Raw genomic sequence first — 72,089 nt, forward strand, 5'->3', positions numbered from 1 at the left:
TCAAGAAGGTTAGGACAACACAGGATTCTAAATTTTCCTGGGTGAATAAATATCACTCACGGTCTGAAATGGTGAGTAAAATTACCAAAAAACATTGGCATCTCATCAAATCAGATGAAAATTTGAGATTGGGTGAAGTTGATTTGATGCCTTGCTTTTCTAGATCTAGTAATTTGCGGGATATCTTAGTCAAAACTGACATCTCAGGCAAAGGGAAACCACTGTCAAAAATTTTTTGGTCTTTAGGTAAATTGGGTTGCTACAAGTGCCCTTGTACCACTTGCAAGTACCTAATAAGTGCGGACACTTTTTGTCATTCTCATCTAGGCACGAAAATTAAAATCCACCATCGTTTAACATGCGAGAGTACCTATGTTGTGTATCAGATTATATGCCCATGCGGGCTTTCCTACATAGGGAAAACTATTAGAAAATTTAAGGAAAGAATGACGGCACACAGGTCAGCCATTAGACAGGCGTTGACCGCTGGCACGAGTGATCAGCCAGTGGCCAGACATTTCGCCGAATTTAAACATAGTGTAGCCAGCATCAAGTACCGCATGATAGACCACATCCCCTTATCTTTAAGAGGAGGTGACAGAGGGGCTGCCCTACTTAGGTGTGAGGCTAGGTGGATTTCAAAATTGGATGTTTTAGCCCCACGTGGTCTTAATGAAATTCTTCCTCTGTCATGTTTTTAGGAGGTTACCTCTTTAATCCGTTCTTAATAGTGTTTCTCTTTATTAACATTGGTTAGAGTCATTCTAAGTCTCTGCAAGGCCATTCATTTTTGCATATTGGTACTGCTAGATTTATTATACTTACTTATTATAGGTATTAATAAGGTATTATGACTATTATTGATGGCTCTCATTTGTGACACCTTTTGTAATGTCCCTGTGATACGAGGACCCTGTAAATGTACATTTGTATATTGAGTCCAGTGGCGTAACTACTGCCCCCGCAGTCCTCGCGGTGGCTTGGGGGCGAGGGGCTGCGGGGGCGCCACTGATTACAGCAGACTGACATGCGGACGAGCGCCCGCATGTCAGTCTGCTTTCTCCTTCCCGCCGCCGCTTGTTGGAGGGACACGGACGGCACAGCGTGTGCCTCTCCTGTGTCCCTCCTGCATCATCTCCGGCGGCCGCGGGTCTAATAGGGGGAAGTGCCGTCCGTGAGCTCTAATTGGCTCACGGACGGCACTTCCCCCTATTAGACCCGCGGCCGCCGGAGATGATGCAGCAGGAGGGACACAGGAGAGGCTGTACCCTCCGTGTCCCTCCAAAAAGCGGCGGCGGCGACGGCGGCACTGGGGGGAATATCTGGCACTGGGGGGGGGATGTCTGGCACTGGGGCATATATGGCACTGGGGGGGAGATGTCTGGCAATAGGGGGGATATCTGGCACTGGGGCATACATGGCATTGGGGGGGGGATATCTGGCACTGGGGGGGGGATGTCTGGCACTGGGGGGGATATCTGGCACTGGGGGGGGGGGTGTCTGGCACTGGGGCATATATGGCACTGGGGGGGAGATGTCTGGCACTAGGGGGGATATCTGGCACTGGGGCATATATGGCACTGGGGGGGGGGATATCTGGCACTGGGGGGGGGATGTCTGGTACTGGGGGGGATATCTTGCACTGGAGGGGGGGATGTCTGGCACTGGGGCATATATGGCACTGGGGGGGAGATGTCTGGCACTAGGGGGGATATCTGGCACTGGGGCATATATGGCACTGGGGGGGGATATCTGGCACTGGGGGGGATGTCTGGCACTGGGGGGGATATCTGGCACTGGGGGGGGGATGTCTGGCACTGGGGGGGATATCTGGCACTGGGGGGGGGATGTCTGGCACTGGGGCATATATGGCACTGGGGGGGAGATGTCTGGCACTAGGGGGGATATCTGGCACTGGGGCATATATGGCACTGGGGGGGGATATCTGGCACTGGGGGGGGATGTCTGGCACTGGGGGGGATATCTGGCACTGGGGGGGGGATGTCTGGCACTGGGGCATATATGGCACTGGGGGGGATGTCTGGCACTGGGGCATATATGGCACTGGGGGGGGATGTCTGGCACTGGGGGGGATATCTGGCACTGGGGGGGGGATGTCTGGCACTGGGGCATATATGGCACTGGGGGGGAGATGTCTGGCACTAGGGGGGATATCTGGCACTGGGGCATATATGGCACTGGGGGGGGATATCTGGCACTGGGGGGGGATGTCTGGCACTGGGGGGGATATCTGGCACTGGGGGGGGATGTCTGGCACTGGGGCATATATGGCACTGGGGGGGGGATGTCTGGCACTGGGGCATATATGGCACTGGGGGGGGGGATGTCTGGCACTGGGGGGGATATCTGGCACTGGGGGGGGATGTCTGGCACTGGGGCATATATGGCACTGGGGGGGGGATGTCTGGCACTGGGGGGGGGATGTCTGGCACTAGGGGGGATATCTGGTACTGGGGGAATATCTGGCACTGGGGGCATATGTGGCACTGGGGGGGAATATATGGCACTGGCGGCATATCTGGCACGGGGGGAATATCTGGCACTGGGGGCATATGTGGCACTGGGGGGGAATATCTGGCACTGGGGGCATATGTGGCACTGGGGGGGGGTATATGTGTACCTGGCACATGGGGGGGGGCTATATTTGGCACCGGGGGCATGTGAGTACCTGGCACCGTGGGGGAATATCTGGCACTGGGGTCATATGTGGCACTGGGAGCACAGCCCTAGCAACAAGGACTACCTCCTAGCAACGAGCATGACACCCAGTGCATGAAACACCTGACAACGAGCATGACACCCAGTGCATGAAACACCTGGCAACGAGCATGACACCCAGTGCATGAAACCCCTGACAACGAGAAGGTAATTGAAAAGTAATTAGAAGCCTTACTGTAGGACTTAATGTGTAATGGGCATTACGGTGTGTGGCATAATGTATCACGGACATTGCGGTGTGTGTCATAATGTGTCACAGGCATTACGGTGTATGGTATACTATATCGCGGGCATTGTGATATGTGGTATAATGTCTCAGGGTCATTGCAGTGTGTGGCATAATGTATCACGGACATTGCGGTGTGTGTCATAATGTGTCAGGCATTACGGTGTGTGGTATACTATATCACGGGCATTGTGGTATGTGGTATAATGTCTCAGGGTCATTGCAGTGTGGCATAATACATAACGGGCATTGCGGTGTGTGGCATAGGGTATAACGGGCAGGGCATTGCGGTTTGTGTCACAGGCATTACGGTGTATGGTATACTATATCACGGGCATTGTGGTATAATGTCTCAAGGTCATTGCGGTGTGTGTCATAATGTGTCACAGGCATTGTATGTGCTATAATGTATCAGGGGCATTGCAGTGTGTAGCATAATGTATAACGGGCATTGCGATTCCTGTCATAATGTGTCGGGGGCATTACGGTGTGTGGCGTAATGTGTCACAGGCATTACGGTGTGTGGCATAATGTGTCACAGGCATTACGGTGTGTGGCATAATGTGTCGGGGGCATTATGGTGTGTGGCATAATGTGTCATGTGCATTATTGTGTGTGGAATAATGTCTAAGGGCCATTGCAGTATGTGGCATAATGTATACTGGGCATTACTATAAGGAGGAAAAATGACAAATAATGTAAGGGGCATGAATCAGGATTATTTTTCTTTCCTGTGGTGGCTAACGTCTGGGCGTGCAGGTTGCAAAACTGGGGTATAAGGTAGTCTTTTCCTGCAATACCACGCCCCTTTATGAGAAACCACGCCCATTCCAACAAAACCACGCCCCTTTTTTGCGGCGCGCGCCTTCGGCGCGCGCATATTTATCCCTTTCTTGCTCCCAATTATGCGGCGGGTGGTGTGGGTGGGGGGGGGGGGCGCCAAAGAATTTTTTGGCTTGGGGGAGAAAAATTTCTAGTTACGCCACTGATTGAGTCTATTTAGTCCTTTAAACCCTTAAATGTGGAGGCTCTTAGATCTATGCTTTGTAATCTGTTGCAGCGTTCTGTGATGTTTATGTGGTCACTATGGTGATGGGTTTGGAGAGGACATGATGGCTTCCAGCAGCTACGTCATTAAACAGCGTCCCGCTCCGGCGTCCTGCGCTGGCGCTCCATCGGGCGGGAGAAATGTCCACAGCGGTGGGGATATAAGGTGAGATTGTTTGTGTTTTTTGTATCCTGATGACAATTTATAATGAAATTGAAACGTTGATTTATCATCACGGAGTATGGCCGTTTATTCACCAGTTTCTACAATGCTGTGAGTGCCGCCTGTTATCATCTTCTATATATATATATATATATATATATATATATTATATATATATATATATATATACACAGGTTGAGTATCCCATATCCAAAATGCTTGGGACCGGAAGTATTTTGGATATTGTATTTTTCCATATTTTGGAATAACGGCATACCTTAATGAGTCTAAGTACAGAATGCATTTATGTTTCATATACACCTTATACACACAGCCTGAAGGTCATTTTAGCCAATATTTTTAATAACTTTGTGCATTAAACAAAGTTTGTGTACATTCCCACAGTTCATTTATGTTTCATATACACCTTATACACACAGCCTGTAGGTCATTTTAATAAAATATGTTTAATAACTTTGTGTATTAAACAAAGTTTGTCTACATTGGCCCTCATTCCAATTTGATCGCTCGCTAGCTGCTTTTAGCAGCAGTGCAAACGCTAAGCCGCCGCCCTCTGGGAGTGTATCATAGCTTAGCAGAAGTGCGAACGAAAGGATTGAGGAACGGCGGCAAAATATTTTCAAGCAGTTTCAGAGTAGCTGCAGACTTACTCCTACCTTGCGATCACTTCAGACTATTTAGTTCCTGTTTTGACGTCACAAACACGCCCTGCGTTTGGCCAGCCACTCCCCCGTTTCCCCATCCACTCATGCGTGTTTATCTGGCACGCCTGCGTTTTTACACACACTCCCCGAAAACGGGCAGTTACCACCCAGAAACACTCACTTCCTGTCAATCACTCAACGATCAGCAGTGCGACTGAAAAGCGTTGCTAGACCTTGTGTGAAACTCTATAGTTTTTTAAGAAAGTATGTTGCGAATGCGCACTGCGGCCCATACGCAAGTGCAGAAATGCAGATTTTTAGCCTGATCGCTGCACTGCGAACAACGGCAACTAGCGAGCAACTCGGAATGACCCCCATTAAGCCATCAGAAAACAAAGGTTTGAAAGAATAAGTACTGGCGCCGGCTGAAAGTCAGAAATATAACAAACAACTAAATCAGTAGTAAATGTAAAAAGTGATTATTTTTAATAAACTTTCTTAAAGGAGATAGTCTGCTCCTTAATTGTTTAAAACAATTGCATAAGCACAATAGGTATTTTAAAATGCCACAAGTACCCCTCCAAATGAATGTCCACTATCCCTGGCTAGGACTGAAAATCCACAGTGTTGCACAAGTTCATTAGATGGAAAGTAATTTTTACCAGACGTCTTTCCGGATAATATCCCCTAGGTCTCCTGTGCAAATGGAGACCAGATGGCAAATGGGGGCAAGTCCGAGTCTGTGAAGAACTTGTGTGGAAGTTTGATCCAGTGGAAACTGTTAGGTCCAAATATCGCCAGGGTGTGGACGAGGATTCTGGTACTTGTAGTTCTGCAGGAAGGCCTTCCTTTTACATGTCGACATTTTGTCCCTATTGACCTTTTGGCCCTGTTGACCTAATGTATAGTGTAGATCTATAGTCCGGATACACCAGGAGCCGAAACGTTAAGCAATGGGTGGAACTGGAAGGAGCTTACATGCAGCAATATCCTGAAATCTATCCATGGCTTACCGCTTTACCCAGACTTTGTAAGACACACCCAACTATCTCCCCTATGCTCTCTTGTGTACAATGCCGAGCGTACACAGGCGCTCCCATTATAAGTGAATGCGGTGCATGCGAGTCTTCGATGCACGCACAACCCATTCTTTCCCGGCGGTCTGCCTCGCAGGGCATGCCCAGGCACAGATGGAGCCACGATTAGCATGGATCCATCTGTAAGCAGTTACCAGCAAGTCACAGGTTACATAAAAGTTCACAGCAGTTCTTTGCATACAAGGTGTAAATTCTCCAGAGCCCAGTGATCCAAGACCCCTAACAGTAGTCAACCCACTGGCCTATCACCTGGGTGACTAGTTCATTGCCCTGTTTTTTGTGTCTGAAACCATTTTAACAACAGGCTGATGTGTCTGCAATCATGCTTGCTGTTGCTCAGACTTGATCAAACTGATTACCTGGACTGGATTACATATTGGGATGATGATGCTGGCCACTAGACAGCAATGATTCTGACATAGTGCCAGAGTCTTTGATTTCAATGTGCGAGAGCGTTTTCCCGAAGATATCACCGGGAAGATGGTACCGGCCACAGGTAAACTCGGGAGGGGGGGGGGGGGGGAGGGGGGGCTGCATAGAACCTGGGCCCCCATCAGGTCCATACAGCAGGTAATTAGTACCCACCTCCCCCTCTCTCAGGGTCACTGCATGCATCTGGCTAAGACATCTCTTCTACCTCCTGCCGGAGCCACTCCTCCTTATCCTATACACCCTCATCTAGCTTTAGCATAGGGTTGCTTGAGGATCGGGAGTTATAATTTTTGTAGAAAGGGCATCTGTATTGAGGTGGAGCTTCCCAGAGCGATGTTGCACCTTAAAATTTGAATGGCCAAAAATCAGTGGGTCACCCGAGTATTCACCTCTCTGTTCATGTGTGTGAGGATACAGGGTTCTTCTAATCACTCAGACACAGAGCCGATGAAACCAAAGTGATGGTTTATTTCACACAGCACACAGTAGTAGATAATTCACAGGAAACAGAAGTAAATATAGCCCAGAAACAGTATACAGGTAGCAGTCCAGACAGTAAGTCCCATAGAGGATTTAGGTCCACAGCAATTCCACACAGAAGGTAGGTAAACAGGTCCACACAGCAGAACTATCACTGAGTCCACACAGCAGTGATAGCAGATTATTCCACAGGAGAATATGTGTATAAGTCCACGCAGTAGTAAATTCGTACAAGTCCACACAGCACTGGTGATGCGTTCCACAAGGTACCCTGGCAGAGTATCACCCCTTAGCCAAAGTCCTGCAACTAACATCTGGAGCTGACCTGCGCAACCTCTTTTAAAACCTTCCAAATGCCCATCATGCTGCACTCACCTGGGGAGAAGACGCAGGTTCCTGATTGGTGGGACCCCACCTCAGGTATTTCCCTACTCCCTCCCACAGCTGGCCTTCTCTTGCTGACCACATGCTGGGTCAGGATCCGCGTTGTCTGTGAGAGACCAGAGTTTAATAAAGGACAGTAAACAGAAGGAACAATGACTGGGAAATTGGTTTAAGTCCTGATTGTCCCCTGTGGAGGAGAAGCTTCAAAGAGACATTACCTGGTCCTCAAATGTATTTCCTGTGTGACCATATAAGGATAATAGATGGACTCAATAGGCATAGCAATGATAACCTGTAATAACCTCATACCAGACTGGCATTCTCCTACAATAACATAACATGACAGCACTATGTGCCAGGTCACAGCCCACCTGTATTTACCTGGGTAAGATTATAGTTCAAAATATATTGGCTAATGGATGAACACACACATGGGGTAATAGTGACACAAGCCAGAGAGACATGGGAACAGAAGGAATAAAAAGTACATTAAACGCTATAAAGATTGAAACACCACAAATACAGTATTAGCCCCTGCTTATATGTTTACATTGTGCACCACTGTAGGGGTGCATGAACTGAAACTAGCCAGAACTCTCACCCTAAAAAGTAATACCAATCTACCGCCCATTTAAGTACCAAGCACTCTTGTTCTACTGTGAAGTAAGATTGGCTTCTCTTCACAATCTACCACTTGGGATAAGACTGTACCCAACCCTATTCCAGAAACATCAGTCTGCAACACAAACTGTTTCCAAAAGTCTGGTGCCTTCAAAACAGGTTCTGTACACAAGCCTGCCTTAAATCTTGCCAGGACGCTTCAGACAGTCGAGACCAGAAAATCTTATTAGGTGAGTTTTCTTTAAAAACTCAGTTAGTGTGGCTGTTGCAAAATCATGAATAAACCTGCGATAATAACCCACGAGACTGAGAAATGTCCTAAGTTGAGACTTTCATTCCGGTATAGGCCATGTTTACACTGCTTTTACCTTATTGTGTTGGTGTTTAATTTGCCACCTTCCTACAACATACTCCAAGTACTTAACCTCTGCAATTCCTATAGCACACTTTTCGAGATTAGCCATAAATCTTTGTACCCATAGAGATTGTAAAACTGCCTCTACAAGCCATGCCATACCTGGCAGGATATAGGAAAGGTATATGTGGACACTTTTGGGAAGGTGAGTATTCCAATCTGAACTAAAGATGACAATGTCATTAAAGTAAGCTGCTGGATACTCCTGATGAGGCCAAAGCAATTAGATCATACAGCTCTCTAGAACAGGCTTTTTCAACCAGTGTGCCGTGGCACACCAGTGTGCCGCGACCAGTTGCAAGGTGTGCCGTGGAGCCAGAGCAGCTTTCTGCACCTCCAGAGTGAACTGTTGACCCGGGCTCTTCTTAGAGGATCAGTCGTGCTCTGGCCGTGACCTATGCCTTGAAGACACGGCGGTGTGATATCATAGGTCACGGCCGCCGTGTCTCACCACCTAGCCAGCCCACCCGCCTGCATACACATCTTCCAATTCCTGCATGCATACACAGCTTTCCTTGCCCACCCACATCCACACGTGCCCGACCGCCCGCTGCTCAGTATTCGCAGCACTCCACAATGAACAACCCCCGCCACTGAGGGACAGGGAGGACAGCTGACCGGTAGGGGTTAATATTTGTTGTTTTATTTCTCCTGCGGGGAACAATAGGATTTATGTGGGGAGAATAAGGATTTATGGATTTATGGGGGGAACAATGTGAATAATTAATGTGGGGAGCAACATGATTTATGTGGGGAGAAATGTGATTGATTTATGTGGGGAGTAATAGGATTTATGTATTGAGCAACATGATTTATGTGGGGAGCAATGTGATTGTTTTTTCTGTGTAGGCCAATGTATGTGTGGATTTTTTTTTTACTGTGACTGCCAATGTGTTTTTTTTGTTTTTTTCTGTGGGGAACTGATGGTGTGCCTTGGCAATTTTAAAATATTGTTCGGTGTGCCGCGAGTAAAAAAAGGTTGAAAATCACTGCTCTAGAAGGTTGCAAGGGCTCCATGTAAACAAAAGAGCAAGACTAGATATTGGAGCAGTCCTTTTGGGGTACAGCAGGCTGTTTTTGCTTTGGCAGTATCAATTAAGAATATCTGCCAGTACCCTTTTGTCATGTCAAGAGTGGATAAGTATTGGCTTAAGTTTGTCAACCCGAGGCATAAGGCATAAGTGTTGATTGTTGTATACATCTGAAAGCATTATACAAGTCGTTAATCCAACCAATATCTGGTAATTCTCCATCTGCACCAATTATTGTATAATTGCCGTTTTTATGGTTTTATTGGCTATTTAAAATTGTTTGATTGCATTAAAAATGTATTTTATTGGGAACGTATTACACTATCTTTGGAAATATCTTTCTTTTCATATATATGGATTCCAATTGCCTGAAGTACTTCTAAAGTCTCACGACAGAAGATCTGTGAGGGAAGTATTTTCTTTTATTCATCACTAGATCAGCACACTACATCTGGTCTAACTCCTATTACTCACGTTATACAATTTGGTATTGGGGATACCTTCTGACCAGGCTGTTTGCTACTTGTCTATTTTGGCGCCCGGGTACTTTTCTGTCATCACTGTTATTGTCCTAGACAGCAGTTTTGCCTCTGGATACCTGGTAGCATAGTCAACCACCACTAAAATATACTGATGCCCATGAGTAGATTTTTTCACCGGACCCACCACGTCCATACCAATTTGCTTGAAAGGCACAGAAATAACAGGTAAGGTTACCAGAGATGCTCTAAACTCTGGCCGAGGTGCTGTCATCTGGCATACTGGGCATTCCTGGCAATACTTTTTCACTGTTGCATAAATGCATAAATGCCTGACCTGAACCTTAACTGAATTCGTTGGAGAGTTTTCTCCTCTCCCAAATGTCCTACTGCTCATGTTTTCTGGAAAGTAGCAACTGTTCAATCTTTTTTCCCTGTAAATAAGCAACCCGGTATAGTAAATCATTTACCAGCATAAAATATGTGACACGGCAGTTTTTATTTTACCATTTATCATCACCACATTCTCAAATGCACTTATAAGGTTCCCTCATTCTGTTGGTCATGAGCAAAGGTCTGTAAGAAAACAATTTTACATATAAATAAGCAGTCTCTTAACCACTCTCTTCTTGATGTTCACTGGCCAAGAAGGGTTTTACGGTTACAGCACTCTGGCTCATCATGGTTCCCATTTCCTTGGACAACTAATTTACTGGGTCTCTTTCGCTTTTGTGCCAAGTGATCACTTCTTGTAATTGCGGAAAATCACAGCCCAAAATCAGAGGAAAGGGAGACCTAGGAGCATCCGCATTTGTACACCGGGCATTCCACCAAATTGCCATGGATACACAGCACCTTGACCGAGGGTAAAACTAGGTCAGCACTCTTTGGAACCAGGAAAGCAACAATAATAGATAGTTCACTACCTGTATCCACAAAAGCACAGACCTCCCGGCCTTCTGTCTGGGTTGTTACCCAAGACAGTGTTGTTTCAGCTGGGGAAATATTAACTGCAAGCATGTTAACAACATGACAAGCTGTTTAACCCCCACTGCAGTCCATTGGCTCTTCCTGGTATGGGAAGTCCTGGTATACCGCAGTTAAAACATACAGTCGTGGACAAATTATCCTTCTTAAGAAGCGGAACCTGAATCCTGGGTTTTGGTACTAGTCTTAACCCTTGCTTATTTTTATTTATTTTCACAAGGGTCAGATACCATTCAACCACAACCGCTAACTACTCAAATGTTTGGGGGTCAGCCTGAAGAGCACATTGTTTTACATCGGAATCTAACACCTGCATAGCATGGTCTAATGCAACAACCACCACTATGCATGGTTGGGAATGTTTTGTCCAGCTGTAACCAAGCTTGCCTAATTTGGCTAGTTCCTCCAGTTGTATCCTCGAGGGCTCAGAGGGGTTCAGTCACCAGTCATTAAATCTTTGAGGTTTGCCTGAACCCGTCAGCTCAACCATGGAGAGGATAGTTTTTTCAGGTGTGGATAGGAGTCTGCTTCTGATACTGGTAAATATACATAAGCTTTCTGAGCTTCCCCTGTGAGATAGAGAGCTAACCTTTTAGCCCACTGCTCCACTGGCCATTTTAGCCTGGTAGCAGTGCGTTCAAAGGTGCACACAAATGCTTCTATATCATCTGACGGTGTCAGTTTCTACATTACCTGTTTCTCCCATCCACCTTTCCTTATCTCCACCAACTCCTCATGCAACAACTGGATCTGTGTTTACTGGCCCTAAACATACGTAGTAACATGGTTGGTTAGGTTGATAAAAGACCAGTAGTCCATCGAGTTCAACCTAAATATATATTATATTCCCTATTCTATTCTGGTTAAAGGCTATATCCTCAGATATCTTTTTTCTGTTAGAAATGTATCTAAAAATTACACAATATTTTCCTCACAATGGCGCAAACCACACAATGACAAAAATAAGTTATTACTCAAAGAGAGTACAGGCCATAAAAAGTCCCTAATCTTGTTTAATTGAAGCAGTTCTTATCCACACACCATGAGTATTTTCATAGGAACGTTCCAGTAAATATACAATCTCAAAAATAAAAGAAATGGGATCTAGTGCAACACTGTCTAGTTAAATTGACAAAGATTTTATTACATTAAACTCACAATAAAAACATCAAATAAAGCATATCACCACACAATGACTGTGGGTAAGGGATTGCCCATGTGCAGCCTCCACAATATTACCCTCCAAGATGGAATGGAAGTAAGAGTCCAAAAACTTAAAAAACTTAAAAGTGACCATACTTTGAGAATATAGATCTTCAAGAACTTGTGGATGAAGCTTTAAAGGATGGAGCACTCACTAAATCTGAGGTTGATTTTATTAATATAAAATCTCCATCCACACCTACAATTTGTATCTTGCCCAAAATCCACAAAGACCCTCTCTGCCCTCCGGAAAGGCCAATTATAGCAGGTATTAATAGCTTAACTTCTAATTTATCTGCTGTAGTTGATTTTTATCTCCAACCTCTTGTTAAACAAACAAAAGCATTTTTTAAAAACACTAGGGATGTCCTCAATATTGTGAAAAAGTAGATTGGAAGGAAAGTTACTTTTTAGTGAGTGGAGATGTATCTACGTTATACACAATTATTGACATTGAGGTAGGGCTAAGAGCAGCTGCATATTTTCTGGAAAAATCAGATCTTTCTAAAGAGACTAAAGATTTTATATTGCAAGGTATAAGGTTTATTATTTCTATTTCAATGGAATCTATTATGTTCAGAATGTCGGTACAGCCATGGGCACCAGGTTCGGCCCCAGCCATGCTAACTTATTCATGGCCTAGTGGGAGGATTTGAAGATTTGTCAGGAAGAGCAGCTGGGGGCGGGCCTGGTGACAAGGAATAGATATATAGACGATCATGGAAGAAGAGTTAAAGAGTTTTTGTGACTCGTTGAATATTAATGATGTAAACATAAAATTAACTTTCTCAATCAACCCTATTGAGATTATTTTTTTGATCTTTGCATTTATAGACAAGATGGTAGATTACAGACACAAACTTATAGGAAAAGCATAGACTCAAATGCATATATTGATAGAACCAGCTTGCACCACAATAATTGGCTGGATGGAGTGCCATATGGGCAGTTTCTACGTGTAAAGAGGAACTGTATGGATAATGAAGTATGTGTTCAACAATTTAGTGAAATGGAATATAATTTTATAGATAAAGGTTATGATAGGGAAAAAGTCAAATTAGCACAAGAGAAGGCTAATGAGGTTGAAAGAATGCCCTTATTAGTTGAGAAAAAGGTGGAGGATAAGAAAATAATCATCAGTGGTCATTCATAAGTAACTTTAACATTCAGCATAAAGAAATTGAATCTGTGTTTAGAAAACATTGGAGTATTTTAAAGGAAGATCCCATAATACTGAATACCTGAGAAATCCTCTTTTATTTATAGACAAGCAAAAAATTTAAAGGATAAGCTTGTACTTAGTGCAATAGAAGAGAACAAAAGAACAAGTGTTAGGACTCAAGGTTTTCACAGATGCGTGATATGTACGATGTGTCGTAATGTAAAAGGTACTAGTAAAATTAAAGATTTTTAAGTGAATGGGAAAAAGTATTTGATATGTGATTTTATTACTTGTAATTCTAAAAATGTTGTATATGCCCTGGAATGCGGATGTGGTAGGTTTTATATAGGAAAAACCACTAGAAACTTAAAAACCCATCTAGCAGAGCATATTTAAGAAAGGTCTTGAGACCCACACTCTTTCCATGCACTTTAAATTAAAACGTAAATGTATTCCTGAAGCAATTAAATAATTTTTTGGCATTCAAACAGATGCTACAAATTGGAGGAATACAGTTTTAGAGACAAGGCTGGCAAAGGCAGAAATGAGATGGATTTTTAAATTAAAAACTTTAGTCCCAAGTGGTCTTAATGGGGAATTTGAAATGGAGTGTTTTTTTTAGCCTCCTTGTGTTTATATTTTTAATATATATTTTTATAAATTTTAATGTGAGTTTTATACTGTCTTTTTTCCTCTTTTTTATGTCTATGGATAAACAATCGACTTGATCATGGATGATTTTATTGGACATTTTGATACTGATGGACTTTTATGATGAAAAATCTTTGCAGACGTCAATTTCCTATATGTGGAATGCATTACTATTTCCGACAGCGGGAGAATCGCCACTTACGGTTATTTGGATGTGAGGTGGAACGCATTTTGGGTTTCCGTTATTGGCATCACTTCCATCAGATGTTGTTTGCCATCACTTCTGGTAGTGGCCCGTACTTGAGTGCGGGGGGAGCTCTTTTAAGAGATCCCATTTTCCTTCACTTCCGCAGGTAGCTATTGGCTGAGAACCGGTTGTGATGTCATCTCCTGCTGGCGTTAATGGCGGGAAACGTGGAATAGAATGCCCCGTACCTGTTTTTGTTTGTCCAATTTAGAAAGGGTATAAATAGATAAAGTTTGCTCATAATCACTATGCTTCTGATGAAGGACCGAAGTGTCCGAAAAGCTTCAAGCTGGTGAATAAAACAAATGGATAAAACATCGGATCCACGACCTACCTGAGGAGGAGAAAGAATCCCGGGCTTTCGGACTCTTAATTCCATTCCATCTGGGAGGGTAATATCGTGGAGGCTGCACATGGGCGATCCCTTACCCGCAGTCCTTGTGTGGTGATATGCTTTATTTAATGTTTTTATTGTGAGTTTAATGTAAAAAAATCTCTGTCATTTTAACTAGACAGTGTTGCACTAGATCCCACTTCTTTTATTTTGAGATTGGATATCTACTGGAACGTTCCTATGAAAATACTCATAGTGTGTGGATAAGAACTGCTTCAATTAAACAAGATTTGGACTTTTTATTGCCTCAACTCTCTTTGAGTAAGAACTTATTGTTGTCATTGTGTGGTTGCGCCATTGTGAGGAAAATATTGTGTTATTTCTTGATGGAAATTTGTGAAGTGCCGCCCTTTTTTTCACAGGCTGCATTCTGCTAGTTGCGCAGTCAAGATCTATTTTTCCTATTGTTTGTAGAAATTTATCTAACCCATTTTAAACGCATTGACTGAGTGCGCCATTACAACCTTCTTTGGCAGTGAATTCCATATTCGTATTGTCCTTACAGTAAAGAATCCCTTCCTGCGCTGAGTATGAAATTTCCTCTCCTCAAGCCTTAGTGGGGTGTCTGTGCATTTTGTGTAGAAGTCTCTTAATAAACAAATCACCTAATAGCTCTACTTATTGCCCCTTTATTTATCTGTAAATATTAATCATATCTCCTCTTAGTCATCTCATTTCTAGTGTAAATAGATCTAATCTAGAAAACCTCTCCTCATAGTCCAATGTCTCCAACCCCTTAATCAATTTAGTAGCTCGCCTCTGAACCTTTTCAAGTTTGCCTTTGTTGCTGTACTTTGACATTGTGTACTGCTGCTAAATCTACTATCAATGAGCACCCCTAAATCCTTTTCTAATACCGTTTCCTCTATTTTTCCCCCATTTAATTGGTAGTTGGCATGTTATTCTTAGTCCTCCTTTGTTAGGGTTTGCTGGCCGGCAGCCATATTAGCAAACCTCTTCCAAACATCCTCCATTTTACATAGTCATTCAGCTTTATGAACAAACTTAGCAGGCATGACCAATCTTTCTGGCAAGCCAGTTTAAACAACCAACCAAAAGAAAAATAGCAGCTATTTTTGTGTGTGCTTCACCTCTACTGGCCACACTGCCATAATTAAACACACAAACACAGTTCTTGGTCTCTAATTCACATACACCATTATAAACTGGGAACAATTGCTGTTTAATGGCCGATCTATCTGGCTCACTTACCCAGCTGTGGTCAGTGCTGCTCTGTCTCACCAAGTCGTGGTATAGCGAATAGCATCCTGCAACATGTTTTGCTGCTGCTGTGGATAGTTCCAGTCACTTTCCAGGACTCTTTGCCTTGTAATAACATCCAGCAAAAGGGTCGCTGTTTGGGTGACAAGGTAAAATTTCCACACTGTAGGTTTATTTTCTACAGATTTTCTACAGGTAGGCAAATCACAACTAAACATAAGCTTTTCCCCCTCCTGGCATCCCCCCAGCACACTAAAACTTACCTGTACCAATACCTGAACCTATCTGGTAATAGAAATTCAGAGAAATTGGTCACATGCATTTACAAAGACATGTTTAGCTGCTAGCCGCATCAAGGCTTCTCCAATATCAGCAGTCCTAACACTACATAATAGCAGTGCCCACATAGGCCCATGTGATTTGTCTAGAGTAAGGCCTCATGATAAAGGCTCATTCTAAAACGCATCCAGACAGAGGGCTAGCTTACCTGGGAGCCACCCCCAGGATCTCCCATTGGCACTACAAGGAACAGCATGCCATTCAATTCCTCTCTCACACACAAGCAGGCAAACGATGGCAGTTGCTCGGTCATTCCTGGAGATAATTATATATCAGGTGCTAGAAAGGGGGAGGGGTCACAAACAAACAGCAGACAGCTGCTGGCCACATCAAGGACTGCTGATATTGGAGAAGCCATGATTAGCTGCTGGCCACAACAAAGTTTCTCCGATATCAGCAGTCCTTGACGGGACTGTATTTGGAAGGCATGCTGATATTGGAGTAGCCTTGATGCGGCCAGTAGCTAAACATGTCTTTGCAAATGCATGTGACCAATTTCTCTGAAATTCTATTACCAGATAGGTTCAGGTATTGTTATAGGTCATTTTTAGTGTGCTGGAGGATACCAGGGTGGGAAGCAACCCCCCTCTCTGTGCGTTGTTTGTGACCCCTCCCCTTTTCTAGGACCTGATATATTATTATCTCCGGGAATGATTGAGCAGCTACAACTGTTTGTCTGCATGTACTATATCCATGTCAGGAATGTTTATTCTGTCCCTGTGACTATATACAGATGTGTCCACTTACATCTTTGCTAATTTGCTAAATTTGGCACAACATGCAAAACATGGCTAAAGTTTTTTGCATGAGTAACGAGTGGATGGATTTTTAAATTTATGTTTGCCATAATAGAATATGTATAAAGTAACATATTTAAGAAGCAAGTTTAGAAAAATCACAAGGCATGGCTAAATCTCTGAGTCTATAGTATGTTAAACCAAGCCATACATGGCCGGATATAGCAAAGATGTATGTGGACACATCTGTATATATATATATATATATATATACATATAGTGTGTGTGTGTGTGTGTGTGTGTGTGTGTGTGTGTGTATATATATATATATATATATATATATATATATATTATTTATAAGAGTAAGTATATCCAATGCAAAGATAGTGGCACTCAGCAATCTGAAGCAGTGACTTTATATGAACATCAGTTTATTATGCCAACATGTTTCGGGGAAAGTCCCCCGTACTCAGGGCCAGATAAACAGATTACAAAAGAACATATATAACACACAAAACAGGATCCTAAGTGCTCTATCCGTACTCACCTGCGCCATGGCGCGACCACCTGCCAGCATGCCCGGTCCGCTTCCACATCGCTCGGCCATGATGTCACGGTGCTCCATGCTGCAGGGGAGTTACCATGGCAACCAATATACATCTATGGAAGCCTCGTCCTCAAGCTGTGAAAAAAATACTGCTAATTACACAAATACACCATATACTGAACATTCTAAACAAGCTGCAGGCTACTAGGTCCTCCCTCCAGCCTCTGGAAGCTGACACTCCCGCCGCCAACCCTGCTGCGTCCCCGCGCGGCCAGGGAGCATCGCACGCAGCCGCACCAGCAGTGGACGAATACCGGGATCTATGATGGTAAGCACTCGCCACGTGACAGGCGGACAAGGGCGGTTCAATTGTGGTTCAGGATATAGAGGCCTATATAAGAGAATGTAATCAACAACTTAGTTATACTATGGTATATAGGCGGCTTAGCAAGGATCCTAAGAAGAAATATAAGAATGAGTTAGATCAACTTTTGTTGAATTCCAAGGACCAGGGCATCATTTCACTTCAAATTAGTACAGCTCTCAGGGTAGAGTTTCCAAAAGTACCTTTGTTCTATACGGTACCAAAGGTACATAAATCCTTGGTTGACCCTCCTAGCCGCCTGATAGTGTCGGCCAGGGGGTCACTTTACCATCCTATTTTGGTATTTTTGGATGCCTACTTGAATCCTTGCATACAGGCCTTGCCGTCCTATTTTAAGAATGCAACATCCCTTTTGCTCCAACTACAAGAGCTGGGTGAGTTGCCAGAAAAGATGTTGTTGTGCAGTGCAGATGTCATGAGCCTCTACACCTGTATCCCACATGATGTAGGTGTGGAGGCCGTGAGATTATTAATTCAGACAATGTAGCCTACTTAGGCCCTGTTATTGGCTTTTTCTTACAGTTATTGTATAGGAATTATTTTGAGTTCAATGGTAGTCTCTTTTTATAAGTGGAGGGGTGTGCGACTGAGTCAGCAGTGGCCCCATCGTACGCCAATGCCTTCATGTATAAGGTGGAAAAGAACATGTTCTATTTAAACCCCAGTGTAATATCCCAGGTAATATATTATAGACGGCACATAGATGACCTGCTGCTGTTTTGGCAGGGTTCAAAGGAAGATCTCATCCTGCTTTCGGCCAATCATAATGACACACAACATGTAGTGAAGTTCATATATGCTTTAGATGAGCTTACTATTAATTGGATGTGACCATTACACGTAAGGGTACGGAAATTGCTACTCCATATATGTCATACCCACCCACAATAAAACCCTGTTGAGTTACCAGAGCTTTCACCCGGTGGCTTCACGAAAGGGGTTTCCGTACTCACAGTTTTTGCGAGTACGTCGAATCACCTCGGAGCCCGATGAAACTATTATAGCATTAGACAACATGCTTATGAAATTTGCAGAACGTGGCTTCCCCATTAGGGAATTGCATTTACCTAAAACTCGAGTTTTGAACCTGACACGGGGCCAAACATTAAGACCCAAGGTCAGGAATACTGAATTGGCCAATAAGAGATTGACATGGGTCAATAAATATACCACTGCAACAGCATGAACAATTAAGAGGGCTAAACAGTTGTGGCCTATAATAAGAACAGACGCAGCACTGTCTGATTTAGCTGACACTAGCTTACTGCCCAGCAATACACGTGGTAGGAACAAAGGCGACCATGTCATGAAATTAGATGTCACCAATATGATTAGGAGGAAGGAAACCCACTTTTTAAGACAGGAAAATGGTTGCTACATATGCCTTGGTCGTGCAACCTGCAACACATTAATTACTGCTACCACTTTCAATCATCCCAACACAGGAAAAAAAATGACAATTAAACATCATTTGACTTGTATCACCACCCATGCAGTTTACTTACTTACTTGTCCGTGTGGCCTTACATACATGGACAAGACCATATGGCAATTTTGTGAAAGGATGGCGCTACATCGTAGTGCCATTAAAAAAGCACATGAGAAGGGTCATAGTGAGCAACCTTTTGCACGCCATTGTTTGGCAACCAATCATGGAGTGGCTAGTATAAGAGCTATTCTTATAGATCATGTCCCACCCTCAATAAGGGGAGGGAATAGGGACAGAATATTGTTGCAGAAGGAGTCCCGGTGGATTTATACACTGGGGACACTAACTCTCAGGGGTTTAAATGAAAAACCTAGAACTCTAATGTTTTCTATAGGCCTTCTAGTATATTATTTAATTAACATCTAGAATATTTATCACATGTCATACTTATCAGACTAAAAGTAATTTGTGAGTCTGAAAGGGAATTAGCTCTGTTATATGTATTACGATAGCAATGGTTAATCAAACCCTCAACATAGTCGCACAGATGCGCTATTTGGATATAAAATTATTTGACTTGTATCTCCTCCAGACTGAGGCCCCTGAATTCAGCCATTTTCCCTTGCTACAGGGCCACAAAGAGCTTGCTTAACTTGGCAAGCTGCAGGGTACCTTCTGGAAGACGGTGATACTGCCGGTGCACCTGGATGTCATGCCGAAGGAAATCAGCTAGCTGGTCCATCTCTGTGTCAATTAGGTTGATGACCCTGGAAAGGGTTGCCACATGCTTCCGGAGGCGGGTGGAGGACAGTGCTTCGGGATGCTTGGCCCCAAACTCTCGGGCATAGAGATGAATGCAGTCGGATCCCCTGCAGTGTGATAAGGCGGCTGGCCTGGCAAACATGCAGAAACTGTCAGGGGTGACACCAGTGGCGTAACTAGAAATTTTTCTCTCCCAAGCCAAAAATTCTCTGGCGGACTTCCCCCCCATAATTGGCACTAGTAAAGTGTTGAATCTGCGTGCGCCTACGGTGCACGTGCCGGGGGGAGGGGTGTGGCCTTGCTGAAATGGGCATGGCTTTGCATAAAGGGAGTTTTGAAGGAAGGGGAAAGAATTGGACTGTGGGTGGCGCACTGAAGTTAAATAAACACTCCTAAAATGTAACTTTTAATTCATTCGAATTTAAAAAACCAATAACTGTGAAATATTAAAATAAATCTAGACAAGTGCAAGACATAGTGTAACATAAATATTAAAAAACACACTCTCTTACTCCAATGTGTTGTGCAATATCTAATATATTATATACGGTAATGATAGGTTCTATAACCTTATGCAAAATTAACTTGGTGCTGTCAGGAAGTTACCCCTATTAATAGCTGGGTACAATGAGTGTGAACGACAGTATGATATTCCCTCGTATAATCACCGATCCCAGTGAATCTCAGATAAGTGTATTGTTTTCAATAAATTCCCATGCAGAAGGCAAAATTATCTAGTAGATGATAGAGAGTTTACCAACATCACATGAATTGATAAACATATTTCGAGAAGTGCCTCTCTGTACCCAGTGTATTGGCGTTCTCAGTCACTGCTGTCAGCGCCACTATAGTATTATATACATTAATAGGTGCTCTCAATCTCTGCTGTTAGCGTCCCTATATTACTAGGTACAGATGATATATATTTAGGAGGTTCACCGCTGAATACCAGTTATCAGCTTGAATTGTTCACAGAAACAAGTTGGTTGTGGCGTATCTTATAGTGTATGTAGGCGTTCTCAGTCTATGCTGTCAACGCATGGGGTGCCAACCCTCTAAATGCCATCCTCCCATATATATAAAGCTGGTCTGCTAGTGTTCTCAGTTTATACTGTCAACGTCTGTATGGAATTGCTGGCTTATAATTTCTATTCATGTGATGAGATAGACTGTTATAAAATGTGTATTGTCATTCAACACTCTCAATCCTGCTCTCTCATGGGTTAATCTTCATAACATGACTTTCATCCGTAGTTATCCAATTTATCTGGTATTAGTTGCTGTCACTTCACAAATAATGTGTTTCATGTGTAATTAATTATTGGAGAGTCATTACTGTCAATATTATACAGGTCAGGCAATCTCTAGGTGTAATTTCATATTCTGTACCGTAAGAATGTGTTGTACTGCCAGCCCTTTATGCGAGGGTGATTACTTGCTTTTTGCTAAGATAATCACATCAGACATAAGTACCCTTTGTATGGTCTGCCCAATGATATAAATATTGGGTACCAAGTTATATTCACAATGTGTCTCTTACTGTGATTAGCACTCTTTGTAATTCAACTGAGCCACACTTTCATTATACATTTCCAACACATGTGCTTATTGTTTTAACTTTGATTTAAAGTGTAAATGCTTTTATAGTAGCTCTAGTTGTCCCACTGTATAAGCCTTATTAGACATAAAGGCTTTGTGTGTGGTTTACAAATAGATACATATGCTGTGCACTGAGCTATAATAACAATGTTGCTATCTAACAGACCTGTGAGGACAGATTCTGTTACTATGTTAGAGCTGCAGCTGCGTTCTCATAGTACACATATTACAGGTAAATTATTGGATATGTGAGCAGCAGATAATCACTTGCTGCTGAGTTATTTCCTGTGTTATGCTATCACAGTTGCGCTCATGTTAACCATAATCAGTGTGTGAATTAAATAGTTAGCTTTTGGTTAGGCTACGAATGCTGTTATAATAATAGCTCTTGTTGTCCCACTGTCTAAGCCTTATTAATCACCAAAGCACTGTATGTAATTTACAGCTAGATGCATGCATAAAACACTGAGCTGTAATTACAATGTTATTATCTTATACAGTTGTAAGGTTAGATTCTGTCACTATGTTCCAGCTGCAGTTACTTTGTACTAATACACCTACAGCTGGTAAGTTTCCTCAGTCTCCGGTATAAATGCACTGGCTCACCAGCTGCTATGCTGTATTGTACTACACTGATATGGCAGTTAACATCGTTTATTTTGCTCAGATAGATTGCAATAATCTCCCCCTTGAATATATTTCGCACCCTTAACACCTGACTAGCACTACCTAATTTGAGATGCACATTTTAATAAACACAAGAGTAAAGAGTGAAAACGCCGACGCGCGTTTCACAGTTAATTTTTCGTCAGACCTGTTGTGAATATAACTTGGTACCCAATATTTATATCATTGGGCAGACCATACAAAGGGTACTTACAGTATGTCTGATGTGATTATCTTAGCAAAAAGCAAGTAATCACCCTCGCATAAAGGGCTGGCAGTACAACACATTCTTACGGTACAGAATATGAAATTACACCTAAAGATTGCCTGACCTGTATAGTATTGACAGTAATGACTCTCCAATAATTAATTACACATGAAACACATTATTTGTGAAGTGACAGCAGCTAATACCAGATAAATTGGATAACTACGGATGAAAGTCATGTTATGAAAATTAACCCATGAGAGAGCAGGATTGAGAGTGTTGAATGACAATACACATTTTATAACAGTCTATCTCATCACATGAATAGAAATTATAAGCCAGCAATTCCATACAGACGTTGACAGTATAAACTGAGAACACTAGCAGGCCAGCTTTATATATATGGGAGGATGGCATTTAGAGGGTTGGCACCCCATGCGTTGACAGCATAGACTGAGAACGCCTACATACACTATAAGATACGCCACAACCAACTTGTTTCTGTGAACAATTCAAGCTGATAACTGGTATTCAGCGGTGAACCTCCTAAATATATATCATCTGTACCTAGTAATATAGGGACGCTAACAGCAGAGATTGAGAGCACCTATTAATGTATTTAATAATATAGTGGCGCTGACAGCAGTGACTGAGAACGCCAATACACTGGGTACAGAGAGGCACTTCTCGAAATATATTTATCAATTCATGTGATGTTGGTAAACTCTCTACCATCTATTAGATAATTTTGCCTTCTGCATGGGAATTTATTGATAACAATACACTTATCTGTGATTCACTGGGATCGTTGATTATACGTGGGAATATCATACTGTCGTTCGCACTCATTGTACCCAGCTATTAATATTGGTAACTTCCTGACAGCACCAAGTTAATTTTGCATAAGGTCATAGAACCTATCATTACCGTATATAATATATTAGATATTGCACAACACATTGGAGTAAGAGAGTGTGTTTTTTAATATTTATGTTACACTGTGTCTTGCTCTTGTCTAGATTTATTTTAATATTTCACAGTTATTGGTTTTTTAAATTCGAATGAATTAAAAGTTACATTTTAAGAGAGTGTTTATTTAACTTCAGTGCGCCACCCACAGTCCAATTCTTTCCCCTTCCTTCAAAACTGTTCTTATATGTTGGCAACATATATGGTGTGGCAGCACCCCCACAATGTGTGACCAGATTTAAGGTGGCATAATACAAAATGGGGCTTTTGTGATTAGAATCAATTTGTTATCCAATTACTAGTGCAGTAGACTTCCCATCCCCTTTTTCCTCATACCTAACAGTCTTTGCATAAAGGGGCATGGCATTGCAGGAAAAGACTACCTTATACCCCAGTTTTGCAAACTGCACGCCCAGACGTTGGCCACCACATACTTAAGTCCAAAAAAGAGATAGATGTCAGATCTCTGTAAAATGGCTCCTAGAAGATGTCATACGTCTCGTCCAGTCCTCCGGTTGTTTGGATTATGTAAAAGAACATATAAACACATCATAGTGTAGTAGATCCAAAAATGTGACAAGAATTTATGGTTCTTCACATCCCTCTTATAATCAATGCGTACCCAACTTACACATCACTCATGTGAATTCCACTCATAAAGGTATCTTTAAATCACCTGTGCGTAAAACTTCTGTAAAACCACCACCAGTCTCAAATAGTGCGTACCATACTCACTGGTAAACAGGATGGTATACCTCCTATAGCGGTTTCTTTAGTGGGCTTCAATGCAAGGAGGAGAATTTATTATTGCGGTGCCCTCCTCTTGTCAGGGGTGGGATATGGTCAATTAATTTGCATTTGAGCTAGACCATTGTGTGCCGTACTTTCTTGAAATGTCTTGCAACAGACTGATCCACTTGCTTCCCCTCTAATGCCTTTCTTATTGCAGATCTGTGTCGGACTGCCTTCTCGAGAAAGAAGAAGGAGCTTTTGCCTATGTAGGCCAATCCGCAGGGGCATTTTATAATAAAAATTACATATTTAAAGGTGCAAGTGAGCACATGATTAATGCAGAAATTTTTTCCAGTGTGAGGATGTGTTACCAATGAACCAGTCTCATAATATCTACATGTCATGCAGCCAATACACTTTTATATGATCCAGGTGGTTTACTCAAAAAATGTAACCTCAATTCACATCCTTGTGATGTAACATAAATTTTCACCAGCCAATCTTTTAGATTACAGCCTCTATGGTGACAGTTTAATAATTGGTGGTTATTGATCCCAGGAAGTGCTTTGTCTGAGTTCACAAAAGGCCAAAGTTTGTTTGCAGTTCTCTTTATTATCTTGATTGCTGTGTTGTTAATGGTTACTAGGGGGCTCACCTTGTGGCGTGATTTGTTGAATCTAATTAGACATTGTTGGTTAGAAATTGACATTGCCTTAGATTTTGTCTTTTCTAATTCACACATCAGGTACCCTTCTCTGCTGGAATTATTGGATCATTTTGTCAATCTTGACTTCCACATCATCAGTGTTACTGCTGATTTTCTTTGCTTGGAGAATCAGCAGTAACACTGCTTGTGTAATGAAAACTGTTAGCGTGTAGAAAGGCACTTTTATCAGTGGGTTTATGGTAGACACTGGTACTTAGCATATTACCCCTTCTGCAGGGGTAATAAAGCCCATAAAGCCCCCCTGATGGACCAAATTTTAATTTTACTTATAGAGGACTGCGATCGTAGCTCTGCCCACTTGCTGTATTACGCCCAGCGCCCTTTCTGCGGCATTGCCGAGTGACAGTGGAGGAAATCACGCTCTAAGGCAGACTTCCTCCATTTCAAATTTATGCTCTCATCCTTCAGTACTGTCCTTTCCCCCGCTAAACAATCATACTTCAAAATTCTCATCTCTACCCATTCTTCCAACCCCCGGCGCCTCTTTGCCACTGTTAACTCCCTCCTCTGCCCAACACCACCTTCTCTCCCTTCCTCATTGTCTGCTCTTGACTTTGCCACTTATTTTACATCCAAGATTGACTCCGTACGTCAGAACATCACATCCCACCAGACCAGCAACCAGTCACCACCCATCCCTTGCCACCCATCCCCTTCCCTCTTACCAACTCTGACACCTTTCTCCGATGTATCTGGTGAGGTAGTCATGGCCCTCATCTGTTCCTCATCCCCACAACCTCCCCACTTGACCCTATCCCCTCCCACCTCCTCCGCTACCTCTCTCCTTCTGCCTGTTCCCATCTTGCCCACCTTCTCAATCTCTCCCTCTCATCAGGCACTGTCCCCTCTGCCTTCTTGCATGCTCTTGTCTCCCCTATTCTTAAAAAGCCAACCCTTGATACAAACACTCTCTCCAACTATTGACCCATCTCTCTCCTCCCTTTTGCCTCCAAACTTCTTGAGCGTTTTGTCTATAATCGCCTCACCGCCTTTATTTCCTCTCACTCACTACTTGACCCATTCCAGTCTGGTTTCCATTCTCCTCACTCCACTGAAACTACCCTCACAAAAGTCTGCAATGACCTCCATGGAGCCAAATCTAAGGGCCACTACTCTCTGCCTATTCTTCTTGACCTCTCTGCTGTTTTTGACACTGTGGACCACTCTGTCCTTCTGCTAATCATTAACTCTCTTGGTCTGCGTGATCCTGCCCTCTCCTTGCTGTCCTCCTGTACCTCTCTGATTGTTTCTTCTCTGTCTCCTCTCATGAAACTACCTCCCCCCCACTTCCACTAACTGTTGGTTTCCCCCAAGGCTCTGTTCTTGGTCCTCTCCTTTTCTCTCTCTATACATCCTCTTTAGGTGAACTCATTAGTTTTTTTTAACTTCCAATATCACCTCTATGCTGATGATACTCAAATCTACCTTTCCTCCCCTGATCTTTCCATGGCTCTCCTCACTTGTACCTCCAACTGTCTTTCTTCTATCTCTTCCTGGATGTCACAGAGCTTTCTTAAACTCAACATGTCTAAGTGTTATGCACACCAGTGCCTGCAGGAAAGTACTGGTGTCAGGACTGTTATGCACTCCAGTGCCTGCAGGAATGTACTGGTGTTTGAACTGTTATGCAAAACAAATGGACTTACAGACAGACTGGGGAATATGACATAACGTACACAGAAGGTGATAGGTTAACAAAATACACACAAAGTGAACAGAGAAGCCCAGAGGCTAAGGAACTGGGTATCTCCCTTGTATTAGAACTGCTCAGATGGGAAAAGCAAGATGTTGTGTTTTAATACGTAGAGAACCCGAAATGCTGTTGCTAAGGGCAACAGCAAAACCCTAAAGTGTTACCAACGGGTGTGGCAGTAAACTCCTTGGTCAGAGATGGAATGATAGACACAAGGAGAGTCTCCACAATCCTAATTCTCACTTGCAGTGCACAGGTTCAGCTTACTGCCACTAAACTGACCCCTGACACCTAGCACAGTGAGACAGGATTAGACAGGCAAGTCTTAGAATACAGCCGCAAACTTGCTAAGTTCACAGAGTAGTAACAGAACCCCAGCAAGCTAAACGACTGACTCCAGTCTTACTGCTAGGTCTGGATTGGCAGAGTGTAATACCAAATCCCCAGGCCTATTTGCAGTAAGCAACAAACAAATACAAAGCTACACAGTACTGGCTAACTTTCAGAAACTGACTAACCAACAAAGATTCAGCAGCATCTGTTTACCCTGAGAAGAGGCCTTATAAAGCAGGTGCTGTCCACGCCCCACTCAGACCTCACAGACTGTGAGCACAAAAACCAGCACCGGATCCCCTGCCATGCACAGAGCCTATAACCACTGCACAGCAAAAGACCCGAACCGGAGTATCAGCTGCGCTCAGGTCACTCCGCTAGCACTTGTCTCCCGGTTGCCATGACGACGTGGCAGCACAGGGCAGGAGACCCTAACAGTACCCCCCCTCTGACGAGGGGTCAAAGAACCCCTACCACCGGGTTTATCGGGGAACTGCGAGAAGAAAGAGCGTATCAGTCTGGGGGCATGAAGATCACAACTGCGCACCCACGACCGCTCCTCCGGGCCATACCCCTTCCAGTGCACCAAAAATGACAGCCGACCCCGAACCAGCTTGGAGTCAAGAATCCTTTCAACAACAAACTCCCTCTGGCCACGTATCAGAAGAGGGGAAGGTCTTCCACTGGAAGAAGGATTACTAATCGCCCGTTTTAAAAGGGAACAATGAAAGGTTTTATTGATACCCAAAGAACGGGGCAGATCTAACTGAAATGCCACCGGATTGATAACCCTGGTGATCTTATAAGGGCCGATGAACCGGGGGCCTAACTTATGAGATGGCTGTCTCAACTTCAAATTCTTGGTAGACAACCAGACGAAGTCTCCTAATTTGAAGCTGCAGGGTCTTTTCCGCTTATCAAAAACCCTTTTGGTCACTAATGACACAGACACAAGGGCTTTCTTCACTTTCCGCCAAATACCTCTAAGGACCGAAACCACAGAGGAACCACCAGGCGTGGAGTCCAGGGGGTCAAAAGAATTGGCCTTAGGATGATGCCCATACACACAAAGGAATGGAGAGATCCCTGTAGCAGAGTGAGCCGCGTTGTTATAGGCAAACTCCGCCATGGACAGATGAGCAACCCAGTCAGTCTGACACTTGGAGACATAACACCTGAGGAACTGCTCCAAGGACTGGTTCACCCTTTCAGTCTGCCCATTAGACTGCGGATGGTAGCCTGACGACAAGCTGACAGAAATCTGGAGATCGGAACAAAATGCCCTCCAGAATTTGGCCACAAACTGGGATCCGCGGTCAGAGACCACATCAAGTGGCAACCCGTGGAGACGCACAACATGCAGCATAAATAATTCAGACAGGCGTCTGGCCGATGGCAGCCCAACCAGTGGAACGAAGTGCGCCATCTTCGAAAACCTGTCAACGACAACCCAGATGGCTGTCATCCCCGAGGATTTGGGCAAGTCCACCACAAAATCCATTGAAATGTGGGTCCATGGCTTAGATGGGATAGAGAGTGGATGTAATGGGCCAACCGGTACCCCTCTAGGAGTCTTATTTCGGGCACAGATGTCACATGCCCGAACCCACTGATCCACATCCTTAGCCACCGAGGGCCACCACACCGCCCTAGATAGCAACTCCCGAGTTCTGGCAATACCCGGGTGACCTGCAGACTTCTTGGCATGGAATTCCAGGAACACTCGCTGTCTTAACCTAGGAGGCACAAACAAAAGACCTACCGGAAGGTCTGGAGGAGCCTGCTCCTGTGCTCTAAGGACTAATGATAAGAGGTCCTGGGTAATGCCCACTTTAATACATGATGGGGACACAATGGGCAATGGCTCCTCGGTGGTCTCCTGGATTGGAGCAAAACTCTGCGAGAGCGCATCAGCCTTGATGTTTTTTGACCCAGGGCGATATGTTATCAAAAAATTAAAGCGAGCAAAAAACAAAGCCCATCGTGCCTGCCTGGCATTGAGACGCTTCGCTGACTCTAAATATGCCAAATTCTTATGGTCGGTGAGAATTGAGACCACAAACTTAGCCCCCTCAAGCCAGTGTCTCCACTCCTCGAGTGCATCCTTAATAGCCAACAATTCCCGGTTACCCACGTCATAATTCATCTCGGCAGGCGAAAATTTACGGGAAAAGTAAGCACAGGGATGAAGGCGATTATCAGACACTCCCATCTGAGAAAGCACTGCCCCAATACCCATCTCAGAGGCATCCACCTCCACCACAAAAGGACGCTCTGGATCTGGGTGTCGCAGCACCTTGGCCGAAACAAATGCCCTTTTGAGACGGGCAAAAGCCGCTTTAGCCTCACAAGACCAGTGAGCAACATCCGCCCCTTTGTTAGTGAGTGCCACCAAGGGCGCCACTATAGACGAAAATCCAGCGATAAATCGTCTATAAAAATTCGCAAAGCCCAGGAAACGCTGAAGCGCCTTCAAACTAGTGGGCTGCACCCAATCCAGGACTGCCTGTACCTTGGAACCCTCCATTTGGAAACCTTCTGGGGAGATAATATATCCTAGAAATGCGATTTGCTGAACTTCAAATTCGCACTTCTCCAGCTTCGCCCCAAGCCGGTGGTCTCTGAGTTTCTGGAGGACTAAGCGTACATGCTTCCGATGTTCCTCCAGGGAATGGGAGAAGATTAGGATGTCATCTAAGTATACAACTAAGAATCTATCCAAATATTCCCTGAGCACATCATTCATGAAATCCTGGAAGACTGCCGGGGCATTACAGAGCCCAAAAGGCATCACCAAATATTCATAATGCCCTGAGTGGGTATTAAAGGCAGTCTTCCATTCATCCCCCTCTCTTATTCGGATTAGATTGTACGCACCGCGTAGGTCAATCTTAGAAAAAATGGTGGCAGTACGAAGCTGGTCAAACAAGACCGAAATGAGAGGCAGTGGGTATGAGTTTTTAATCGTGATACGGTTCAATTCCCTGAAGTCGATGCAGGGTCGCAACGAACCGTCCTTTTTACCCACGAAGAAGAACCCCGACCCAACTGGAGACTGTGAAGGTCTGATAAATCCACTAGCCAAGTTCTCCTGAATGTACTCTGCCATAGCCTGAGTCTCAGGACGTGACAGGGAGTACAACCTGCTCTTGGGAAGCTTAGCATTTGGCAACAAATCAATGGCACAGTCATAGGGGCGATGGGGAGGTAGTACCTCTGCAACTTTTTTGGAGAACACGTCCGCAAAATCTGCATAACACCCTGGCAATCCTGGCAAACTTAGCTGCGAGAGCCTGACTGGAAGGCTCAAGCAACTCCTGAAACAATCAGTACCCCAACTAAGAATCTCCCCAGAGACCCAGTCAAATTGAGGATTGTGGGCCCTTAACCAGGGTAACCCCAACACCAATGGGGCAAAAGTACAGACAGTCACATAAAAGGACAATTTTTCAGAGTGTGTGGCTCCAATAAACAAAGAAATCTGGCTAGTGCAAGAGGTAATTTTACCTTGGGATAATGGTTCCCCGTTTAACCCACAAATCTCAATTTCCGATGCCAAGGGTACTAAGGGAACAGAGTGTTTCAGGGCGAATTGGCGGTCCATAAAAACCCCGTCGGCCCCACTGTCCACAAAGGCCTCAGTCTTGACAGTTTGACCGAGGATCTTCAAGGTCACCGGAATGATAAAAGTCTTCTTGGGAAATTCTGACTTCTGGCCTGACAGGATATTTCCCATCACCCTCAGGCCCTGAAGTTTTCCGGCTTTTCTGGGCATGATACTACCACATGACCTTTATTCCCACAGTACAAACACAACCCCTGCTGTCTCCTCCGCGTCTTCTCACGCGAGGAGAGGCGGGTAGCCCCAATCTGCATAGGCTCCTCTGAAAATTCCTCAGAGTCTGAGGTTCCCTTGGGAAGGAAGGAAATCTCAGTCTCCCTTTCAAGCCTACGCTCTCTCAGCCGTCTATCCACCCGGATGGATAACTGCATGAGCTGATCCAAGCTATCAGGCAAGGGATATTGTACCAGTTGGTCCTTTATCTGGTTAGAAAGACCTCTTTGGTACTGGTGTCTCAGGGCTGGGTCATTCCACTGGGTATCATGGGCCAACCTCCGAAACTCCGTACAGTAAACCTCAACTGGCCTTCGCCCTTGCTTAAGGATCGAAATCTGAGCCTCGGCTGAGGCCGTCTTGTCAGGGTCATCATACAACATCCCCAGTGCCGTAAAAAAAGCATCAACACTTTTAAGCGACGGACAGTCAGGCTGCAACCCATATGCCCAGACCTGTGGGTCTCCTTGTAGCAAGGAAATCACTATGCCCACCCGCTGAATCTCCGACCCAGAAGACTGAGGCCTAAGCCGGAAGTATAGCTTGCAGCTCTCCTTGAAACAAAAGAACTGCGAGCGATCTCCAGAAAAACGATCCGGGAGATTTACTTTCGGCTCCTTAACCCCTGCAGGTGCTGCTGCTGCGGGAGCTCCGCCAGCAGCCTGGGAGGTGTGCATTTTAATGGACAAATCATTAAATTGTCGAGTCAGGACCTGCACCTGATCGACCACCTGTTGCAACGTATTTTGAGGGGTATGCTCCATATTCCCACAAAATTTCAACAGGAGTATTAGGCTGCTGAATATGTTATGCACACCAGTGCCTGCAGGAAAGTACTGGTGTCAGGACTGTTATGCACTCCAGTGCCTGCAGGAATGTACTGGTGTTTGAACTGTTATGCAAAACAAATGGACTTACAGACAGACTGGGGAATATGACATAACGTACACAGAAGGTGATAGGTTAACAAAATACACACAAAGTGAACAGAGAAGCCCAGAGGCTAAGGAACTGGGTATCTCCCTTGTATTAGAACTGCTCAGATGGGAAAAGCAAGATGTTGTGTTTTAATACGTAGAGAACCCGAAATGCTGTTGCTAAGGGCAACAGCAAAACCCTAAAGGGTTACCAACGGGTGTGGCAGTAAACTCCTTGGTCAGAGATGGAATGATAGACACAAGGAGAGTCTCCACAATCCTAATTCTCACTTGCAGTGCACAGGTTCAGCTTACTGCCACTAAACTGACCCCTGACACCTAGCACAGTGAGACAGGATTAGACAGGCAAGTCTTAGAATACAGCCGCAAACTTGCTAAGTTCACAGAGTAGTAACAGAACCCCAGCAAGCTAAACGACTGACTCCAGTCTTACTGCTAGGTCTGGATTGGCAGAGTGTAATACCAAATCCCCAGGCCTATTTGCAGTAAGCAACAAACAAATACAAAGCTACACAGTACTGGCTAACTTTCAGAAACTGACTAACCAACAAAGATTCAACAGCATCTGCTTACCCTGAGAAGAGGCCTTATAAAGCAGGTGCTGTCCACGCCCCACTCAGACCTCACAGACTGTGAGCACAAAAACCAGCACCGGATCCCCTGCCATGCACAGAGCCTATTACCACTGCACAGCAAAAGACCCGAACCGGAGTATCAGCTGCGCTCAGGTCACTCCGCTAGCACTTGTCTCCCGGTTGCCATGACAACGTGGCAGCACAGGGCAGGAGACCCTAACACTAAGACTGAGCTTATCATCTTCCCACCCTCCTGCACAAACTCACCTCCAACAATCTCACTATCCATTGATGGCACGACTATCTCCTCTAGCCCCTAAGTACGCTGTCTTGGCGTAATCCTTGACTCCTCCCTCTTCAAACCACACATTCAGAACCTCTCACACACCTGTCATTTTCATCTCAAAAACATTTCCAGGATCAGACCTTTTCTCACCCAGGATGCCACTAAGATCATTATTCACTCACTGATTATTTCCAGACTGGACTACTGTTATCTCCTCCTAAATGGCCTCCCTGACAATTACCTCTCTCCGCTCCAATCTATCCTCAATGCTGCAGCCCGGCTCATCTTCCTCACCAAATGCACTACATCTACCTCCCCTCTCCTACAAGCCCCATCACTGGCTCCCCTTTCAGAATCCAATTCAAACTTCTCACACTCACTTACAAAGTACTCAACCACTCCTCTCCCATATACATCTCTGACCTTATCTCCCTTTACGCTCCCACCCATCCTCTTCGCTCTGCTAATGCACGCCGACTCTCCTGTCTTCTGATTACTTCTTCCCACTCCTATCTCCAAGATTTTTCATGTGCTGCTCCCTTTCTCTGGAATTCTTTACCTCTCCCCCTCAGACTCCACCTCTCTACAGAACTTCAAATGGGCTCTTAAGACCCACTTCTTTACCAAACCCAGCCAAATCTCATCCTAACCCCCTGTCCCATGCTCGGTCTACCCGATCTGTGTGTCACCCCTGTTTGTCTGCCCCTCCCCTTTAGAATGTAAGCTCTCACGAGCAGGGCCCTCTTCCCTCATGTGCTTATCCTTTTCTTACTTTAATAATCCTCAACTGTCCATATCCCGCAGTTTTTTGGCCACCTTGACACTTATCTCTATGTCGTCCACTGGTGTAGTTATGCTTAGCTACCCTGTACTTGTCCTATATTGTCTTCAACTTTAAGTCACTGTTTTCCTGTTTTGATTATGTGCATATGTACTCAGCAATTGGGCGCTGTGGAACCCTTGTGGCGCCATATAAATAAAGGATAATAATAATAATAATAATAATAATAATAAATTATGCCTATGATCAGTGTGCATGTGGTGATGGGAGTCATGCCAGTAGGAACCCCAAGGAGAGGAGATTCATTGGGCTTCCCAGCCCTGACAGTAAGAGCCATGACTGCAGGAAAGGGAAACCTCAGCAGTGTACCTCAGCAGTTGCTAATTTCTGGACACAGTTGATATAATGTGCACAGATTTCCATATGTGTATATGTGTGTGTATATATCATACATAGACACACAGACACACACATATATATATATATATATATATATATATCCAGAGCCGATACACAGGGAGCATGTATGGCTGTGCTGTTCCCGACCATGCTCCAAGATCCGTTGGTTGCCCAGGAGAGTGCTGATAGAGGAGAGGATCGGCAGTGGACGTGGGACACCCATCAACATTCCCACTGACCCAGTGTAAGTGGTTACCAGTAGAGATGAGCGGGTTCGGTTCCTCGGAAACCGAACCCCCCCAAACTTCACCCATTTTACACAGGTCCGAGGCATACTCGGATTCTCCCGTATGGCTCGGTTAACCCGAGCGCGCCCGAACGTCATCATCCCGCTGTCGGATTCTCGGGAGATTCGGATTCTATATAAGGAGCCGCGCGTCGCCGCCATTTTTCACTTGTGCATTGGAAATGATAGTGAGAGGACGTGGCTGGCATCCTCTCACTTTGTTTCAGGGGGCTGCATATCTTTATTCTGGGGACCAGCAGTATTATAGGAGGAGTACAGTGCAGAGATTTGCTGACCAGTGACCATCAGTATTATACGTTGTCTGCCTGAAAAACGCTCCATATCTGTGCTCAGTGTGCTGCATATATCTGTGCTCACACTGCTTTATTGTGGGGACTGGGGACCAGCAGTATTATATAGGAGGAGTACAGTGCAGAGTTTTGCTGACCAGTGACCACCAGTATACGTTGTCTGCCTGAAAAACGCTCAATTTCTGTGCTCAGTGTGCTGCATATATCTGTGCTCACACTGCTTTATTGTTGGTACTGGGGACCACCAGTATATAATATAGGAGGAGTACAGTGCAGAGTTTTGCTGACCAGTGACCACCAGTATTATACGTTGTCTGCCTGAAAAAGCTCCATATCTGTGCTCAGTGTGCTGCATATATCTGTGCTCACACTGCTTTATTGTGGGTACTGGGAACCACCAGTATATTATATAGGAGGAGTACAGTGCAGAGATTTGCTGACCAGTGACCACCAGTATTATACGTTGTCTGCCTGAAAAACGCTCCATATCTGTGCTCAGTGTGCTGCATATATCTGTGCTCACACTGCTTTATTGTGGGGACTGGGGACCAGCAGTATTATATAGGAGGAGTACAATGCAGAGTTTTGCTGACCAGTGACCACCAGTATTATACGTTGTCTGCCTGAAAAACGCTCCATATCTGTGATCAGTGTGCTGCATATATCTGTGCTCACACTGCTTTATTGTGGGTACTGGGGACCACCAGTATATTATATAGGAGGAGTACAGTGCAGAGTTTTGCTGACCAGTGACCACCAGTATTATATGTTGTCTCCCTGAAAAACGCTCCATATCTGTGCTCAGTGTGCTGCATATATCTGTGCTCACACTGCTTTATTGTGGGTACTGGGGACCACCAGTATATTATATAGGAGGAGTACAGTGCAGAGTTTTGCTGACCAGTGACCACCAGTATATACGTTGTCTGCCTGAAAAACGCTCCATATCTGTGCTCAGTGTGCTGCATATATCTGTGCTCACACTGCTTTATTGTGGGTACTGGGGACCACCAGTATATTATAAAGGAGGAGTACAGTGCAGAGTTTTGCTGACCAGTGACCACCAGTATACGTTGTCTGCCTGAAAAACGCTCCATATCTGTGCTCAGTGTGCTGCATATATCTGTGCTCACACTGCTTTATTGTGGGTACTGGGGACCACCAGTATATTGTATAGGAGGAGTACAGTGCAGAGTTTTGCTGACCAGTGACCACCAGTATTATACGTTGTCTGCCTGAAAAACGCTCCATATCTGTGCTCAGTGTGCTGCATATATCTGTGCTTACACTGCTTTATTGTGGGTACTGGGGACCACCAGTATATTATATAGGAGGAGTACAGTGCAGAGTTTTGCTGACCAGTGACCACCAGTATTATACGTTGTCTGCCTGAAAAACGCTCCATTTCTGTGCTCAGTGTGCTGCATATATCTGTGCTCACACTGTTTTATTGTGGGGACTGGGGACCAGAGTATATTCTATAGGAGGAGTACAGTGCAGAGTTTTGCTGTCCAGTGACCACCAGTATTATACTTTCTCTGCCTTAAAAACGCTCCATATCTGTGCTCAGTGTGCTGCATATATCTGTGCTCACACTGCTTTATTGTGGGTACTGGGGACCAGCAGTATTATATAGGAGGAGTACAGTGCAGAGTTTTGCTGACCAGTGACCACCAGTATACGATGTCTGCCTGAAAAACGCTCCATATCTGTGCTCAGTGTACTGCATATATCTGTGCTCACACTGATTTATTGTGGGTAGTGGGGACCACCAGTATATTATATAGGAGGAGTACAGTGCAGAGATTTGCTGACCAGTGACCACCAGTATTATACGTTGTCTGCCTGAAAAACGCTCCATATCTGTGCTCAGTGTGCTGCATATATCTGTGCTCACACTGCTTTATTGTGGGTACTGGGAAACACCAGTTTATTATATAGGAGGAGTACAGTGCAGAGTTTTGCTGACCAGTGACCACCAGTATTATACATTGTCTGCCTGAAAAACGCTCCATATCTGTGCTCAGTGTGCTGCATAAATCTGTGCTCACACTGCTTTATTGTGGGTACTGGGAACCACCAGTATATTATATAGGAGGAGTACAGTGCAGAGATTTGCTGACCAGTGACCACCAGTATTATACGTTGTCTGCCTGAAAAACGCTCCATATCTGTGATCAGTGTGCTGCATATATCTGTGCTCACACTGCTTTATTGTGGGTACTGGGGACCACCAGTATATTGTATAGGAGGAGTACAGTGCAGAGTTTTGCTGACCAGTGACCACCAGTATTATACGTTGTCTGCCTGAAAAACGCTCCATATCTGTGCTCAGTGTGCTGCATATATCTGTGCTCACACTGCTTTATTGTGGGTACTTGGGACCACCAGTATATTATATAGGAGGAGTACAGTGTTGAGTTTTGCTGACCAGTGACCACCAGTATTATACGTTGTCTGCCTGAATAACGCTCAATTTCTGTGCTCAGTGTGCTGCATATATCTGTGCTCACACTGTTTTATTGTGGGGACAGGGGACCAGAGTATATTCTATAGGAGGAATACAGTGCAGAGTTTTGCTGTCCAGTGACCATCAGTATTATACGTTCTCTGCCTTAAAAACGCTCCATATCTGTGCTCAGTGTGCTGCATATATCTGTGCTCACACTGCTTTATTGTGGGGACTGGGGACCAGCAGTATTATATAGGAGGAGTACAGTGCAGAATTTTGCTGACCAGTGACCACCAGTATACGTTGTCTGCCTGAAAAACGCTCCATATCTGTGCTCAGTGTACTGCATATATCTGTGCTCACACTGATTTATTGTGGGTACTGGGGACCACCAGTATATTATATAGGAGGAGTACAGTGCAGAGTTTTGCTGACCAGTGACCACCAGTATTATACGTTGTCTGCCTGAAAAACGCTCCATATCTGTGCTCAGTGTGCTGCATATATCTGTGCTCACTGCTTTATTGTGGGTACTGGGAACCACCAGTATATTATATAGGAGGAGTACAGTGCAGAGTTTTGCTGACCAGTTACCACCAGTATTATACATTGTCTGCCTGAAAAACGCTCCATATCTGTGCTCAGTGTGCTGCATATATCTGTGCTCACACTGCTTTATTGTGGGTACTGGGAACCACCAGTATATTATAAAGGAGGAGTACAGTGCAGAGATTTGCTGACCAGTGACCACCTGTATATACGTTGTCTGCCTGAAAAACGCTCCATATCTGTGCTCAGTGTGCTGCATATATCTGTGCTCACACTGCTTTATTGTGGGGACTGGGGACCAGCAGTATTATATAGGAGGAGTACAGTACAGAGTTTTGCTGACCAGTGACCACCAGTATACGTTGTCTGCCTGAAAAATGCTCCATATCTGTGCTCAGTGTGCTGCATATATCTGTGCTCACACTGCTTTATTGTGGGGACTGGGGACCACCAGTATATTATATAGGAGGAGTACAGTGCAGAGTTTTGCTGACCAGTGACCACCAGTATTATATGTTGTCTGCCTGAAAAATGCTCCATATCTGTGCTCAGTGTGCTGCATATATCTGTGCTCACACTGCTTTATTGTGGGTACTGGGGACCACCAGTATATTATATAGGAGGAGTACAGTGCAGAGTTTTGCTGACCAGTGACCACCAGTATTATACGTTGTCTGCCTGAAAAACGCTCCATATCTGTGCTCAGTGTGCTGCATATATCTGTGCTCACACTGCTTTATTGTGGGGACTGGGGACCAGCAGTATTATATAGGAGGAGTACAGTGCAGAGTTTTGCTGTCCAGTGACCACCAGTATTATACGTTCTCTGCCTTAAAAACGCTCCATATCTGTGCTCAGTGTGCTGTATATATCTGTGCTCACACTGCTTTATTGTGGGGACTGGGGACCAGCAGTATAATATAGGAGTACAGTGCAGAGTTTTGCTGACCAGTGACCACCAGTATACGTTGTCTGCCTGAAAAACGCTCCATATCTGTGCTCAGTGTACTGCATATATCTGTGATCACACTGATTTATTGTGGGTACTGGGGACCACCAGTATATTATATAGGAGGAGTACAGTGCAGAGTTTTGCTGACCAGTGACCACCAGTATTATACGTTGTCTGCCTGAAAAACGCTCCATATCTGTGCTCAGTGTGCTGCATATATCTGTGCTCACACTGCTTTATTGTGGGGACTGGGGACCAGCAGTATTATATAGGAGGAGTACAGTGCAAAGTTTTGCTGACCAGTGACCACCAGTATTATACGTTCTCTGCCTGAAAAACGCTCCATATCTGTGCTGCATTGTAGTATATAGTAGGAGTACAGTGCATAATTTTGCTGATCACCAGCATATAATATATAGGAGTACAGTACAGAAGGCCACTGCTCTACCTACCTCTGTGTCGTCAAGTATACTATCCATCCATACCTGTGGTTCATTTCAGTTTTGCACAGTTTGCTGACCACCAGTATATAATATATAGCAGTACGGTACAGTAGGCCACTGCTCTACCTACCTCTGTGTCGTCAAGTATACTATCCATCCATACCTGTGGTGCATTTAAGTTGTGCGCAGTATATATATAGTAGTAGGACAGTGCATTGCCTCTCCTAGATGGGCCAGGTGTTTGTGTCGGCCACTTGGGTCGCTTAGCTTAGCCATCCAGCGACCTTGGTGCACCTCTTTTTTTCTTTGCATCATGTGCTGTTTGGGGACTATTTTTTAAATCTGCCATCCTGTCTGACTCTGCAGTGCCACTCCTAGATGGGCCAGGTGTTTGTGTCGGCCACTTGGGTCGCTTAGCTTAGTCACACAGCTACCTCATTGCACCTCTTTTTTTCTTTGCATCACGTGCTGTTTGGGGACTATTTTTTTAAAGTGCCATCCTGTCTGTCACTGCAGTGCCACTCCTAGATAGGCCAGGTGTTTGTGTCGGCCACTTGGGTCTTTGTGTCGGCCACTTGGGTCGCTTAGCTTAGTCACACAGCAACCTCATTGCCCCTCTTTTTTTCTTTGCATCATGTGCTGTTTGGGGACTATTTTTTTAAAGTGCCATCCTGTCTGACACTGCAGTGCCACTCCTAGATGGGCCAGGTGTTTGTGTCGGCCACTTGGGTCGCTTAGCTTAGTCACACAGCTACCTCATTGCACCTCTTTTTTTCTTTGCATCATGTGCTGTTTGGGGACTATTTTTTTAAAGTGCCATCCTGTCTGTCACTGCAGTGCCACTCCTAGATGGGCCAGGTGTTTGTGTCGGCCACTTGGGTCTTTGTGTCGGCCACTTGTGTCGCTTAGCTTAGTCACACAGCTACCTCATTGCCCCTCTTTTTTTCTTTGCATCATGTGCTGTTTGGGGACTATTTTTTTGAAGTGCCATCCTGTCTGACACTGCAGTGCCACTCCTAGATGGGCCAGGTGTTTGTGTCGGCCACTTGGGTCGCTTAGCTTAGTCACACAGCTACCTCATTGCACCTCTTTTTTTCTTTGCATCATGTGCTGTTTGGGGACTATTTTTTTAAAGTGCCATCCTGTCTGTCACTGCAGTGCCACTCCTAGATGGGCCAGGTGTTTGTGTCGGCCACTTGGGTCTTTGTGTCGGCCACTTGGGTCGCTTAGGTTAGTCACACAGCTACCTCATTGCCCCTCTTTTTTTCTTTGCATCATGTGCTGTTTGGTTACTATTTTTTTGAAGTGCCATCCTGTCTGACACTGCAGTGCCACTCCTAGATGGGCCAGGTGTTTGTGTCGGCCACTTGGGTCGCTTAGCTTAGCCATCCAGTGACCTCGGTGAAAATTTTAGGACTAAAAATAATATTGTGAGGTGTAAGGTGTTCAGAATAGACTGAAAATGAGTGAAAATTATGGTTATTGAGGTTAATAGTACTATGGGATCAAAATGACCCCCAAATTCTATGATTTAAGCTGTTTTTTAGGGTTTTTTGTAAAAAAACACCCGAATCCAAAACACACCCGAATCCGACAAAAAATTTTCAGGGAGGTTTTGCCAAAACGCGTCCGAATCCAAAACATGGGAACCGAATCCAAAACCAAAACACAAAACCCGAAAAATTTCCGGTGCACATCACTAGTTACCAGGGGGATCACCTTGTGGCGTGATTTTTTGGATCTCATTAGACATTGTTGCCAAGAAATTGACATTGCCTTAGATTTTGTCTTCTCTAATTCGCACCTCAGGTACCTTCTCTGCTGGACATTTTGGATCATTTTGTTAATCTCGATTTCCACTTCATCAGTGTTGCTGCTGATTCTCTTTGCTAGGAAAAACTGGGAAAATGGTAAACCTTCTTTATCGCTGTGGGGTATATGTGTGTGTGTCTGTGCATGATATATACACACACATATATATACATATGGAAATCTGTGCACATTATATCAAACCAGACCAGAAATTAGCAACTGCTCAGGTTTCCCTCTCCTGCAGTCATGGCTCTTAATGGCAGGGCTGGGAAGCCCGATGAATCTCCTCTCCTTGGGGTTCCTGCTGGCATGACTCCCATCACCACATGACTGCTAATCATGGGCATAATGCCGCAGAAAGGGCGCAGGGCGTAATACAGCAAGTGGGCGGAGCTATGATCGCAGTCCTCTATAAGCAAAAATTACAATTTGGTCCATCAGGGAGGCTTTCTGGGTACTCAGAACCCCCCCCTGCAGGAAGGGTAATATGCTAAGTGCCAGTGTCTACCATAAACTAGTGATGAGCGAGGTTCGGTTTTACTCGGTTTTACTCGGTTTTACTCGGTTCTCAAAACGGCATCTTATTGGCTATCCAAAACACGTGACATCCGTGAGCCAATAAGATGCCGTTTTGAGAACCGAGTAAAACCGAGTAAAACCGAGTAAAACCGAGTAAAACCGAATCCGCTCATCACTACCATAAACCCACTTATAAAAATACCTTGATACACGCTAACAGTTTTTATTACACAATGATGAAGAAGGGTTTACCATTTTCCCAGTTTCTCCAAGCAAGGAGAATCAGCAGTAACACTGATGATGTGGAAATCAAGATTGACAAAATGATCAAAAAATTCCAGCAGAGAGGGTACCTGAGGTTAGAATTAGAAAAGACAAAATCTAAGGCAATGTAAATTTCTCGCCAACAATGTCTAATTAGATTCAACAAATCATGCCACAAGGTGATCCCTCTGGTAACCACTAACAACACAGCAATCAAGATAATAAAGAGAACTGCAAACAAACTGTCACCATAGAGGCTGTAATCTAAAAGATTGGCTGGTGAAAAAATAAGATTTTACTCACCGGTAAATCTATTTCTCGTAGTCCGTAGTGGATGCTGGGAACTCCGAAAGGACCATGGGGAATAGCGGCTCTGCAGGAGACTGGGCACAACTAAAAGAAAGCTTTTAGACTACCTGGTGTGCACTGGCTCCTCCCACTATGACCCTCCTCCAAGCCTCAGTTAGGATACTGTGCCCGGAAGAGCTGACACAATAAGGAAGGATTTTGAATCCCGGGTAAGACTCATACCAGCCACACCAATCACACCGTATAACTCGTGATATGATACCCAGTTAACAGTATGACACATAACTGAGCCTCTCAACAGATGGCTCATAACAATAACCCTTTAGTTAACAATAACTATATACAAGTATTGCAGACAATCCGCACTTGGGATGGGCGCCCAGCATCCACTACGGACTACGAGAAATAGATTTACCGGTGAGTAAAATCTTATTTTCTCTAACGTCCTAGTGGATGCTGGGAACTCCGAAAGGACCATGGGGATTATACCAAAGCTCCCAAACGGGCGGGAGAGTGCGGATGACTCTGCAGCACCGAATGAGAGAACTCAAGGTCCTCCTCAGCCAGGGTATCAAATTTGTAGAATTTAGCAAACGTGTTTGCCCCTGACCAAGTTGCAGCTCGGCAAAGTTGTAAAGCCGAGACCCCTCGGGCAGCCGCCCAAGATGAGCTCACTTTCCTCGTGGAATGGGCTTTTACTGATTTAGGATGCGGCAATCCAGCCGCAGAATGCTCCAGCTGAATTGTGCTACAAATTCAGCGAGCAATAGTCTGCTTAGAAGCAGGAGCACCTATTTTGTTGGGTGCCTACAGGATAAAAAGCGAGTCAGTTTTCCTGACTCCAGCCGTCCTGGAAATATAATTTTTTAAGGCCCTGACTACGTCCAGTAACTTGGAATCTTCCAAGTCCCTAGTAGCCGCAGGCACTACAATAGGTTGGTTCAAGTGAAAAGCTGATACCACCTTAGGGAGAAACTGGGGACGAGTCCTCAATTCTGCCCTATCCATATGGAAAAACAGATAAGGGCTTTTACATGACAAAGCCGCCCATTCTGACACACGCCTGGCCGAAGCCAAGGCCAATAACATGACCACTTTCCACGTGAGATATTTCAAATCCACAGCTTTAAGTGGCTCAAACCAATGTGATTTTAGGAAACTCAACACCACGTTGAGATTCCAAGGTGCCACAGGAGGCACAAAAGGGGGCTGAATATGTAGCACTCCCGTTACAAATGTCTGAACTCCAGGCAGTGAAGCCAGTTCTTTCTGGAAGAAAATCAACAGAGCCGAAATCTGGACCTTAATGGAACCCAAGTTTAGGCCCATAGTCACTCCTGACTGTAGGAAGTGCAGAAAATGACCCAGCTTAAATTCCTCTGTTGGGGCCTTCCTGGCCTCACACCACACAACATATTTTCGCCAAATACGGATAATGGTTTGCGGTTACTTCTTTCCTGGCTTTTATCAGCGTAGGAATGACTTCTTCCGGAATGCCCTTTTCCTTTAGGATCCGGAATTCAACCGCCATGCCGTCAAACGCAGCCGCGGTAAGTCTTGGAACAGACAGGGCCCCTGCTGTAGCAGATCCTGTCTGAGCGGTAGAGGCCATGGGTCCTCTAATATCATTTCTTGAAGTTCTGGGTACCAAGCTCTTCTTGGCCCATCCGGAACCACGAGTATCGTTCTTACTCTTCGTTTTCTTATTATTCTCAGTACCTTTGGTATGAGAGGCAGAGGAGGGAATACATAAACCGACTGGTACACCCACGGTGTCACTAGAGCGTCCACAGCTATTGCCTGAGGGTCCCTTGACCTGGCGCAATATCTAGTTTTTTGTTTAGGCGGGACGCCATCATGTCCACCTGTGGCCTTTTCCCAACGGTTTACCAACAGTTGGCAGACTTCTGGATGAAGTCCCCACTCTACCGGGTGTAGGTCGTGTCTGCTGAGGAAGTCTGCTTCCCAGTTGTCCACTCCCGGAATGAACACTGCTGACAGTGCTAAGACGTGATTTTCCGCCCATCGGAGAATCCTTGTGGCTTCTGCCATCGCCATCCTGCTTCTTGTGCCGCCCTGTCGGTTTACATGGGCGACTGCCGTGATGTTGTCTGATTGGATCAGTACCGGCTGGTTTTGAAGCAGAGGCCTTGCCAGACTTAGGGCATTGTAAATGGCCCTCAGTTCCAGAATATTTATGTGTAGGGACGACTCCTGACTTGACCAAAGTCCTTGGAAATTTCTTCCCTGTGTGACTGCCCCCCAGCCTCGAAGGCTGGCATCCGTGGTTACCAGGACCCAGTCCTGTATGCCGAATCTGCGGCCCTCTTGAAGATGAGCACTCTGCAGCCACCACTGTAGAGATACCCTGGTCCTTGGAGACAGGGTTATCAGCCGATGCATCTGAAGATGCGATCCCAACCACTTGTCCAAGAGGTCCCACTGAAAGGTTCTTGCATGGAACCTGCCGAATGGAATTTTGCTTCGTAAGAAGCTACCATTTTTCCCAGGACTCGTGTGCAGTGATGCACCGATACCTGTTTTGGTTTCAGGAGGTCACTGACTAGAGATGACAGCTCCTTGGCTTTCTCCTGCGGGAGAAACACTTTTTTCTGTTCTGTGTCCAGAACCATCCCCAGGAACAGTAGGCGTGTGGTTGGAACCAGCTGTGACTTTGGAATGTATAGAATCCATCCGTGCTGTTGTAGCACTTCCCGAGATAGTGCTACTCCGACCAACAACTGCTCCTTGGACCTCGCCTTTATAAGGAGATCGTCCAAGTACGGGATAATTAAAACTCCCTTTTTCGAAGGAGTATCATCATTTCTACCATTACCTTGGTAAAGATCCTCGGTGCCGTGGACATTCCAAACGGCAGTGTTTGGAATTGGTAATGGCAATCCTGTACCACAAATCTGAGGTACTCCTGGTGAGGATGGTAAATGGGGACATGTAGGTAAGCCTCCTTGATGTCCAGGGATACCATGTAATCCTCCAGGCTTGCAATAACCGCCCTGAGCGATTCCATCTTGAACTTGAATTTTTTTATGTATGTGTTCAAGGATTTCAAATTTAAAATGGGTCTCACCGAACCGTCCGGTTTCGGTACCACAAACAGTGTGGAATAGTAACCCCGTCCTTGTTGAAGTAGGGGCACCTTGACTATCACCTGCTGGGAATACAGCTTGTGAATTGCCTCTAGCACAGCCTCCCTGCCTGAGGGAGTTGTCGGCAAGGCAGATTTGAGGAAACGGCGGGGGGGAGACGCCTCGAATTCCAGCTTGTACCCCTGAGATACTACTTGAAGGATCCAGGGATCCACCTGTGAGTGAGCCCACTGATCGCTGAAATTTTTGAGGCGGCCCCCCACCGTACCTGGCTATGCCTGTGGAGCCCCCGCGTCATGCGGTGGACTCAGAGGAAGCAGGGGAAGAATTTTGATTCTGGGAACTGGCTGACTGGTGCAGCTTTTTCCCTCTTCCCTCGTCTCTGTGCAGAAAGGAAGCACCTTTTACCCGCTTGCTTTTCTGAAGCCGAAAGGACTGTACCTGATAATACAGTGCTTTCTTAGGCTGTGAGGAAACCTGAGGTAAAAAATTTTCCATCCCAGCTGTTGCTGTGGATACGAGGTCCCAGAGACCATCCCCAAACAATTCCTCACCCTTATAAGGCTCTATGTGCCTTTTAAAGTCAGCATCACCTGTCCAGTGTCGGGTCTCTAATACCCTCCTGACAGAATGGACATTGCATTAATTCTGGATGCCAGCCGGCAAATATCCCTCTGTGCATCCCTCATATATAAGACGACGTCTTATGTTCGCAAAATAGTATCCCTGTTTGACAGGGTTACAGACCACGCTGCAGCAGCACTATCTGCAGGTCTCAGTCTAGTACCTGAGTGTGTAAATACAGACTTCAGGATAGCCTTCTGCTTTTTATCAGCAGGTACCTTCAAAGTGGCCGTATCCTAAGACGGCAGTGCCACCTTTTTTGACAAACGTGTGAGCGCCTTATCCACCCTAGGGGATATCTCCCAGCGTAACTTATTCTCTGGCGGGAAAGGGTACGCCATCAGTAACTTTTTAGAAATTACCAGTTTCTTATCGGGGGAACCCACGCTTTTTCACACTTCATTCACTCATTTGATGGGGGAACAAAACACTGCCTGCTTTTTCTCCCCAAACATAAAACCCTTTTTTTTTTTTTTTAGTGGTACTTGGGTTAATGTCAGAAATGTGTAACACATTTTTTATTGCCGGGATCATGTAACGGATGTTCCTAGTGGATTGTGTATATGTCTCAACCTCGTCAACACTGGAGTCAGACTCCGTGTCGACATCTGTGTCTGCCATCTGAGGGAGCGGGCGTTTTTGAGCCCCTGATGGCCTTTGAGACGCCTGGGCAGGCGCGGGCTGAGAAGCCGGCTGTCCCATAGCTGTTACGTCATCCAGCCTTTTATGTAAGGAGTTGACACTGTCGGTTTATACCTTCCACCTATCCATCCACTCTGGTGTCGGCCCCACAGGGGGCGACATCACATTTATCGGCATCTGCTCTGCCATCACATAAGCCTCCTCATCAAACGTGTCGACACAGCCGTACCGACACACCGCACACACACAGGGAATGCTCTGACTGAGGACAGGACCCCACACAGCCCTTTGGGGAGACAGAGAGAGAGTATGCCAGCACACACCAGAGCGCTATATAATTTAGGGATTAACACTATATTGAGTGAATTTTTCCCAATAGCTGCTTGTATATACAATATTGCGCCTAAATTTAGTGCCCCCCCTCTCTTTTTAACCCTTTGAGCCTGCAAACTACATGGGAGAGCCTGGGGAGCTGTCTTCCAGCTGCACTGTGAAGAGAAAATGGCGCCAGTGTGCTGAGGGAGATAGCTCCGCCCCTTTTTAGCGGACTTTTCTCCCGCTTTTTTATGGATTCTGGCAGGGGTATTTATCACATATATAGCCTCTGGGGCTATATATTGTGATATATTTGCCAGCCAAGGTGTTTTTATTGCTGCTCAGGGCGCCCCCCCCCCCAGCGCCCTGCACCCTCAGTGACCGGAGTGTGAAGTGTGCATGAGGAGCAATGGCGCACAGCTGCAGTGCTGTGCGCTACCTTGGTGAAGACTGATGTCTTCTGCCGCCGATTTTCCGGACCTCTTCTTGCTTCTGGCTCTGTATGGGGGACAGCGGCGCGGCTCCAGGAACGAACACCAAGGCCAGTTCCATGCGGTCGATCCCTCTGGAGCTAATGGTGTCCAGTAGCCTAAGAAGCCCAAGCTAGCTGCAAGCAGGTAGGTTCGCTTCTTCTCCCCTTAGTCCCTCGATGCAGTGAGCCTGTTGCCAGCAGGTCTCACTGTAAAATAAAAAACCTAAAATAAACTTTCTTTCTAGGAGCTCAGGAGAGCCCCTAGTGTGCATCCAGCTCGGCCGGGCACATAAATCTAACTAAGGCTTGGAGGAGGGTCATAGTGGGAGGACCCAGTGCACACCAGGTAGTCTAAAAGCTTTCTTTTAGTTGTGCCCAGTCTCCTGCGGAGCCGCTATTCCCCATGGTCCTTTCGGAGTTCCCAGCATCCACTAGGGCGTTAGAGAAATAATGTTACATCACAAGGATGTGAATTGAGGTCACTTTTTTTGAGTAAACCACCTGGTTCATTTAAGTGTATTGGCTGCATGACATGCAGATATCTTGAGACTGGTTCATCGATAACACATCCTCACTCTGGGAAAAAGTTCTGCATTAATCATGTGCTCACTTGCACCATGAAATATGTAATTTATATCATAAAATTTTCCTGCGGATTAGCCTACATAGGCAAAACCTCCTTCTCCTTTCTCGAGAAGGCAGTCCGACACAGATCTGCGATAAGACAGGCATTAGAGGGGAAGCAAGTAGATCAGCCTTTTGCAAGACATTTCAGGTAGCATGGCACACAATGACCTCACTCAGATACCAGTTAATTGACCATATCCCACCCCTGACAAGAGTAGGGGACCGCAGTAATAAATTGTTACGAATTGAAGCAAGATGGATTTCGAATTTCAATATGGTTGCTCCCTTTGGCTTGAACGAAAACATCTAATTTCTACCTTTTATTTTAATTGTGATTCTTTGTTCACATGTTTTTGCTTTATTTTCAGCTAAAACTATTTATCTCCTGATTCTCTCTGTGCTGCTGTGAACAGATGTCTTACCTCTGTACTTATTTTTGGGTATGCCATATGTTATTTCTTAATTTATCTAGCTTTTATAACTGCATTCTAAGTGCAATGCCTTGTCATATATTACCTTTCTCACGCTTTTTCTTGATTTTTCTCTAATTCTCCTGATTTTCTCTGTGCTGGTGTGAACAACTTTTTATTTTTTCTGATGTTTTTCTGCATTTCGTGTTTGCTCCCACTGAGGAGGGTGGTTGTGAGTCACCATGTTGACTATTGATGCTTTACTTCATTCTCAGGTTAATATTTTGAGGTTTTTTTGCTTGTTCTGTTGATGCACAGGATTGCTTTCTTTAAAACATATTTTGTAGTGGTTGAAGTGGACTGGTATGCAGCACTATGGCATACCGGCACTTCATTCCCACTGACCTGGAACTAGCCCTACAGAGCGAGCGGCTGTGCAGTAAGAGACATTTCCACCCGCCTGCTCTGCTTCCATCTGCCGTCTCTGCTGCTGGTGCCCTTTATTGCCGCTTGTTGTGTTATTTTTGTGCTCTTGGCTCCCACATTGCCGCCTGCCTGCTGTGTTCCCTGCTCCTGGCTTGGCCGCTGATGCCCTGCATTGCTGCCCTCTTGCTATGCTCATAGCTCCCGTCTGCACAGCTTCTATACCTCTTCTCTTTCTGTAGCCCCCCTCTCTTGCTGAAGCTGGAGGCCCCTGGCAATGAGCATTGCGGTGTGTGTATGATGTGTATTGGGTATTATAGTGCGTGACATAATGTGTATGGGGCATTACTATAAGAAGCAAAAATGACAAGTAATTTAAAGGGCATGAATCAGTTTCTTTTCATGTGTTTCTGTTTTATCTGTGTTGTTTAGGGGGCTCTACCTGGCATAATGTGTATAAGCGGTGCTGCTGTGTGGTGTAATGTGACTGATGAATACTGTGAATTGGTAGTATTCTGTAGCCATATTTTTTTCCCATGAAGCCATGTCCCTATTTTTTGATTCGCACCTTTGGCGCGCACTGATCCCTTTAAAGTTTTCCGTAATCCCAGTTCCAAATTTCCACTTCGACCTTCCACTTCCACTTCTTCCCCTGATATATATGCTCTACAGGTGGATCATGATTTCGCCTTTGACTTGTTTGAATTAGAGATGAGCGGGTTCGGTTCTCAGAGAATTGAACCCTACCGAACTTTACCTTCCGAGCCCAGATATGAGTCAGGATCGGGTTTTCCCACCTGACTCGGAAACCCGAACACGACAAAACGTCATCATCCTGCTGTCGGATTCTTGCGGGATTTGGATTCCATTTAAGGAGCGTCACGGCCATTTTTACTCCAGTCTCAGAGAGTGTATTGAGAGTACGTGTCTCCGTCCTCCAGTGTCTGTGTGGGGGCGGGAAAGTGGGGTCGCAAGTCTTGTGCTGTGTTGTGCTGCTCAGTCCAGTCCAGAGTAGTCAAAGTGTATTGTGCTTCATCAGTCCAGGCAGTCAGTGTTAGTATCCTCTCCTGCCAGTGTAGCTGTATAAAGTGGTGCTGTGTTGTGCTGTTCAGTCCAGTGTAGTCAGTGTATTGTGCTGCACCAGTCCAGCCAGTCACAGTGTTGGTGTTATCTGCTGCCATATATCCAGTGTAGGTGTATAAAGTGTTGTTGTGTTGTGCTGCATCAGACCAGTGGTAGTGTCCTGTCTCATCAGTCATTCCAGTGACGATATACGCTGCTGCTATATGTCTACTGCTGCCGTGTAATAATAATAACAACAACAACCACAAGTCCCTTACAGTGTTGTTGTGTTGTGCTGCATCAGGCCAGTGGTAGTGTCCTGTCTCATCAGTCATTCCAGTGACGATATACGCTGCTGCTATATGTCCACTGCTGCCGTATAATAATTATAAGAACAACCACAAGTCTCTTACAGTGTTGTTGTGTTGTGCTGCATCAGACCAGTGGTAGTGTCCTGTCTCATCAGTCATTCCAGTGACGATATACGCTGCTGCTATATGTCCACTGCTGCCGTATAATAATTATAAGAACAACCACAAGTCTCTTACAGTGTTGTTGTGTTGTGCTGCATCAGACCAGTGGTAGTGTCCTGTCTCATCAGGCATTCCAGTGACAATATACGCTGCTGCTATATGTGCACTGCTGCCGTATAATAATAATAAAACAAACCACAAGTCTCTTACAGTATTGTTGTGTTGTGCTGCATCAGACCAGTGGTAGTGTCCTGTCTCATCAGTCATTCCAGTGACAATATACGCTGCTGCTATATGTCCACTGCTGCCGTATGATAATAATAATAATAATAATAATAATAATAACAACAACCACAAGTCCCTTACAGTATTGTTGTGTTGTGCTGCATCAGACCAATGGTAGTATCCTGTCTCATCAATCATTCCAGTCATTCCTGTGCCGCATATGGGCCCTCATTCCGAGTTGATCGCTCGCAAGGCGAATTTAGCAGAGTTGCTCAGGCTAAGCCTACGCCTACTGGGAGTGTATCTTAGCTTCTTAAAATTGCGATTGATGTATTCGCAATATTGCGATTACAAACTACTTAGCAGTTTCAGAGTAGCTTCAGACTTACTCGGCATCTGCGATCAGTTCAGTGCTTGTCGTTCCTGGTTTGACGTCATAAACACACCCAGCGTTCGCCCAGACACTCCCCCGTTTCTCCGGCCACTCCTGCGTTTTTTCCGGAAACTGTAGCGTTTTTATCCACACGCCCCGAAAACGCCGTGTTTCCGCCCAGTAACACCCATTTCCTGTCAATCACACTACGATCGCCGGAGCGATGAAAAAGCCGTGAGTAAAAATACTATCTCCATTGTAAAATTACTTGGCGCAGTCGCAGTGCGAATATTGCGCATGCGTACTAAGCGGAATTTCACTGCGATGCGATGAAAAATACCGAGCGAACGACTCGGAATGAGGGCCATTGTCTCATATAACTCCCAAAAAATAATGGAGAACAAAAATTTGGAGGATAAAATCGGGAAATATCAAGAAGAACCACTTCCTCCTAATGCTGAAGTTGCTGCTACTAGCCATGACATAGACAATGAAATGCCATCAACATCGTCTGCCAAGGCCGATGCCCAATGTGATAGTAGAGGGCTTGTAAAATCCAAAAAGCCAAAGTTCAGTAAAAAGAACCAAAAAAAGAAATTTAAATCGTCTGAGGAGAAACGTAAATTGCCAATATGCCATTTACGACACGGAGTGGCAAGGAACGGCTGAGGCCCTGGCCTATGTTCATGGCTAGTGGTTCAGCTTCACATGACAATGGAAGCCCTCATCCTACCACTAGAAAAATTAAAAGAGTTAAGCTGGAAAGAGCACAGAAAAGAACTGTGCATTCTGAGATGGTATCATAAATCCCCAAGGAGAGTCTAAGTGTGTTAGTGATTGCAATGCCTGACCTTCCCAACACTAGACGGGAAGAGGTGGCTCCTTCCACCATTTGCACACCCCCTGCAAGTGCTGAAAGGAGCACCCACAGTACAGTTCCTGATATTCAAATTGAAGATGTCACTGCTGAAGTACACAGGATGAGGATATGGGTGTTGCTGGCGCTGAGGAGGAAGTTGACGATGAGGATTCTAATGATGATGTGGTATGTTTAAGTCAGGCACCGGGGGAAGACACCTGTTGTCCTTAGGATGAAGAAGCTCATTTTGATGCCTGGGCAAACTACCAAAAAAGCCACCTCTTCGGTGTGGAATTATTCCTCCACAAATCCGGACAACAGTTGTCAAGCCATTGCCTCTGTCAAGCTGTAATAAGTAGGGGTAAGGGTGTTAACCACCTAGGAACATCCTTCCTTATACATCACCTGCTGCGCATTCATCAGAAGTCAGTGTCAAGTTGTGAAACTTTGGGTAAGAGCGTAAGCAGTCCACTGACACCTAATCACTTCTTCCTCCTGTACCCAAGTTCCTGCAAACCACACCACCAACTCCCTCAACGTCAACTTCCTCCTCAGTCAGGAAATTCAGTAGTCCTGCAGGCCATGTCACTGTCAAGATTGAGGAGTCCTCTACTAACCGGGATTCCTCCATAGGATCCTTGAGTGGTACGCCTGCTGCTGCTGCCGCTGCTGCTGTTGTTGCTGCTGGGGGTAGATCATCATCCCAGAGGGGAAGTCGGAAGACCACTTGTACTACTTTCAGTAAGCAATTGACTGTCCAACAGTCCTTTGTGAGGAAGATGAAATATGACAGCAGTCATCCTGTTGCAAAGCAGATAACTGAGGCCTTGACAGCTATGATGGTGTTAGACATGCGACCGGTATCCACCATTAGTTCAGTGGGACTTCGAGAATTGTTTGAGGTACTGTGTCCCCGGTATCAAATCCCATCTAGGTTACACTTCTCTAGGCAGGCGATACCAAGAATGTACAGAGACGTCAGAAAAAGAGTTACCAGTGTCCAACAAAATGCGGTTGTATCCAGTGTCCACTTAACCATGGACATGTGGACAAGTGGAACAGGGCAGACTAAGGACTATATGACTGTAACAGCCCACTGGGTAGATTTATGGCCTCCCTCAGCAACAACAGCAGCGGCACCAGTAGCAGCATATCTCAAATGCCAATTTGTTCCTAGGCAGGCTACGCTTTGTATCACCGCTTTCCTTAAGAGTCACACAGCTGACAACCTCTTACGGAAACTGAGGAACATCATTGCAGAATGGCTTTCCATTTGTGATTTGTGATATCGGACAACGCCACCAATATTGTGTGTGCATTACATCTGGGCAAATTCCAGCATGTCCCATGTTTTGCACATACAATTAATTTGGTGGTGCAGAATTTTTTTTAAAATGACAGGGGTGTGCAGGAGACGCTGTCGGTGGCCCGAAAAATTGCGGGCCACTTTCGGCATTCTGCCACTGTGTGCCAAATACTGGAGCACCAGCAAACACTCCTGAACCTGCCCCGTCATCAACTGAAGCAAGAGGTGGTAACGAGGTGGAATTCAACACTCTATATGCTTTAGAGGATGGAGGAGCAGCAAAAAGCAATTCAAGCCTATACATCCACCTATGATATAGGCAAAGGAGGGGTAATGCACCTGACTCAAGCACAGTAGAGAATGATTTCCATCTTGTGTAATGTTCTCCAACCCTTCGAACTTGCCACACGTGAAGTCAGTTCAGACACTGCCAGCCTAAGTCAGGTCATTCCCCTCATCAGGCTTTTGCAGAAGAAGCTGGAGAAAATGAAGGAGAAGCTAAAATGGAGTGATTCCGCAAAGCATGTCGGACTTGTGGATGGAGCCCTTCATTCCCTTTGCGAGGATTCAAGTCAGAGCACTACATTTTGGCCACCATGTCCGATCCTAGGTTTGAAGCCTACGTTGTATCTCACTTTCCAGCAGACACAAGTGTGCAGAGGTGCAATGACCTGCTGGTTAGTAAATTGTCAACTCAAGCGGAACGTGACCCGTCAACAGATCCTCCTTCAATTTCTCCCGCCACTGAGGCTGCAAGGAAAAGGATAAGATTTCCTAGCCCACCTGCTGGCGGTGATGCAGGGCAGTCAGGAGTAAAATCTGACATCTGGTCTGGACTGAAGGACCTGCCAATGATTACTGACATGTCTACTGTCACTGCATATGATTCTGTCACCATTGAAAGAATGGTCGATGATTATATGAGTGACAGCATCCAAGTAGGCATGTCAGACAGTTCGTACTATACTGGCAGCAAAAAGAGGCAATTTGGAGGCCCTTGCACAGTCTGGCTTTATTTTACCTAAGTTTCCCCCCCTCCAGTGTGTACTCCGAAAGAGTGTTTAGTGCAGCCGGTAACCTTGTCAGTGATCGGCATAGGAGGATACTTCCACTAAATGTGGAGAAGATGATGTTCATCAAAATGAATTATAAATTCCTCCGGGAAGACCTTTACCAACAATTGCCTCCAGAAAGTACACAGGGACCTGTGATGGTGGATTCCAGTTGGGACGAATGAATACTCTGTGAGGAGGATGTACACAGTGAAAGGGGTGAGGAATCGGAGGATGATGATGAGGTCGACATCTTGCCCTAGATCCAGTTTGTGCAAGGAGAGATTGATTGCTTCTTTTTTGGTGGGTTCCCAAACAAACCAGTAATTTCAGCCACAGTCATGTGGCAGACCCCGTCGCTGAAGAGATTGGTTTGTTAAAGTGTGCATGTCCTGTTTATACAACATAAGGTTGCGTGGGAGGGCCCAAGGACAATTCCATCTTGCACCTCTTTTTCTTCTTTGCATCATGTGCTGTTTAGGGACAAGTTTTTTTTGTGACATCCTTATTTGTAACTGCAGTGCCACTCCTAGATGGGCCAGGTGTTTGTGCCGCACACTTGTGTCGCTTAGCTTGGCCATTCAGCTACCTCATTGCACCTCTTTTTCTTCTTTGCATCATGTGCTGTTTGGGGCCTATTTTTTAAATCTGCCATCCTGTCTGCCACTGCAGTGCCACTCCTAGATGGGCCAGGTGTTTGTGCCGCACACTTGTGTCGCTTAGCTTAGTCATACAGCTACCTTATTGCACCTCTTTTTCTTCTTTGCATCATGTGCTGTTTGGGGCCTATTTTTTAAATATGCCATCATGTCTGCAACTGCAGTGCCACTCCTAGATGGGCCAGGTGTTTGTGCCGCACACTTGTGTCGCTTAGCTTGGCCATCCAGCTACATAATTGAACCTCTTTTTCTTCTTTGCATCATGTGCAACTTTTAGGCCTAAAAACAATATTTTGAGGTGTGAAGTGTTCAGAATAGACTGGAAATGAGTGGACATGTTTGTTTTTGAGGTTAATAATACTGTAGGAGCAAAATTACACCCAAATTCTGTGATTTTAGCTGTTTTTAGGTTTCTTTCAAAAATCATCCAGATCCAAAACCAAAACACGAAAAGGTGGTTTTGGTAAAACCAAGCCAAAACCAAAACACGAAAGTAGAATTAGAACCAAAACCAAAACACGAAAAGTGTCAGCCGTACATCTCTAGTTTGAATGGTATATCATGTTTTGTTCCTGTTTCTCCCTGTTTTGCTGTGAGCACTTGAAGTGTTTTTTTGTGTACTAGTTTCAGTGGGAATATATCCTGGTATGCAGGGTCGTACGGGCCCACAGGGGTACCAGGGAAACCACCGGTAGGCCCCACTGCCTGAGTGCCCACTCCTTCCTCTAGGGAATCAGGATTCAGACTATGCACTTGTTTTATATATGGTAGATATGTTGCATTACACTGCACTAGACTATTGTGTATTTCAAGCCTCTGTGGAGGCTGGACACACCCCCTTTGTAGGCTGGCCACACCCTTAAGTATGGGCCCCTATCACTGCATTCCCTGGTGTGCCCTTCATGCCCCAGTCTGAGACTGCTGGTACCTATTCTTCTCATCTTTTCACATTTGAAATATTGCTTGATATGATTAACACATCCAACATGACTTTCATCTCTGGGGTAACGATGTTTTCTATGGGCTGCTTTATTATGCTAATTCACTTTGGTTAATTAGTTCTGACATCATTGCTATATAGTATTTTATGTGACCAGCTTATTATTTACTCGTTATTTGCAGTTTGTGAATGCCAGGGGATGTCTCCATTAGAGATGAGCGGGTTCGGTTCCTCGGAATCCGAACCCCCCCGAACTTCACGCTTTTTACACGGGTCCGAGGCAGACTCGGATCTTCCCGCCTTGCTCGGCTAACCCGAGCGCGCCCGAACGTCATCATCCCGCTGTCGGATTCTCGCGAGGCTCGTATTCTATCACGAGACTCGGATTTTATATAAGGAGCCGCGCGTCGCCGCCATTTTCACACGTGCATTGAGATTGATAGGGAGAGGACGTGGCTGGCGTCCTCTCCATTTAGATAGAGAGTGAGACACTTGATTTACTGGAGCATTAGGAGTACTCAGAGAGTGCAGAGTTTTGCTGATAGTTATACTAGTGGTGACCACCAGTTTTATTTATTATTTAATATAATCCGTTCTCTGCCTGAAAAAAAACGATACACAGTCACATACCATATCTGTGCTCAGCCTCAGTGTGCTGCATGATAATATCATCTATGTATATCTGACTGTGCTGAGTAGTGCTCACTGCTCACACAGCTTAATTGTGGGGGAGACTGGGGAGCAGTTATAGCAGGAGTACATATTTAACAGTGCACACTTTTGCTGCCAGAGTGCCAGTGTGACTGACCAGCAGTGACCACCAGTATATTGTCTGCCTGAAAAAGTTAAACACTCGTGTGGTGTTTTTTTTTATTCTATATATAAACGCATTCTGCTGACAGTGTCCAGCAGGTCCGTCATTCATTATATTTCTATCTTCTTCATACTAGTAGTTTAGGAGTCTGCAGTGCTGACAGTGTCCAGCAGGTCCGTCATTATACAATATATACCTGTCCTGCAGTAGTGATATATATATATTTTTTATATCATTATCATCCAGTCTATACTAGCAGACGCAGTACGGTAGTCCACGGCTGTAGCTACCTCTGTGTCGGCAGTCGCTCGTCCATAATTGTATACCTACCTGTGGTGGGTTTTTTTTTTCTATCTTCTTCATACTAGTAGTTTAGGAGTCTGCAGTGCTGACAGTGTCCAGCAGGTCCGTCATTATACAATATATACCTGTCCTGCAGTAGTGATATATATATATTTTTTATATCATTATCATCCAGTCTATACTAGCAGACGCAGTACGGTAGTCCACGGCTGTAGCTACCTCTGTGTCGGCAGTCGCTCGTCCATAATTGTATACCTACCTGTGGTGGTTTTTTTTTTTTTCTATCTTCTTCATACTAGTAGTTTAGGAGTCTGCAGTGCTGACAGTGTCCAGCAGGTCCGTCATTATACAATATATACCTGTCCTGCAGTAGTGATATATATATATTTTTTATATCATTATCATCCAGTCTATACTAGCAGACGCAGTACGGTAGTCCACGGCTGTAGCTACCTCTGTGTCGGCAGTCGCTCGTCCATAATTGTATACCTACCTGTGGTGGTTTTTTTTTTTTCTATCTTCTTCATACTAGTAGTTTAGGAGTCTGCAGTGCTGACAGTGTCCAGTAGGTCCGTCATTATACAATATATATACCTGTCCTGCAGTAGTGATATATATATATTTTTTATATCATTATCATCCAGTCTATACTAGCAGATGCAGTACGGTAGTCCACGGCTGTAGCTACCTCTGTGTCGGCAGTCGCTCGTCCATAATTGTATACCTACCTGTGGTGGTTTTTTTTTTTATCTTCTTCATACTAGTAGTTTAGGAGTCTGCAGTGCTGACAGTGTCCAGCAGGTCCGCCATTATACAATATATATACCTGTCCTGCAGTAGTGATATATATATATTTTTTATATCATTATCATCCAGTCTATACTAGCAGACGCAGTACGGTAGTCCACGGCTGTAGCTACCTCTGTGTCGGCAGTCGCTCGTCCATAATTGTATACCTACCTGTGGTGGTTTTTTTTTTTCTATCTTCTTCATACTAGTAGTTTAGGAGTCTGCAGTGCTGACAGTGTCCAGCAGGTCCGTCATTATACAATATATACCTGTCCTGCAGTAGTGATATATATATATATTTTTTATATCATTATCATCCAGTCTATACTAGCAGACGCAGTACGGTAGTCCACGGCTGTAGCTACCTCTGTGTCGGCAGTCGCTCGTCCATAATTGTATACCTACCTGTGGTGGTTTTTTTTTTTCTATCTTCTTCATACTAGTAGTTTAGGAGTCTGCAGTGCTGACAGTGTCCAGCAGGTCCGTCATTATACAATATATACCTGTCCTGCAGTAGTGATATATATATATATTTTTTATATCATTATCATCCAGTCTATACTAGCAGAAGCAGTACGGTAGTCCACGGCTGTAGCTACCTCTGTGTCGGCAGTCGCTCGTCCATAATTGTATACCTACCTGTGGTGGTTTTTTTTTCTATCTTCTTCATACTAGTAGTTTAGGAGTCTGCAGTGCTGACAGTGTCCAGCAGGTCCGTCATTATACAATATATACCTGTCCTGCAGTAGTGATATATATATATTTTTTATATCATTATCATCCAGTCTATACTAGCAGACGCAGTACGGTAGTCCACGGCTGTAGCTACCTCTGTGTCGGCAGTCGCTCGTCCATAATTGTATACCTACCTGTGGTGGGTTTTTTTTTTTCTATCTTCTTCATACTAGTAGTTTAGGAGTCTGCAGTGCTGACAGTGTCCAGCAGGTCCGTCATTATACAATATATACCTGTCCTGCAGTAGTGATATATATATATTTTTTATATCATTATCATCCAGTCTATACTAGCAGACGCAGTACGGTAGTCCACGGCTGTAGCTACCTCTGTGTCGGCAGTCGCTCGTCCATAATTGTATACCTACCTGTGGTGGTTTTTTTTTTCTATCTTCTTCATACTAGTAGTTTAGGAGTCTGCAGTGCTGACAGTGTCCAGTAGGTCCGTCATTATACAATATATATACCTGTCCTGCAGTAGTGATATATATATATTTTTTATATCATTATCATCCAGTCTATACTAGCAGATGCAGTACTGTAGTCCACGGCTGTAGCTACCTCTGTGTCGGCAGTCGCTCGTCCATAATTGTATACCTACCTGTGGTGTTTTTTTTTTTTCTATCTTCTTCATACTAGTAGTTTAGGAGTCTGCAGTGCTGACAGTGTCCAGCAGGTCCGCCATTATACAATATATATACCTGTCCTGCAGTAGTGATATATAAATATTTTTTATATCATTATCATCCAGTCTATACTAGCAGACGCAGTACGGTAGTCCACGGCTGTAGCTACCTCTGTGTCAGCAGTCGCTCGTCCATAATTGTATACCTACCTGTGGTGGGTTTTTTTTTCTATCTTCTTCATACTAGTAGTTTAGGAGTCTGCAGTGCTGACAGTGTCCAGCAGGTCCGTCATTATACAATATATACCTGTCCTGCAGTAGTGATATATATATATTTTTTATATCATTATCATCCAGTCTATACTAGCAGACGCAGTACGGTAGTCCACGGCTGTAGCTACCTCTGTGTCGGCAGTCGCTCGTCCATAATTGTATACCTACCTGTGGTGGTTTTTTTTTTTCTATCTTCTTCATTCTAGTAGTTTAGGAGTCTGCAGTGCTGACAGTGTCCAGCAGGTCCGTCATTATACAATATATACCTGTCCTGCAGTAGTGATATATATATATTTTTTATATCATTATCATCCAGTCTATACTAGCAGACGCAGTACGGTAGTCCACGGCTGTAGCTACCTCTGTGTCGGCAGTCGCTCGTCCATAATTGTATACCTACCTGTGGTGGGTTTTTTTTTTCTATCTTCTTCATACTAGTAGTTTAGGAGTCTGCAGTGCTGACAGTGTCCAGCAGGTCCGTCATTATACAATATATACCTGTCCTGCAGTAGTGATATATATATATATATTTTTTATATCATTATCATCCAGTCTATACTAGCAGACGCAGTACGGTAGTCCACGGCTGTAGCTACCTCTGTGTCGGCAGTCGCTCGTCATCCATAAGTATACTAGTATCCATCCATCTCCATTGTTTACCTGAGGTGCCTTTTAGTTGTGCCTATTAAAATATGGAGAACAAAAATGCTGAGGTTCCAAAAATAGGGAAAGATCAAGATCCACTTCCACCTCGTGCTGAAGCTGCTGCCACTAGTCATGGCCGAGACGATGAAATGCCATCAACGTCGTCTGCCAAGGCCGATGCCCAATGTCATAGTACAGAGCATGTAAAATCCAAAACACCAAATATCAGTAAAAAAAGGACTCAAAAATCTAAAATAAAATCGTCGGAGGAGAAGCGTAAACTTGCCAATATGCCATTTACCACACGGAGTGGCAAGGAACGGCTGAGGCCCTGGCCTATGTTCATGGCTAGTGGTTCAGCTTCACATGAGGATGGAAGCACTCAGCCTCTCGCTAGAAAAATGAAAAGACTTAAGCTGGCAAAAGCACAGCAAAGAACTGTGCGTTCTTCGAAATCAAAAATCCACAAGGAGAGTCCAATTGTGTCGGTTGCGATGCCTGACCTTCCCAACACTGGACGTGAAGAGCATGCGCCTTCCACCATTTGCACGCCCCCTGCAAGTGCTGGAAGGAGCACCCGCAGTCCAGTTCCTGATAGTCAGATTGAAGATGTCAGTGTTGAAGTACACCAGGATGAGGAGGATATGGGTGTTGCTGGCGCTGGGGAGGAAATTGACCAGGAGGATTCTGATGGTGAGCTGGTTTGTTTAAGTCAGGCACCCGGGGAGACACCTGTTGTCCGTGGGAGGAATATGGCCATTGACATGCCTGGTGAAAATACCAAAAAAATCAGCTCTTCGGTGTGGAAGTATTTCAACAGAAATGCGGACAACATTTGTCAAGCCGTGTGTTGCCTTTGTCAAGCTGTAATAAGTAGGGGTAAGGACGTTAACCACCTCGGAACATCCTCCCTTATACGTCACCTGCAGCGCATTCATCATAAGTCAGTGACAAGTTCAAAAACTTTGGGCGACAGCGGAAGCAGTCCACTGACCAGTAAATCCCTTCCTCTTGTAACCAAGCTCACGCAAACCACCCCACCAACTCCCTCAGTGTCAATTTCCTCCTTCCCCAGGAATGCCAATAGTCCTGCAGGCCATGTCACTGGCAATTCTGACGAGTCCTCTCCTGCCTGGGATTCCTCCGATGCATCCTTGCGTGTAACGCCTACTGCTGCTGGCGCTGCTGTTGTTGCTGCTGTGTCACAACTGAGGGCCTGAGCTGACGGGAGGCAGCCTCAGTTGTAGGGGCTGAGATGTAACGGAACCTGGGAGGTTGTATCAGACCCCTAGACATGTAAGTAACATGTAGAATAACTGCCCGAAGGCGTGACCACGACAACCAGGATAAAAGTCAATGATGTTTATTATGACAAACTCCGTAACACAGCAGCAGTAAAAGGAAACATAAAAGTCAACAGAGGATAAATACAATTCCTGGGTACTACAGGGTGACAAGGGCCACAGGCACTGGTAGTGTGAGACAGTTCTTATAATCTTCTAGTTGGAAAGTCCTTACCAGGCCTGACTGTAGCAATGGAGAGAACCCAGGATCGTACCAGCTGATGTTCCAGGAAAGGCTGGGCTGCTGAAGGTAAAACGGCTGCTGTGGATACTGGCTGGAACCAGACTGTTGTTGGTACGGAGTGGATACTGGCTGGAACCAGTTAAATAATAAACGAACTTGAGAGCGATGAAATAATAATGAAGTTTGGAGTTTGAGAGCGGTGAAATAATAATACCGGTGGAGAGTGGTAAACTGCAGAAAAGGACACCGGCCCTTTAAGAGAAGCTATACACTGCTGGAAGCTGGGCTGGAAGCAGGTGATTGTTTGAGAGCGGTGAAATAATACCGGTGGAGAGTGGTAAACTGCAGAAAGGACACCGGCCCTTTAAGAGAAGCTGTACACTGCTGGAAGCTGGGCTGGAAGCAGGTGATTGTTGTAGCTGGAAACAGGTGAGTCCAGAATGGATCGGAGAGTCAGGCTACACCGCAGATGGAATGCTGGTGCGGGTCTCTATAGCAGAAGTCTGGAGACAGGAGCTGGAACCTGGAAGACAACCACAGGAGAGAGACAAACTGGAACTAGGTTAGACAACCAAAGCACTGACGCCTTCCTTGCTCAGGCACAGCTTACTTATACCTGCAGCAAGGAAGGGGTTGGCTAGGCAATTATGCAAATCAACAATACAGACAGCAGATTGGTGGAAATGCTCAGATGACAAAATCCAAGATGGCTGCGCCCATGCAGACACTTGGAGGGAAGTTTGGTTTGTAATCCATGTGAGAATTGAAACAGTAATGGCGACGCCGGCCACAGGAGACAGGAGACGCCAGACTGACAAGCGCACATTTAACCACGCGGGCACAGCGGAGGCCGCGGCTGATGAAATCACCACTCTGACATTCTGCATGTGGAAACTCAGGAACAGCGGGATCCGGTCCTGGAACGCTGAGCCAGCCTTAGGAGGCATCTGAAGGGTAAGTAATGGCGTCCAGATACCCGGATCGTGACAGCACCCCCCCCTTTAGGAGTGGCCCCAGGACACTTCTTAGGCTTTAAAGGAAACTTTGCGTGGAAATTTCGGACCAAGGCAGGAGCATGGACGTCTGAGGCATTGGTCCAAGAGCGTTCTTCAGGACCATAGCCCTTCCAGTCAATGAGGTATTGTAACTGACCGTAACGGAAACGTGAGTCCAAAATCTTGGCCACCTCATACTCGACTCCCCGTTGAGTCTGAACTTTGGGAGCTGGAGGAAGTGCGGAATGAAACCGATTCAGGATCAGCGGTTTCAACAAAGAAACATGAAATGTCCTGGGTATTTTCAAGAAGGATGGTAACTGTAACCTGTAGGCAACAGGATTGATGACTTGTTCAATCTTGAAGGGTCCGATGTAGCGAGGTGCAAATTTCATGCTGGGAACTCTCAACCTCAAATTCTTCGTGGACAGCCATACACGATCACCCACCTTGAGAGCAGGAACCGCTCTACGCTTCCTATCGGCAAACTTCTTATACCTGAATGAGGCTTTAAGAAGGGCTGTGCGGACGTTCCTCCAATTATTTGAAAACTGACGCAAGGTGACATCCACTGCTGGAACAGAAGTTGCGGGAAGCGGTTGGAATTCTGGGACTTTAGGGTGGAATCCATAATTAATGAAGAATGGTGTGGAAGAAGATGAGGAATGGTATTGATTGTAGTGGCTGAACTCGGCCCAAGGAAGGAGTTGAACCTAGTCATCTTGAGAGGAAGACACATATATACGGAGGAAGGCCTCCAAGTCCTGATTCACCCTCTCGGTTTGACCATTGGTCTGAGGATGGTAAGCCGTGGAAAACTTTAACTTGACTTGGAGGGCTTGACACAAACTTCGCCAAAATTTGGCTACAAATTGTACTCCACGATCCGAGATGATCTCTTCAGGAAGACCGTGAAGTCGGAAGATCTCTTGTATAAACACTTGAGCCAACTTGGAAGCTGACGGAAGACCGGTGAGAGGGATGAAATGTGCCATCTTGGTGAACCGGTCAACTACCACCCAGATGGTATTAAACTTGTTGCAGATAGGTAGATCGGAAACAAAGTCCATCGACAAATGGGTCCAAGGTCGACGGGGAACAGATAATGGAACCAGTTGCCCCGCAGGCGACTGGCGGGAGACTTTGTGTTGGGCACACTTTGGGCAGGAGGCAATAAATTCCATAATGTCCTTCTTCAGAGTTGGCCACCAGTAGGACCTTGAAATAAATTCAAGGGTTTTCTGAATGCCTGTATGTCCAGCAAAACGGGAAGCATGGGCCCAATGCATGAGCTTCTTCCTTAGAACTGGCTTAACAAAACTTTTCCCTGGTGGAGGCGTAGAGTCCATCCCTACCGTGGAGAATGCCAACGGATTAATAATAGGATGCTTGTCTGCAGACTCGGACTCATTTTCTTGCTCCCATGAGCGGGAAAGGGCATCGGCCTTACGATTCTGAGAACCCGGACAGAACTGGAGTTTAAAGTCAAACCTAGAGAAGAAAAGTGCCCATCTGGCCTGACGAGGATTCAGACATTGTGCGCCTTTGAGAAATAAAAGATTTTTGTGGTCGGTAAGTATGGTGATTGAGTGGGAAGCTCCCTCCAACAGGTATCTCCACTCCTCCAGAGCGAGCTTGATGGCTAGCAACTCCTGATCGCCAATGGCATAGTTGCGCTCAGCTGGGGAGAACTTCCGGGAGAAGAAACTGCAAGGATGTAGATGTCCATCTTTGGCCCTCTGGGATAACACTGCTCCTACTCCAACGGAGGAGGCATCTACCTCTAAGATAAAAGGAGAGTCGGTGTCGGGCTGTTTCAGAACTGGTGCAGAGATGAACCGTTGCTTCAGAAGGTGAAAGGCCTGTGTAGCTTCCTCGGACCACTTGGACGGATTAGCACCTTTCTTGGTTAATGCAGTGATAGGCGCCACAATGGTGGAAAAGTCTCGTATAAATTTTCTATAATAATTGGCGAACCCTAAGAACCTCTGGACCCCTTTGAGGCTTAAGGGTATAGGCCAATTCTGGATTGCTTGGAGTTTCTCAGGATCCATCTCTAGTCCGGAACCGGACACAATGTAACCTAGAAACGGAATGGTTTTAACTTCAAACACACACTTCTCCAATTTACAATAGAGGTGATTGACACGGAGACGGGAAAGAACCTCTTTTACCCAGAAACGATGATCTTCGAGATTATTAGCAAAGATGAGGATGTCGTCTAGATAAACCACGACATGGCGGTACAAGATGTCCCTGAAAATCTCATTCACGAAGTGCTGGAAGACTGCTGGAGCGTTGCTCAATCCGAAGGGCATGACGAGGTACTCATAATGTCCGTCACGGGTGTTAAAGGCGGTCTTCCACTCGTCACCCTCACGGATTCGGATGAGATTGTAGGCACCCCTCAAGTCCAGCTTTGTAAAAATAGTTGCACCACTAACTCTATCAAAGAGCTCGGTAATCAGGGGTAAAGGGTATCGGCTCTTGACGGTAATGTCGTTCAGACCTCTGTAGTCGATGCACGGACGCAGGCCACCGTCTTTCTTCTTAACGAAGAAGAAGCCTGCGCCGGCTGGAGAAGAAGATGGTCGGATGAAACCCTTCGCCAGGTTCTCTTTGATGTACTCTTCCATGGAGTGTGTCTCAGGCAGAGACAACGGATAAGTTCGGCCTCGCGGTGGAACCTTCCCTGGAATGAGGTCGATTGGGCAGTCCCATTCTCTATGAGGAGGAAGGATATCAGCAGAGGCTTTACTGAACACGTCCGTGAAGTCTTGATATGGAGGAGGCGGAACATCAGATGACCTGGGGAAGGAAGAACAAACAGGAAGAACTTTGGCTAAACAAGTCTCAGCACAGGAGGGACCCCATGCCAGTATTTGCGTAGTCGACCAGTCAATTGATGGGTTGTGGAGACGGAGCCATGGAAGGCCTAAAACCACTGGATGTGTGGCTCTTGGAATCACTAAAAAAGAAATATACTCAGAATGAAGAACTCCCACTCTCAGACGAACTGGAAGAGTCCTTAAGGAAATGACTGCATCAAAAATCTTGCTGCCATCCACGGCAGTCAAAGAGATGGACGAGGACAGTCTCTCGGTGGGTAGGGACCACCGTTTAACATAAGCTTCGGTTATGAAATTCCCAGCTGCTCCGGAATCAAGGAGGGCAATGACGTTCCTGTAACGTTGAGCAATTTGGAGCGACACTGGGAGGTTACAGTCATGAGGAGATGGAGAGGAGATCATTACTCCTAGCCGGCCCTCTCCTTGGCGAGCTAGGATCTGGAGTTTCCCGGACGTTTGGGACAGGCATTGATAGTGTGCGACGGAGCTGCACAGTAGAGACAGAGAGACTCAGAGAGACGTCTTCGGCGCTCAGCGGGAGATAGACGGGAACGACTAATTTGCATAGGCTCATCCTTGGATGGAGATGGTTGACGAGGAGGAGGAGCAGAAGATTTAGGAGAAGATGATCTTCCTCGCTCGGTTGCTCTCTCTCTGAAACGTAGATCAACCTTCGTGCAAAGAGAAATTAGCTCATCCAACTTAGAGGGCAAGTCTCTGGTAGCTAACTCATCCTTGATGCGTTCTGATAAGCCATGCCAGAATGCAGCATACAGGGCCTCGTCGTTCCATGCCAGTTCGGATGCCAGGATTTTAAACTGTATAAGATACTGTCCCACAGTACGTGTTCCCTGGCGTAAACGGAGAATCTCAGATGAAGCAGATGTTATCCGGCCTGGCTCGTCGAAGATGCGCCTGAATGTAGCTACAAAGTCAGTATAGGAGGATAGCAGGGGATCAGACTTCTCCCATAAAGGTGATGCCCAGTCAAGGGCTGAGCCACTGAGAAGGGAGATGATATAGGCAATTTTGGTACGGTCACTGAAGAAATTGCCAGGTAGAAGCTCAAAGTGGATTTCACATTGATTGAGAAATCCCCTGCAGAACCTTGGAGATCCATCAAATTTTGCTGGCGTTGGAAGATGAAGATGTGGACTGGAAATGGGTAAGGTGGGTGGGGTTACAGCTGGTGTCACTGTAGTGGACGCACCGGACGTGCCAGGTCCACGGAGGGTCGTTTGAATCCCATCCAGCCGTGTAGAGAGATCCTGGAGACAGCGGATGATGTGGCCCTGTGCAGCCTCCTGATGTTCAAGTCGGGCTGCCAGTTCTTGCATCGGCCTGGCCGCTTGATCCTGGTCTCCGGCTGGATTCATTAGGTCAGTGCTTACTGTCACAACTGAGGGCCTGAGCTGACGGGAGGCAGCCTCAGTTGTAGGGGCTGAGATGTAACGGAACCTGGGAGGTTGTATCAGACCCCTAGACATGTAAGTAACATGTAGAATAACTGCCCGAAGGCGTGACCACGACAACCAGGATAAAAGTCAATGATGTTTATTATGACAAACTCCGTAACACAGCAGCAGTAAAAGGAAACATAAAAGTCAACAGAGGATAAATACAATTCCTGGGTACTACAGGGTGGCAAGGGCCACAGGCACTGGTAGTGTGAGACAGTTCTTATAATCTTCTAGTTGGAAAGTCCTTACCAGGCCTGACTGTAGCAATGGAGAGAACCCAGGATCGTACCAGCTGATGTTCCAGGAAAGGCTGGGCTGCTGAAGGTAAAACGGCTGCTGTGGATACTGGCTGGAACCAGACTGTTGTTGGTACGGAGTGGATACTGGCTGGAACCAGTTAAATAATAAACGAACTTGAGAGCGATGAAATAATAATGAAGTTTGGAGTTTGAGAGCGGTGAAATAATAATACCGGTGGAGAGTGGTAAACTGCAGAAAAGGACACCGGCCCTTTAAGAGAAGCTATACACTGCTGGAAGCTGGTGATTGTTTGAGAGCGGTGAAATAATACCGGTGGAGAGTGGTAAACTGCAGAAAGGACACCGGCCCTTTAAGAGAAGCTGTACACTGCTGGAAGCTGGGCTGGAAGCAGGTGATTGTTGTAGCTGGAAACAGGTGAGTCCAGAATGGATCGGAGAGTCAGGCTACACCGCAGATGGAATGCTGGTGCGGGTCTCTATAGCAGAAGTCTGGAGACAGGAGCTGGAACCTGGAAGACAACCACAGGAGAGAGACAAACTGGAACTAGGTTAGACAACCAAAGCACTGACGCCTTCCTTGCTCAGGCACAGCTTACTTATACCTGCAGCAAGGAAGGGGTTGGCTAGGCAATTATGCAAATCAACAATACAGACAGCAGATTGGTGGAAATGCTCAGATGACAAAATCCAAGATGGCTGCGCCCATGCAGACACTTGGAGGGAAGTTTGGTTTGTAATCCATGTGAGAATTGAAACAGTAATGGCGACGCCGGCCACAGGAGACAGGAGACGCCAGACTGACAAGCGCACATTTAACCACGCGGGCACAGCGGAGGCCGCGGCTGATGAAATCACCACTCTGACATTCTGCATGTGGAAACTCAGGAACAGCGGGATCCGGTCCTGGAACGCTGAGCCAGCCTTAGGAGGCATCTGAAGGGTAAGTAATGGCGTCCAGATACCCGGATCGTGACATGCTGGGAGTCGATGGTCATCCCAGAGGGGAAGTCGTAAGACCACTTTTACTACTTCCACCAAGCAATTGACTGTCCAACAGTCCTTTGCGAGGAAGATGAAATATCACAGCAGTCATCCTGCTGCAAAGCGGATAACTGAGGCCTTGGCATCCTGGGCGGTGAGAACCGTGGTTCCGGTATCCATCATTACTGCAGAGCCAACTATAGACTTGTTTGAGGTACTGTGTCCCCGGTACCAAATACCATCTAGGTTCCATTTCTCTAGGCAGGCGATACCGAAAATGTACACAGACCTCAGAAAAAGGCTCACCAGTGTCCTAAAAAATGCAGTTGTACCCAATGTCCACTTAACCACGGACATGTGGACAAGTGGAGCAGGGCAGACTCAGGACTATATGACTGTGACAGCCCACTGGGTAGATTTATGGACTCCCACCGCAAGAACAGCAGCGGCGGCACCAGTAGCAGCATCTCGCAAATGCCAACTCTTTCCTAGGCAGGCTACGCTTTGTATCACCGCTTTCCAGAATACGCACACAGCTAAAAACCTCTTATGGCAACTGAGGAAGATCATCGCAGAATGGCTTACCCCAATTGGACTCTCCTGTGAATTTGTGGCATCGGACAACACCAGCAATATTGTGTGTGCATTAAATATGGGCAAATTCCTTCACGTCCCATGTTTTGCACATACCTTGAATTTGGTGGTGCAGAATTATTTAAAAAACGAGAGGGGCGTGCAAGAGATGCTGTCGGTGGCCAGAAGAATTGCGGGACACTTTCGGCGTACAGGCACCACGTACAGAAGACTGGAGCAACACCAAAAACGCCTGAACCTGCCCTGCCATCATCTGAAGCAAGAAGTGGTAACGAGGTGGAATTCAACCCTCTATATGCTTCAGACGTTGGAGGAGCAGCAAAAGGCCATTCAAGCCTATACAACTGAGCACGATATAGGAGGTGGAATGCACCTGTCTCAAGCGCAGTGGAAAATGATTTCAACGTTGTGCAAGGTTCTGCAACCTTTTGAACTTGCCACACGTGAAGTCAGTTCAGACACTGCCAGCCTGAGTCAGGTCATTCCCCTCATCAGGCTTTTGCAGAAGAAGCTGGAGACATTGAAGGAGGAGCTAACACAGAGCGATTCCGCTAGGCATGTGGGACTTGTGGATGGAGCCCTTAATTCGCTTAACAAGGATTCACGGGTGGTCAATCTGTTGAAATCAGAGCACTACATTTTGGCCACCGTGCTCGATCCTAGATTTAAAACCTACGTTGTATCTCTCTTTCCGGCAGACACAAGTCTGCAGGGGTTCAAAGAACTGCTGGTGAGAAAATTGTCAAGTCAAGCGGAACGCGACCTGTCAACATCTCCTCCTTCACATTCTCCCGCAACTGGGGGTGCGAGGAAAAGGCTCAGAATTCCGAGCCCACCCGCTGGCGGTGATGCAGGGCAGTCTGGAGCGACTGCTGATGCTGACATCTGGTCTGGACTGAAGGACCTGCCAACGATTACGGACATGTCGTCTACTGTCACTGCATATGATTCTCTCCCCATTGAAAGAATGGTGGAGGATTATATGAGTGACCGCATCCAAGTAGGCACGTCAGACAGTCCGTACGTATACTGGCAGGAAAAAGAGGCAATTTGGAGGCCCTTGCACAAACTGGCTTTATTCTACCTAAGTTGCCCTCCCACAAGTGTGTACTCCGAAAGAGTGTTTAGTGCCGCCGCTCACCTTGTCAGCAATCGGCGTACGAGGTTACTTCCAGAAAATGTGGAGAAGATGATGTTCATTAAAATGAATTATAATCAATTCCTCCATGGAGACATTCACCAGCAGCAATTGCCTCCACAAAGTACACAGGGAGCTGTGATGGTGGATTCCAGTGGGGACGAATTGATAATCTGTGAGGAGGGGGATGTACACGGTGATGAATCGGAGGATGATGATGAGGTGGACATCTTGCCTCTGTAGAGCCAGTTTGTGCAAGGAGAGATTAATTGCTTCTTTTTTGGTGGGGGTCCAAACCAACCCGTCATTTCAGTCACAGTCGTGTGGCAGACCCTGTCACTGAAATGATGGGTTGGTTAAAGTGTGCATGTCCTGTTTATACAACATAAGGGTGGGTGGGAGGGCCCAAGGACAATTCCATCTTGCACCTCTTTTTTCTTTCATTTTTCTTTGCGTCATGTGCTGTTTGGGGAGTGTTTTTTTGGAAGGGCCATCCTGCGTGACACTGCAGTGCCACTCCTAGATGGGCCAGGTGTTTGTGTCGGCCACTAGGGTCGCTGAGCTTAGTCACACAGCTACCTCATTGCGCCTCTTTTTTTCTTTACGTCATGTGCTGTTTGGGGAGTGTTTTTTGGAAGGGCCATCCTGCGTGACACTGCAGTGCCACTCCTAGATGGGCCAGGTGTTTGTGTCGGCCACTTGGGTCGCTGAGCTTAGTCACACAGCTACCTCATTGCGCCTCTTTTTTTCTTTGCGTCATGTGCTGTTTGGGGAGTATTTTTTGGAAGGGCCATCCTGCCTGACACTGCAGTACCACTCCTAGATGGGCCAGGTGTTTGTGTCAGCCACTAGGGTCGCTAAGCTTACTCACACAGCTACCTCATTGCGCCTCTTTTTTTCTTTGCGTCATGTGCTGTTTGGGGAGTGTTTTTTGGAAGGGCCATCCTGCGTGACACTGCAGTGCCACTCCTAGATGGGCCAGGTGTTTGTGTCGGCCACTTGGGTCGCTTAGCTTACTCACACAGCTACCTCATTGCGCCTCTTTTTTTTCTTCTTTGCGTCATGTGCTGTTTGGGGAGTATTTTTTGGAAGGGCCATCCTGCCTGACACTGCAGTGCCACTCCTAGATGGGCCAGGTGTTTGTGTCGGCCACTTGGGTCGCTGAGCTTAGTCACACAGCTACCTCATTGCGCCTCTTTTTTTTTGCGTCATGTGCTGTTTGGGGAGTATTTTTTTGGAAGGGCCATCCGGCGTGACACTGCAGTGCCACTCCTAGATGGGCCAGGTGTTTGTGTCGGCCACTTGGGTCGCTGAGCTTAGTCATCCAGCGACCTCAATGCAAATTTTAGGACTAAAAATAACATTGTGAGGTGTGAGGTGTTCAGAATAGACTGAAAATGAGTGGAAATTATGGTTATTGAGGTTAATAATACTTTGGGATCAAAATGACCCCCAAATTCTATGATTTAAGCTGTTTTTTAGGGTTTTTTGAAAAAAACACCCGAATCCAAAACACACCCGAATCCGACAAAAAAAATGCGGTGAGGTTTTGCCAAAACGCGTTCGAACCCAAAACACGGCCGCGGAACCGAACCCAAAACCAAAACACAAAACCCCGAAAAATTTCCGGTGCACATCTCTAGTCTCCATATTAGTTATGGCACAGCCCCATGACTTGGTATTGTTTTATTTGCCAGTTTAATGCAGTTAACAACACCATTTACCTAAGTTATTACTTCTCCATGATGCCATGATATTGCCCTGGCTAGATGTTATAGGGGTTTGCTGAATGCTAAATGTTCCATAGACTCTGTTATTGCTGTTTTTTTTTAGCTATTTATGTTTTCAATGTGGTGTTGGTAGTCACTCACTATGGCAACTAGTTCTGCCTCTGGAGCCGGGACCGACGATGTCATTTCCACCCAGAACAAGAAGTACATGGGCGCAGCTGTGGCCATGTGTTTTTCACTTGCACTGTGTGTTTTAAAAGTAACTTTGTTTTATATCATATTATCCTGATGAAAGGTGCTTAATAAAGGCATCTGAAACCAGGGGCGCACTTTAAAAGAGGAGAGCCCGTATGCCACGTCCTCTGCTCAGGCCCCCCCATCTCTGCCGGCAGCACTGAGAGTCTGAGCACAGCTACGATTAGGCACTCAGACATGCGGGGGGATGCCCAACACTGGGCTATTCTGCAGAAATGCAAAAGCATCGCACAGTGGAGATGCTCTTGCATTTGAGGAGTAACTCCCAGCCAGCGCAGCTCCTGCGGCTAGCCGGGAGTACCTCTTCGCTGCCCGGGTCGCACCGGCTACGTGTGATGTCCCACAGCTGCCACGGCCCCCCAACGGTCTGGCCACACCTGCGCTGGCCGGACCACGCTGCCTAAATAGCGGCTTGACACCGCCGTCCAGCACCCTCCCGACCAGCGACCGCCTCTGCCTATCAATCAATCAGAGACGATCGCTAGGCAACGGCCATCTGGCATGTGCCGGTGCACTGCGGCACCGGCACATGTGCAGTTCCGATCCGATTGCTGCGATAAACTGCAGCGAGTGATCGGGTCGGAATGACCCCCCCATATCTCCTGAAGGATATAAATACATTAGAGAGTGTACAAAGAAGGGCAACTAAAATGGTGCATGGCCTACATCACAAAACTTACCCGGAAAGGCTAAAAGATCTTAACATGTATAGTATGGAGGAGAGAAGGGAAAGGGGAGACATGATAGAAACTTTCAAATATACCAAAGGTTTTAACAAAGTTCAGGAGGGAAACATTCTTCAAGGGAAGAGAAGTATTAGAACTCGAGGACATACACTGAGGCTGGAGGGAGGCAGGTTCAGGGGAAATTTAAGAGTGGTGTGCATAGGTGGACAGTGTCGTGTGGATGAGGGGGAACAGAGCAGCACAGATGGAGAGGGGTGACAGCAGTACAGATGGAAAGAAACAGTGGCATGGATGAGAGGGGCAGAGCTGCAAAGATGAGGGGAAGCCAGTCCTGACATCGGAGGGGGTATTTTTACATACCCTAGAGGTGTGGCAGCTCGG

Source organism: Pseudophryne corroboree, chromosome 6 (genome assembly GCF_028390025.1).
Source record: "Pseudophryne corroboree isolate aPseCor3 chromosome 6, aPseCor3.hap2, whole genome shotgun sequence".
NCBI classification, from domain to species: domain Eukaryota; kingdom Metazoa; phylum Chordata; class Amphibia; order Anura; family Myobatrachidae; genus Pseudophryne; species Pseudophryne corroboree.